General features: G+C 43.6%; 2 protein-coding genes across 2 annotated transcripts; both read right to left on the bottom strand.

The window, feature by feature from the left end:
- Window positions 1–38,164: 38,164 nt before the first annotated feature.
- LOC139062020 (mucin-2-like) lies at window positions 38,165–45,948 on the bottom strand. The gene is made up of 13 exons (XM_070542092.1): window positions 45,679–45,948; window positions 45,190–45,269; window positions 44,533–44,924; window positions 44,129–44,474; window positions 43,885–44,084; window positions 42,779–43,319; window positions 42,012–42,221; window positions 41,254–41,645; window positions 40,726–41,111; window positions 39,980–40,464; window positions 39,487–39,710; window positions 38,432–39,443; window positions 38,165–38,312 (listed from the first exon to the last, which is right to left on the bottom strand). Exons 1-13 carry the CDS (start codon window positions 45,946–45,948, stop codon window positions 38,165–38,167), a joined length of 4,686 nt encoding a protein of 1,561 aa, XP_070398193.1.
- Window positions 45,949–51,658: 5,710 nt separating this feature from the next.
- Window positions 51,659–67,686, bottom strand: LOC139062019 (mucin-3B-like). The gene is made up of 24 exons (XM_070542089.1): window positions 65,524–67,686; window positions 65,365–65,448; window positions 65,071–65,150; window positions 64,441–64,718; window positions 63,578–64,331; window positions 63,204–63,533; window positions 61,692–62,042; window positions 60,939–61,265; window positions 60,384–60,593; window positions 59,910–60,260; window positions 59,133–59,342; window positions 58,377–58,727; window positions 57,624–57,950; window positions 57,069–57,476; window positions 56,311–56,702; window positions 55,153–55,574; window positions 54,843–55,111; window positions 54,207–54,449; window positions 53,758–54,059; window positions 53,551–53,630; window positions 53,449–53,507; window positions 52,975–53,258; window positions 52,118–52,868; window positions 51,659–52,073 (listed from the first exon to the last, which is right to left on the bottom strand). The coding sequence occupies exons 1-24, from the start codon at window positions 67,564–67,566 to the stop codon at window positions 51,659–51,661; spliced, it is 9,321 nt and encodes a 3,106-aa protein (XP_070398190.1). The 5' UTR covers window positions 67,567–67,686.
- Between the last annotated feature and the right edge of the window lie 1,321 nt (window positions 67,687–69,007).

Genomic DNA, 69,007 nt, shown 5'->3' with positions numbered 1-69,007 from the left:
TTGGTCTGCAATATTTCAATACATAGGAATGTTGAAAGAAAGAAACGTGGCAGAAAGACATAGTTTAAATATATGTCTCTTTTGTGATTAGAAATGGTGGTCAAAATGCGTGTCTTGCAAAAAGACACAAAGGTTTGCTTTAACCAATAAAACTTTACCTGAATGCAATGACATAACAGCCTCTAAAGCGGAAACTGAATCTGATCCTGTAGATGATGGTGAACTGCGGAAAAGGAGCACACAAAATAAAACGTGGAATTACTTGTTGTTCTATACTACTGTCAAAAAAGGAACAGTAATTTCCACAAAGGTTTAGGAAAACATTTGAACATTGCACTTACAGTTTCTATAACTATTAATTCAAGACTTTGGTACTCTTTGCTGGTCTTTTGTGTCAACGCTGGAACATATGGTTCTACCATTGTTACTGCAACATAAAAGACTGGAGCAAGAGCTTCTGGTGTAATGGCTGTAGTCGTGACAAGAGTGGTAGTTTTTGGCATGACTGCAGTTGAAGGAGCAGTCGTGGTTGGTGTTGGTATGTTATGACCTGCAAACAAAAATGGAGTATAGTACATCAACAAATGATTCCACAGAGCTATTGATTGTATTTAATGTTAATTTTAGCAAAACTAGACAGGCCTAAACAGCGGTTTGTGTTTTTCCTAAATAAACGTTCATGCACAATTATTTTAGTGAGGTGTTTGACTGCTTATTACGTACCTGTTACTTGGATAGATGATGGTACTAAGGTGATGTTTCGGTTGAGGCTTGTATTAGCTGCAGCCTCCACTAAGGTTTGTTGAACCTCATTAACTGTTGGGATTTGGTCCGTTGCTATGGTTTTACTAAACTCTACCCCAACCTCTGCTTCAGTACCATTCACAAGTGTGCCCACGGTGCTTGGTCTGCAATATTTCAATACATAGGAATGTTGAAAGAAAGAAACGTGGCAGAAAGACATAGTTTAAATATATGTCTCTTTTGTGATTAGAAATGGTGGTCAAAATGCGTGTCTTGCAAAAAGACACAAAGGTTTGCTTTAACCAATAAAACATTACCTGAATGCAATCACATAACAGCCTCTAAAGCGGAAACTGAATCTGATCCTGTAGATGATGGTGAACTGCGGAAAAGGAACACACAAAATAAAACGTGGAATTACTTGTTGTTCTATACTACTGTCAAAAAAGGAACAGTAATTTCCACAAAGGTTTAGGAAAACATTTGAACATTGCACTTACAGTTTCTATAACTATTAATTCAAGACTTTGGTACTCTTTGCTGGTCTTTTGTGTCAATGCTGGAACATATGGTTCTACCATTGTTACTGCAACATAAAAGACTGGAGCAAGAGCTTCTGGTGTAATGGCTGTAGTCGTGACCAGAGTGGTAGTTTTTGGCATGACTGCAGTTGAAGGAGCAGCCGTGGTTGGTGTTGGTATGTTATGACCTGCAAACAAAAATGGAGTATAGTACATCAACAAATGATTCCACAGAGCTATTGATTGTATTTAATGCTATTTTTAAAAAACTAGACAGGCCTAAACAGCGGTTTGTGTTTTTCCTAAATAAACGTTCATGCACAATTGTTTTAGTGAGGTGTTTGACTGCTTATTACATACCTGTAACTTGGATAGATGACAGTACTAAGGTGATGTTTAGGTTGAGGCTTGTATTCGTTGCAGCCTCCACTAAGGTTTGTTGAACCTCATTAACTGTTGGGATTTGGTCCGTTGCTATGGTTTTACTAAACTCTACCCCAACCTCTGCTTCAGTACCATTCACAAGTGTGCCCACGGTGCTTGGTCTGCAATATTTCAATACATAGGAATGTTGAAAGAAAGAAACGTGGCAGAAAGACATAGTTTAAATATATGTCTCTTTTGTGATTAGAAATGGTGGTCAAAATGCGTGTCTTGCAAAAAGACACAAAGGTTTGCTTTAACCAATCAAACTTTACCTGAATGCAATGACATAACAGCCTCTAAAGCGGAAACTGAATCTGAACCTGTAGATGATGGTGAACTGTGGAAAAGGAACACACAAAATAAAACGTGGAATTACTTGTTGTTCTATACTACTGTCAAAAAAGGAACAGTAATTTCCACAAAGGTTTAGGAAAACATTTGAACATTGCACTTACAGTTTCTATAACTATTAATTCAAGACTCTGGTACTCTTTGCTGGTCTTTTGTGTCAACGCTGGAACATATGGTTCTACCATTGTTACTGTAACATAAAAGACTGGAGCAAGAGCTTCTGGTGTAATGGCTGTAGTCGTGACCAGATTGGTAGTTTTTGGCATGACTGCAGTTGAAGGAGCAGTCGTGGTTGGTGTTGGTATGTTTTGACCTGCAAACAAAAATGGAGTATAGTACATCAACAAATGATTCCACAGAGCTATTGATTGTGTTTAATGTAAATTTTAGCAAAACTAGACAGGTATAAACAGCGGTTTGTGTTTTTCCTAAATAAACGTTCATGCACAATTATTTTAGTGAGGTGTTTGACTGCTTATTACGTACCTGTTACTTGGATAGATGATGGTACTAAGGTGATGTTTAGGTTGAGGCTTGTATTAGCTGCAGCCTCCACTAAGGTTTGTTGAACCTCATTAACTGTTGGGATTTGGTTCGTTGCTATGGTTTTACTAAACTCTACCCCAACCTCTGCTTCAGTACCATTCACAAGTGTGCCCACGTGGCTTGGTCTGCAATATTTCAATACATAGGAATGTTGAAAGAAAGAAACGTGGCAGAAAGACATAGTTTAAATATATGTCTCTTTTGTGATTAGAAATGGTGGTCAAAATGCGTGTCTTGCAAAAAGACACAAAGGTTTGCTTTAACCAATAAAACTTTACCTGAATGCAATGACATAACAGCCTCTAAAGCGGAAACTGAATCTGATCCTGTAGATGATGGTGAACTGCGGAAAAGGAACACACAAAATAAAACGTGGAATTACTTTTTGTTCTATACTACTGTCAAAAAAGGAACAGTAATTTCCACAAAGGTTTAGGAAAACATTTGAACATTGCACTTACAGTTTCTATAACTATTAATTCAAGACTTTGGTACTCTTTGCTGGTCTTTTGTGTCAATGCTGGAACATATGGTTCTACAACTGTTACTGCAACATAAAAGACTGGAGCATGAGCTTCTGGTGTAATGGCTGTAGTCGTGACCAGAGTGCTAGTTTTTGGCATGACTGCAGTTGAATGAGCAGCCGTGGTTGGTGTTGGTATGCTATGACCTGCAAACAAAAATGTATAGTACATCAACAAATGATTCCACAGAGCTATTGATTGTATTTAATGTTAATTTTAGCAAAACTAGACAGGCCTAAACAGCGGTTTGTGTTTTTGCTAAATAAACGTTCATGCACAATTGATTTAGTGAGGTGTTTGACTGCTTATTACGTACCTGTTACTTGGATAGATGACGGTACTAAGGTGATGTTTAGGTTGAGGCTTGTATTAGTTGCAGCCTCCACTAAGGTTTGTTGAACCTCATTAACTGTTGGGATTTGGTCCGTTGCTATGGTTTTACTAAACTCTACCCCAACCTCTGCTTCAGTACCATTCACAAGTGTGCCCACGGTGCTTGGTCTGCAATATTTCAATACATAGGAATGTTGAAAGAAAGAAATGTGGCAGAAAGACATAATTTAAATATATGTCTCTTTTGTGATTAGAAATGGTGGTCAAAATGCGTGTCTTGCAAAAAGACACAAAGGTTTGTTTTAACCAATAAAACTTTACCTGAATGCAATGACATAACAGCCTCTAAAGCGGAAACTGAATCTGATCCTGTAGATGATGGTGAACTGCGGAAAAGGAACACACAAAATAAAACGTGGAATTACTTGTTGTTCTATACTACTGTCAAAAAAGGAACAGTAATTTCCACAAAGGTTTAGGAAAACATTTGAACATTGCACTTACAGTTTCTATAACTATTAATTCAAGACTTTGGTACTCTTTGCTGGTCTTTTGTGTCAATGCTGGAACATATGGTTCTACCATTGTTACTGCAACATAAAAGACTGGAGCAAGAGCTTCTGGTGTAATGGCTGTAGTCGTGACCAGAGTGGTAGTTTTTGGCATGACTGCAGTTGAAGGAGCAGTCGTGGTTGGTGTTGGTATGTTATGACCTGCAAACAAAAATGGAGTATAGTAGATCAACAAATGATTCCACAGAGCTATTGATTGTATTTAATGTTAATTTTAGCAAAACTAGACAGGCCTAAACAGCGGTTTGTGTTTTTCCTAAATAAACGTTCATGCACAATTGTTTTAGTGAGGTGTTTGACTGCTTATTACGTACCTGTTACTTGGATAGATGACGGTACTAAGGTGATGTTTAGGTTGAGGCTTGTATTAGTTGCAGCCTCCACTAAGGTTTGTTGAACCTCATTAACTGTTGGGATTTGGTCCGTTGCTATGGTTTTACTAAACTCTACCCCAACCTCTGCTTCAGTACCATTCACAAGTGTGCCCACGGTGCTTGGTCTGCAATATTTCAATACATAGGAATGTTGAAAGAAAGAAACGTGGCAGAAAGACATAGTTTAAATATATGTCTCTTTTGTGATTAGAAATGGTGGTCAAAATGCGTGTCTTGCAAAAAGACACAAAGGTTTGCTTTAACCAATAAAACTTTACCTGAATGCAATGACATAACAGCCTCTAAAGCGGAAACTGAATCTGATCCTGTAGATGATGGTGAACTGCGGAAAAGGAACACACAAAATAAAACGTGGAATTACTTGTTGTTCTATACTACTGTCAAAAAAGGAACAGTAATTTCCACAAAGGTTTAGGAAAACATTTGAACATTGCACTTACAGTTTCTATAACTATTAATTCAAGACTTTGGTACTCTTTGCTGGTCTTTTGTGTCAACGCTGGAACATATGGTTCTACCATTGTTACTGCAACATAAAAGACTGGAGCAAGAGCTTCTGGTGTAATGGCTGTAGTCGTGACCAGAGTGGTAGTTTTTGGCATGACTGCAGTTGAATGAGCAGCCGTGGTTGGTGTTGGTATGCTATGACCTGCAAACAAAAATGGAGTATAGTACATCAACAAATGATTCCACAGAGCTTTTGATTGTATTTAATGTTAATTTTAGCAAAACTAGACAGGCCTAAACAGCGGTTTGTGTTTTTGCTAAATAAACGTTCATGCACAATTGATTTAGTGAGGTGTTTGACTGCTTATTACGTACCTGTTACTTGGATAGATGACGGTACTAAGGTGATGTTTAGGTTGAGGCTTGTATTAGTTGCAGCCTCCACTAAGGTTTGTTGAACCTCATTAACTGTTGGGATTTGGTCCGTTGCTATGGTTTTACTAAACTCTACCCCAACCTCTGCTTCAGTACCATTCACAAGTGTGCCCACGGTGCTTGGTCTGCAATATTTCAATACATAGGAATGTTGAAAGAAAGAAATGTGGCAGAAAGACATAATTTAAATATATGTCTCTTTTGTGATTAGAAATGGTGGTCAAAATGCGTGTCTTGCAAAAAGACACAAAGGTTTGTTTTAACCAATAAAACTTTACCTGAATGCAATGACATAACAGCCTCTAAAGCGGAAACTGAATCTGATCCTGTAGATGATGGTGAACTGCGGAAAAGGAACACACAAAATAAAACGTGGAATTACTTGTTGTTCTATACTACTGTCAAAAAAGGAACAGTAATTTCCACAAAGGTTTAGGAAAACATTTGAACATTGCACTTACAGTTTCTATAACTATTAATTCAAGACTTTGGTACTCTTTGCTGGTCTTTTGTGTCAATGCTGGAACATATGGTTCTACCATTGTTACTGCAACATAAAAGACTGGAGCAAGAGCTTCTGGTGTAATGGCTGTAGTCGTGACCAGAGTGGTAGTTTTTGGCATGACTGCAGTTGAAGGAGCAGTCGTGGTTGGTGTTGGTATGTTATGACCTGCAAACAAAAATGGAGTATAGTAGATCAACAAATGATTCCACAGAGCTATTGATTGTATTTAATGTTAATTTTAGCAAAACTAGACAGGCCTAAACAGCGGTTTGTGTTTTTCCTAAATAAACGTTCATGCACAATTGTTTTAGTGAGGTGTTTGACTGCTTATTACGTACCTGTTACTTGGATAGATGACGGTACTAAGGTGATGTTTAGGTTGAGGCTTGTATTAGTTGCAGCCTCCACTAAGGTTTGTTGAACCTCATTAACTGTTGGGATTTGGTCCGTTGCTATGGTTTTACTAAACTCTACCCCAACCTCTGCTTCAGTACCATTCACAAGTGTGCCCACGGTGCTTGGTCTGCAATATTTCAATACATAGGAATGTTGAAAGAAAGAAACGTGGCAGAAAGACATAGTTTAAATATATGTCCCTTTTGTGATTAGAAATGGTGGTCAAAATGCGTGTCTTGCAAAAAGACACAAAGGTTTGCTTTAACCAATAAAACTTTACCTGAATGCAATGACATAACAGCCTCTAAAGCGGAAACTGAATCTGATCCTGTAGATGATGGTGAACTGCGGAAAAGGAACACACAAAATAAAACGTGGAATTACTTGTTGTTCTATACTACTGTCAAAAAAGGAACAGTAATTTCCACAAAGGTTTAGGAAAACATTTGAACATTGCACTTACAGTTTCTATAACTATTAATTCAAGACTTTGGTACTCTTTGCTGGTCTTTTGTGTCAACGCTGGAACATATGGTTCTACCATTGTTACTGCAACATAAAAGACTGGAGCAAGAGCTTCTGGTGTAATGGCTGTAGTCGTGACCAGAGTGGTAGTTTTTGGCATGACTGCAGTTGAATGAGCAGCCGTGGTTGGTGTTGGTATGCTATGACCTGCAAACAAAAATGGAGTATAGTACATCAACAAATGATTCCACAGAGCTATTGATTGTATTTAATGTTAATTTTAGCAAAACTAGACAGGCCTAAACAGCGGTTTGTGTTTTTGCTAAATAAACGTTCATGCACAATTGATTTAGTGAGGTGTTTGACTGCTTATTACGTACCTGTTACTTGGATAGATGACAGTACTAAGGTGATGTTTAGGTTGAGGCTTGTATTAGTTGCAGCCTCCACTAAGGTTTGTTGAACCTCATTAACTGTTGGGATTTGGTCCGTTGCTATGGTTTTACTAAACTCTACCCCAACCTCTGCTTCAGTACCATTCACAAGTGTGCCCACGGTGCTTGGTCTGCAATATTTCAATACATAGGAATGTTGAAAGAAAGAAACGTGGCAGAAAGACATAGTTTAAATATATGTCTCTTTTGTGATTAGAAATGGTGGTCAAAATGCGTGTCTTGCAAAAAGACACAAAGGTTTGCTTTAACCAATAAAACTTTACCTGAATGCAATGACATAACAGCCTCTAAAGCGGAAACTGAATCTGATCCTGTAGATGATGGTGAACTGCGGAAAAGGAACACACAAAATAAAACGTGGAATTACTTGTTGTTAATATTATACTACTGTCAAAAAAGGAACAGTAATTTCCACAAAGGTTTAGGAAAACATTTGAACATTGCACTTACAGTTTCAATAACTATTAATTCAAGACTTTGGTACTCTTTGCTGGTCTTTTGTGTCAACGATGGAACATATGGTTCTACCATTGTTACTGCAACATAAAAGACTGGAGCAAGAGCTTCTGGTGTAATGGCTGTAGTCGTGACCAGAGTGGTAGTTTTTGGCATGACTGCAGTTGAAGGAGCAGCCGTGGTTGGTGTTGGTATGTTATGACCTGCAAACAAAAATGGAGTATAGTATATCAACAAATGATTCCACAGAGCTATTGATTGTATTTAACGCTAATTTTAGAAAAACTAGACAGGCCTAAACAGCGGTTTGTGTTTTTCCTAAATAAACGTTCATGCACAATTGATTTAGTGAGGTGTTTGACTGCTTATTACGTACCTGTTACTTGGATAGATGACGGTACTAAGGTGATGTTTAGGTTGAGGCTTGTATTAGTTGCAGCCTCCACTAAGGTTTGTTGAACCTCATTAACTGTTGGGATTTGGTCCGTTGCTATGGTTTTACTAAACTCTACCCCAACCTCTGCTTCAGTACCATTCACAAGTGTGCCCACGGTGCTTGGTCTGCAATATTTCAATACATAGGAATGTTGAAAGAAAGAAACGTGGCAGAAAGACATAGTTTAAATATATGTCTCTTTTGTGATTAGAAATGGTGGTCAAAATGCGTGTCTTGCAAAAAGACACAAAGGTTTGCTTTAACCAATAAAACTTTACCTGAATGCAATGACATAACAGCCTCTAAAGCGGAAACTGAATCTGATCCTGTAGATGATGGTGAACTGCGGAAAAGGAACACACAAAATAAAACGTGGAATTACTTGTTGTTCTATACTACTGTCAAAAAAGGAACAGTAATTTCCACAAAGGTTTAGGAAAACATTTGAACATTGCACTTACAGTTTCTATAACTATTAATTCAAGACTTTGGTACTCTTTGCTGGTCTTTTGTGTCAACGCTGGAACATATGGTTCTACCATTGTTACTGCAACATAAAAGACTGGAGCAAGAGCTTCTGGTGTAATGGCTGTAGTCGTGACCAGAGTGGTAGTTTTTGGCATGACTGCAGTTGAAGGAGCAGCCGTGGTTGGTGTTGGTATGCTATGACCTGCAAACAAAAATGGAGTATAGTACATCAACAAATGATTCCACAGAGCTATTGATTGTATTTAATGTTAATTTTAGCAAAACTAGACAGGCCTAAACAGCGGTTTGTGTTTTTGCTAAATAAACGTTCATGCACAAATGATTTAGTGAGGTGTTTGACTGCTTATTACATACCTGTTACTTGGATAGATGACGGTACTAAGGTGATGTTTAGGTTGAGGCTTGTATTAATTGCAGCCTCCACTAAGGTTTGTTGAACCTCATTAACTGTTGGGATTTGGTCCGTTGCTATGGTTTTACTAAACTCTACCCCAACCTCTGCTTCAGTACCATTCACAAGTGTGCCCACGGTGCTTGGTCTGCAATATTTCAATACATAGGAATGTTGAAAGAAAGAAACGTGGCAGAAAGACATAGTTTAAATATATGTCTCTTTTGTGATTAGAAATGGTGGTCAAAATGCTTGTCTTGCAAAAAGACACAAAGGTTTGCTTTAACCAATAAAACTTTACCTGAATGCAATGACATAACAGCCTCTAAAGCGGAAACTGAATCTGATCCTGTAGATGATGGTGAACTGCGGAAAAGGAACACACAAAATAAAACGTGGAATTACTTGTTGTTCTATACTACTGTCAAAAAAGGAACAGTAATTTCCACAAAGGTTTAGGAAAACATTTGACTATTGCACTTACAGTTTCAATAACTATTAATTCAAGACTCTGGTACTCTTTGCTGGTCTTTTGTGTCAACGCTGGAACATATGGTTCTACCATTGTTACTGCAACATAAAAGACTGGAGCAAGAGCTTCTGGTGTAATGGCTGTAGTCGTGACCAGAGTGGTAGTTTTTGGCATGACTGCAGTTGAAGGAGCAGCCGTGGTTGGTGTTGGTATGTTATGACCTGCAAACAAAAATGGAGTATAGTATATCAACAAATGATTCCACAGAGCTATTGATTGTATTTAACGCTAATTTTAGAAAAACTAGACAGGCCTAAACAGCGGTTTGTGTTTTTCCTAAATAAACGTTCATGCACAATTGTTTTAGTGAGGTGTTTGACTGCTTATTACATACCTGTTACTTGGATAGATGACGGTACTAAGGTGATGTTTAGGTTGAGGCTTGTATTAGTTGCAGCCTCCACTAAGGTTTGTTGAACCTCATTAACTGTTGGGATTTGGTCCGTTGCTATGGTTTTACTAAACTCTACCCCAACCTCTGCTTCAGTACCATTCACAAGTGTGCCCACGGTGCTTGGTCTGCAATATTTCAATACATAGGAATGTTGAAAGAAAGAAACGTGGCAGAAAGACATAGTTTAAATATATGTCTCTTTTGTGATTAGAAATGGTGGTCAAAATGCGTGTCTTGCAAAAAGACACAAAGGTTTGCTTTAACCAATAAAACGTTACCTGAATGCAATGACATAACAGCCTCTAAAGCGGAAACTGAATCTGATCCTGTAGATGATGGTGAACTGCGGAAAAGGAACACACAAAATAAAACGTGGAATTACTTGTTGTTCTATACTACTGTCAAAAAAGGAACAGTAATTTCCACAAAGGTTTAGGAAAACATTTGAACATTGCACTTACAGTTTCTATAACTATTAATTCAAGACTTTGGTACTCTTTGCTGGTCTTTTGTGTCAATGCTGGAACATATGGTTCTACCATTGTTACTGCAACATAAAAGACTGGAGCAAGAGCTTCTGGTGTAATGGCTGTAGTCGTGACCAGAGTGGTAGTTTTTGGCATGACTGCAGTTGAAGGAGCAGCCGTGGTTGGTGTTGGTATGTTATGACCTGCAAACAAAAATGGAGTATAGTACATCAACAAATGATTCCACAGAGCTATTGATTCTATTTAATGCTACTTTTAAAAAACTAGACAGGCCTAAACAGCGGTTTGTGTTTTTCCTAAATAAACGTTCATGCACAATTGTTTTAGTGAGGTGTTTGACTGCTTATTACATACCTGTTACTTGGATAGATGACAGTACTAAGGTGATGTTTAGGTTGAGGCTTGTATTAGTTGCAGCCTCCACTAAGGTTTGTTGAACCTCATTAACTGTTGGGATTTGGTCCGTTGCTATGGTTTTACTAAACTCTACCCCAACCTCTGCTTCAGTACCATTCACAAGTGTGCCCACGGTGCTTGGTCTGCAATATTTCAATACATAGGAATGTTGAAAGAAATAAACGTGGCAGAAAGACATTGTTTAAATATATGTCTCTTTTGTGATTAGAAATGGTGGTCAAAATGCGTGTCTTGCAAAAAGACACAAAGGTTTGCTTTAACCAATAAAACTTTACCTGAATGCAATGACATAACAGCCTCTAAAGCGGAAACTGAATCTGATCCTGTAGATGATGGTGAACTGCGGAAAAGGAACACACAAAATAAAACGTGGAATTACTTGTTGTTCTATACTACTGTCAAAAAAGGAACAGTAATTTCCACAAAGGTTTAGGAAAACATTTGAAAATTGCACTTACAGTTTCTATAACTATTAATTCAAGACTTTGGTACTCTTTGCTGGTCTTTTGTGTCAACGCTGGAACATATGGTTCTACCATTGTTACTGCAACATAAAAGACTGGAGCAAGAGCTTCTGGTGTAATGGCTGTAGTCGTGACCAGAGTGGTAGTTTTTGGCATGACTGCAGTTGAAGGAGCAGCCGTGGTTGGTGTTGGTATGTTATGACCTGCAAACAACAATGGAGTATAGTATATCAACAAATGATTCCACAGAGCTATTGATTGTATTTAACGCTAATTTTAGAAAAACTAGACAGGCCTAAACAGCGGTTTGTGTTTTTCCTAAATAAACGTTCATGCACAATTGTTTTAGTGAGGTGTTTGACTGCTTATTACATACCTGTTACTTGGATAGATGACAGTACTAAGGTGATGTTTAGGTTGAGGCTTGTATTAATTGCAGCCTCCACTAAGGTTTGTTGAACCTCATTAACTGTTGGGATTTGGTCCGTTGCTATGGTTTTACTAAACTCTACCCCAACCTCTGCTTCAGTACCATTCACAAGTGTGCCCACGGTGCTTGGTCTGCAATATTTCAATACATAGGAATGTTGAAAGAAAGAAACGTGGCAGAAAGACATAGTTTAAATATATGTCTCTTTTGTGATTAGAAATGGTGGTCAAAATGCGTGTCTTGCAAAAAGACACAAAGGTTTGCTTTAACCAATAAAACTTTACCTGAATGCAATGACATAACAGCCTCTAAAGCGGAAACTGAATCTGATCCTGTAGATGATGGTGAACTGCGGAAAAGGAACACACAAAATAAAACGTGGAATTAATTGTTGTTCTATACTACTGTCAAAAAAGGAACAGTAATTTCCACAAAGGTTTAGGAAAACATTTGAACATTGCACTTACAGTTTCTATAACTATTAATTCAAGACTTTGGTACTCTTTGCTGGTCTTTTGTGTCAACGCTGGAACATATGGTTCTACCATTGTTACTGCAACATAAAAGACTGGAGCAAGAGCTTCTGGTGTAATGGCTGTAGTCGTGACCAGAGTGGTAGTTTTTGGCATGACTGCAGTTGAAGGAGCAGCCGTGGTTGGTGTTGGTATGTTATGACCTGCAAACAACAATGGAGTATAGTATATCAACAAATGATTCCACAGAGCTATTGATTGTATTTAACGCTAATTTTAGAAAAACTAGACAGGCCTAAACAGCGGTTTGTGTTTTTCCTAAATAAACGTTCATGCACAATTGTTTTAGTGAGGTGTTTGACTGCTTATTACATACCTGTTACTTGGATAGATGACAGTACTAAGGTGATGTTTAGGTTGAGGCTTGTATTAATTGCAGCCTCCACTAAGGTTTGTTGAACCTCATTAACTGTTGGGATTTGGTCCGTTGCTATGGTTTTACTAAACTCTACCCCAACCTCTGCTTCAGTACCATTCACAAGTGTGCCCACGGTGCTTGGTCTGCAATATTTCAATACATAGGAATGTTGAAAGAAAGAAACGTGGCAGAAAGACATAGTTTAAATATATGTCTCTTTTGTGATTAGAAATGGTGGTCAAAATGCGTGTCTTGCAAAAAGACACAAAGGTTTGCTTTAACCAATAAAACTTTACCTGAATGCAATGACATAACAGCCTCTAAAGCGGAAACTGAATCTGATCCTGTAGATGATGGTGAACTGCGGAAAAGGAACACACAAAATAAAACGTGGAATTAATTGTTGTTCTATACTACTGTCAAAAAAGGAACAGTAATTTCCACAAAGGTTTAGGAAAACATTTGAACATTGCACTTACAGTTTCTATAACTATTAATTCAAGACTTTGGTACTCTTTGCTGGTCTTTTGTGTCAACGCTGGAACATATGGTTCTACCATTGTTACTGCAACATAAAAGACTGGAGCAAGAGCTTCTGGTGTAATGGCTGTAGTCGTGACCAGAGTGGTAGTTTTTGGCATGACTGCAGTTGAAGGAGCAGTCGTGGTTGGTGTTTGTATGTTATGACCTGCAAACAAAAATGGAGTATAGTACATCAACAAATGATTCCACAGAGCTATTGATTGTATTTAACGCTAATTTTAGAAAAACTAGACAGGCCTAAACAGCGGTTTGTGTTTTTCCTAAATAAACGTTCATGCACAATTGTTTTAGTGGGGTGTTTGACTGCTTATTACATACCTGTTACTTGGATAGATGACGGTACTAAGGTGATGTTTAGGTTGAGGCTTGTATTAGTTGCAGCCTCCACTAAGGTTTGTTGAACCTCATTAACTGTTGGGATTTGGTCCGTTGCTATGGTTTTACTAAACTCTACCCCAACCTCTGCTTCAGTACCATTCACAAGTGTGCCCACGGTGCTTGGTCTGCAATATTTCAATACATAGGAATGTTGAAAGAAAGAAACGTGGCAGAAAGACATAGTTTAAATATATGTCTCTTTTGTGATTAGAAATGGTGGTCAAAATGCGTGTCTTGCAAAAAGACACAAAGGTTTGCTTTAACCAATAAAACGTTACCTGAATGCAATGACATAACAGCCTCTAAAGCGGAAACTGAATCTGATCCTGTAGATGATGGTGAACTGCGGAAAAGGAACACACAAAATAAAACGTGGAATTACTTGTTGTTCTATACTACTGTCAAAAAAGGAACAGTAATTTCCACAAAGGTTTAGGAAAACATTTGAACATTGCACTTACAGTTTCTATAACTATTAATTCAAGACTTTGGTACTCTTTGCTGGTCTTTTGTGTCAATGCTGGAACATATGGTTCTACCATTGTTACTGCAACATAAAAGACTGGAGCAAGAGCTTCTGGTGTAATGGCTGTAGTCGTGACCAGAGTGGTAGTTTTTGGCATGACTGCAGTTGAAGGAGCAGCCGTGGTTGGTGTTGGTATGTTATGACCTGCAAACAAAAATGGAGTATAGTACATCAACAAATGATTCCACAGAGCTATTGATTCTATTTAATGCTACTTTTAAAAAACTAGACAGGCCTAAACAGCGGTTTGTGTTTTTCCTAAATAAACGTTCATGCACAATTGTTTTAGTGAGGTGTTTGACTGCTTATTACATACCTGTTACTTGGATAGATGACAGTACTAAGGTGATGTTTAGGTTGAGGCTTGTATTAGTTGCAGCCTCCACTAAGGTTTGTTGAACCTCATTAACTGTTGGGATTTGGTCCGTTGCTATGGTTTTACTAAACTCTACCCCAACCTCTGCTTCAGTACCATTCACAAGTGTGCCCACGGTGCTTGGTCTGCAATATTTCAATACATAGGAATGTTGAAAGAAATAAACGTGGCAGAAAGACATTGTTTAAATATATGTCTCTTTTGTGATTAGAAATGGTGGTCAAAATGCGTGTCTTGCAAAAAGACACAAAGGTTTGCTTTAACCAATAAAACTTTACCTGAATGCAATGACATAACAGCCTCTAAAGCGGAAACTGAATCTGATCCTGTAGATGATGGTGAACTGCGGAAAAGGAACACACAAAATAAAACGTGGAATTACTTGTTGTTCTATACTACTGTCAAAAAAGGAACAGTAATTTCCACAAAGGTTTAGGAAAACATTTGAAAATTGCACTTACAGTTTCTATAACTATTAATTCAAGACTTTGGTACTCTTTGCTGGTCTTTTGTGTCAACGCTGGAACATATGGTTCTACCATTGTTACTGCAACATAAAAGACTGGAGCAAGAGCTTCTGGTGTAATGGCTGTAGTCGTGACCAGAGTGGTAGTTTTTGGCATGACTGCAGTTGAAGGAGCAGCCGTGGTTGGTGTTGGTATGTTATGACCTGCAAACAACAATGGAGTATAGTATATCAACAAATGATTCCACAGAGCTATTGATTGTATTTAACGCTAATTTTAGAAAAACTAGACAGGCCTAAACAGCGGTTTGTGTTTTTCCTAAATAAACGTTCATGCACAATTGTTTTAGTGAGGTGTTTGACTGCTTATTACATACCTGTTACTTGGATAGATGACAGTACTAAGGTGATGTTTAGGTTGAGGCTTGTATTAATTGCAGCCTCCACTAAGGTTTGTTGAACCTCATTAACTGTTGGGATTTGGTCCGTTGCTATGGTTTTACTAAACTCTACCCCAACCTCTGCTTCAGTACCATTCACAAGTGTGCCCACGGTGCTTGGTCTGCAATATTTCAATACATAGGAATGTTGAAAGAAAGAAACGTGGCAGAAAGACATAGTTTAAATATATGTCTCTTTTGTGATTAGAAATGGTGGTCAAAATGCGTGTCTTGCAAAAAGACACAAAGGTTTGCTTTAACCAATAAAACTTTACCTGAATGCAATGACATAACAGCCTCTAAAGCGGAAACTGAATCTGATCCTGTAGATGATGGTGAACTGCGGAAAAGGAACACACAAAATAAAACGTGGAATTAATTGTTGTTCTATACTACTGTCAAAAAAGGAACAGTAATTTCCACAAAGGTTTAGGAAAACATTTGAACATTGCACTTACAGTTTCTATAACTATTAATTCAAGACTTTGGTACTCTTTGCTGGTCTTTTGTGTCAACGCTGGAACATATGGTTCTACCATTGTTACTGCAACATAAAAGACTGGAGCAAGAGCTTCTGGTGTAATGGCTGTAGTCGTGACCAGAGTGGTAGTTTTTGGCATGACTGCAGTTGAAGGAGCAGCCGTGGTTGGTGTTGGTATGTTATGACCTGCAAACAAAAATGGAGTATAGTATATCAACAAATGATTCCACAGAGCTATTGATTGTATTTAACGCTAATTTTAGAAAAACTAGACAGGCCTAAACAGCGGTTTGTGTTTTTCCTAAATAAACGTTCATGCACAATTGTTTTAGTGGGGTGTTTGACTGCTTATTACATACCTGTTACTTGGATAGATGACGGTACTAAGGTGATGTTTAGGTTGAGGCTTGTATTAGTTGCAGCCTCCACTAAGGTTTGTTGAACCTCATTAACTGTTGGGATTTGGTCCGTTGCTATGGTTTTACTAAACTCTACCCCAACCTCTGCTTCAGTACCATTCACAAGTGTGCCCACGGCGCTTGGTCTGCAATATTTCAATACATAGGAATGTTGAAAGAAAAAAACGTGGCAGAAAGACATAGTTTAAATATATGTCTCTTTTGTGATTAGAAATGGTGGTCAAAATGCGTGTCATTCAAAAAGACACAAAGGTTTTCTTTAACCAATAAAACTTTACCTGAATGCAATGACATAACAGCCTCTAAAGCGGAAACTGAATCTGATCCTGTAGATGATGGTGAACTGCGGAAAAGGAACACACAAAATAAAACGTGGAATTACTTGTTGTTCTATACTACTGTCAAAAAAGGAACACTAATTTCCACAAAGGTTTAGGAAAACATTTGAACATTGCACTTACAGTTTCTATAACTATTAATTCAAGACTCTGGTACTCTTTGCTGGTCTTTTGTGTCAACGCTGGAACATATGGTTCTACCATTGTTACTGTGACATAAAAGACTGGAGCAAGAGCTTCTGGTGTAATGGCTGTAGTCGTGACCAGAGTGGTAGTTTTTGGCATGACTGCAGTTGAAGGAGCAGTTGTGGTTGGTGTTGGTATGTTATGACCTGCAAACAAAAATGGAGTATAGTACATCAACAAATGATTCCACAGAGCTATTGATTGTATTTAATGTTAATTTTAGCAAAACTAGACAGGCCTAAACAGCGGTTTGTGTTTTTCCTAAATAAACGTTCATGCACAATTATTTTAGTGAGGTGTTTGACTGCTTATTACGTACCTGTTACTTGGATAGATGATGGTACTAAGGTGATGTTTAGGTTGAGGCTTGTATTAGCTGCAGCCTCCACTAAGGTTTGTTGAACCTCATTAACTGTTGGGATTTGGTCCGTTGCTATGGTTTTACTAAACTCTACCCCAACCTCTGCTTCAGTACCATTCACAAGTGTGCCCACGGTGCTTGGTCTGCAATATTTCAATACATAGGAATGTTGAAAGAAAGAAACGTGGCAGAAAGACATAGTTTAAATATATGTCTCTTTTGTGATTAGAAATGGTGGTCAAAATGCGTGTCTTTTAAAAAGACACAAAGGTTTGCTTTAACCAATAAAACTTTACCTGAATGCAATGACATAACAGCCTCTAAAGCGGAAACTGAATCTGATCCTGTAGATGATGGTGAACTGCGGAAAAGGAACACACAAAATAAAACGTGGAATTAATTGTTGTTCTATACTACTGTCAAAAAAGGAACAGTAATTTCCACAAAGGTTTAGGAAAACATTTGAACATTGCACTTACAGTTTCTATAACTATTAATTCAAGACTTTGGTACTCTTTGCTGGTCTTTTGTGTCAACGCTGGAACATATGGTTCTACCATTGTTACTGCAACATAAAAGACTGGAGCAAGAGCTTCTGGTGTAATGGCTGTAGTCGTGACCAGAGTGGTAGTTTTTGGCATGACTGCAGTTGAAGGAGCAGCCGTGGTTGGTGTTGGTATGTTATGACCTGCAAACAAAAATGGAGTATAGTATATCAACAAATGATTCCACAGAGCTATTGATTGTATTTAACGCTAATTTTAGAAAAACTAGACAGGCCTAAACAGCGGTTTGTGTTTTTCCTAAATAAACGTTCATGCACAATTGTTTTAGTGGGGTGTTTGACTGCTTATTACATACCTGTTACTTGGATAGATGACGGTACTAAGGTGATGTTTAGGTTGAGGCTTGTATTAGTTGCAGCCTCCACTAAGGTTTGTTGAACCTCATTAACTGTTGGGATTTGGTCCGTTGCTATGGTTTTACTAAACTCTACCCCAACCTCTGCTTCAGTACCATTCACAAGTGTGCCCACGGCGCTTGGTCTGCAATATTTCAATACATAGGAATGTTGAAAGAAAAAAACGTGGCAGAAAGACATAGTTTAAATATATGTCTCTTTTGTGATTAGAAATGGTGGTCAAAATGCGTGTCATTCAAAAAGACACAAAGGTTTTCTTTAACCAATAAAACTTTACCTGAATGCAATGACATAACAGCCTCTAAAGCGGAAACTGAATCTGATCCTGTAGATGATGGTGAACTGCGGAAAAGGAACACACAAAATAAAACGTGGAATTACTTGTTGTTCTATACTACTGTCAAAAAAGGAACACTAATTTCCACAAAGGTTTAGGAAAACATTTGAACATTGCACTTACAGTTTCTATAACTATTAATTCAAGACTCTGGTACTCTTTGCTGGTCTTTTGTGTCAACGCTGGAACATATGGTTCTACCATTGTTACTGTGACATAAAAGACTGGAGCAAGAGCTTCTGGTGTAATGGCTGTAGTCGTGACCAGAGTGGTAGTTTTTGGCATGACTGCAGTTGAAGGAGCAGTTGTGGTTGGTGTTGGTATGTTATGACCTGCAAACAAAAATGGAGTATAGTACATCAACAAATGATTCCACAGAGCTATTGATTGTATTTAATGTTAATTTTAGCAAAACTAGACAGGCCTAAACAGCGGTTTGTGTTTTTCCTAAATAAACGTTCATGCACAATTATTTTAGTGAGGTGTTTGACTGCTTATTACGTACCTGTTACTTGGATAGATGATGGTACTAAGGTGATGTTTAGGTTGAGGCTTGTATTAGCTGCAGCCTCCACTAAGGTTTGTTGAACCTCATTAACTGTTGGGATTTGGTCCGTTGCTATGGTTTTACTAAACTCTACCCCAACCTCTGCTTCAGTACCATTCACAAGTGTGCCCACGGTGCTTGGTCTGCAATATTTCAATACATAGGAATGTTGAAAGAAAGAAACGTGGCAGAAAGACATAGTTTAAATATATGTCTCTTTTGTGATTAGAAATGGTGGTCAAAATGCGTGTCTTTTAAAAAGACACAAAGGTTTGCTTTAACCAATAAAACTTTACCTGAATGCAATGACATAACAGCCTCTAAAGCGGAAACTGAATCTGATCCTGTAGATGATGGTGAACTGCGGAAAAGGAACACACAAAATAAAACGTGGAATTACTTGTTGTTCTATACTACTGTCAAAAAAGGAACAGTAATTTCCACAAAGGTTTAGGAAAACATTTGAACATTGCACTTACAGTTTCTATAACTATTAATTCAAGACTCTGGTACTCTTTGCTGGTCTTTTGTGTCAACGCTGGAACATATGGTTCTACCATTGTTACTGTGACATAAAAAACTGGAGCAAGAGCTTCTGGTGTAATGGCTGTAGTCGTGACCAGAGTGGTAGTTTTTGGCATGACTGCAGTTGAAGGAGCAGTCGTGGTTGGTGTTTGTATGTTATGACCTGCAAACAAAAATGGAGTATAGTACATCAACAAATGATTCCACAGAGCTATTGATTGTATTTAATGTTAATTTTAGCAAAACTAGACAGGCCTAAACAGCGGTTTGTGTTTTTCCTAAATAAACGTTCATGCACAATTATTTTAGTGAGGTGTTTGACTGCTTATTACGTACCTGTTACTTGGATAGATGATGGTACTAAGGTGATGTTTAGGTTGAGGCTTGTATTAGCTGCAGCCTCCACTAAGGTTTGTTGAACCTCATTAACTGTTGGGATTTGGTCCGTTGCTATGGTTTTACTAAACTCTACCCCAACCTCTGCTTCAGTACCATTCACAAGTGTGCCCACGGTGCTTGGTCTGCAATATTTCAATACATAGGAATGTTGAAAGAAAGAAACGTGGCAGAAAGACATAGTTTAAATATATGTCTCTTTTGTGATTAGAAATGGTGGTCAAAATGCGTGTCTTTCAAAAAGACACAAAGGTTTGCTTTAACCAATAAAACTTTACCTGAATGCAATGACATAACAGCCTCTAAAGCGGAAACTGAATCTGATCCTGTATATGATGGTGAACTGCGGAAAAGGAACACACAAAATAAAACGTGGAATTACTTGTTGTTCTATACTACTGTCAAAAAAGGAACAGTAATTTCCACAAAGGTTTAGGAAAACATTTGAACATTGCACTTACAGTTTCTATAACTATTAATTCAAGACTCTGGTACTCTTTGCTGGTCTTTTGTGTCAACGCTGGAACATATGGTTCTACCATTGTTACTGCAACATAAAAGACTGGAGCAAGAGCTTCTGGTGTAATGGCTGTAGTCGTGACCAGAGTGGTAGTTTTTGGCATGACTGCAGTTGAAGGAGCAGTCGTGGTTGGTGTTGGTATGTTATGACCTGCAAACAAAAATGGAGTATAGTACATTAACAAATGATTCCACAGAGCTATTGATTGTATTTAATGTTAATTTTAGCAAAACTAGACAGGCCTAAACAGCGGTTTGTGTTTTTCCTAAATAAACGTTCATGCACAATTATTTTAGTGAGGTGTTTGACTGCTTATTACATACCTGTTACTTGGATAGATGACGGTACTAAGGTGATGTTTAGGTTGAGGCTTGTATTAGTTGCAGCCTCCACTAAGGTTTGTTGAACCTCATTAACTGTTGGGATTTTGTCCGTTGCTATGGTTTTACTAAACTCTACCCCAACCTCTGCTTCAGTACCATTCACAAGTGTGCCCATGGTGCTTGGTCTGCAATATTTCAATACATAGGAATGTTGAAAGAAAGAAACGTGGCAGAAAGACATAGTTTAAATATATGTCTCTTTTGTGATTAGAAATGGTGGTCAAAATGCTTGTCTTGCAAAAAGACACAAAGGTTTGCTTTAACCAATAAAACTTTACCTGAATGCAATGACATAACAGCCTCTAAAGCGGAAACTGAATCTGATCCTGTAGATGATGGTGAACTGCGGAAAAGGAACACACAAAATAAAACGTGGAATTACTTGTTGTTCTATACTACTGTCAAAAAAGGAACAGTAATTTCCACAAAGGTTTAGGAAAACATTTGAACATTGCACTTACAGTTTCTATAACTATTAATTCAAGACTTTGGTACTCTTTGCTGGTCTTTTGTGTCAATGCTGGAACATATGGTTCTACCATTGTTACTGCAACATAAAAGACTGGAGCAAGAGCTTCTGGTGTAATGGCTGTAGTCGTGACCAGAGTGGTAGTTTTTGGCATGACTGCAGTTGAAGGAGCAGTCGTGATTGGTGTTGGTATGTTATGACCTGCAAACAAAAATGGAGTATAGTAGATCAACAAATGATTCCACAGAGCTATTGATTGTATTTAATGTTAATTTTAGCAAAACTAGACAGGCCTAAACAGCGGTTTGTGTTTTTCCTAAATAAACGTTCATGCACAATTGTTTTAGTGAGGTGTTTGACTGCTTATTACGTACCTGTTACTTGGATAGATGACGGTACTAAGGTGATGTTTAGGTTGAGGCTTGTATTAGTTGCAGCCTCCACTAAGGTTTGTTGAACCTCATTAACTGTTGGGATTTGGTCCGTTGCTATGGTTTTACTAAACTCTACCCCAACCTCTGCTTCAGTACCATTCACAAGTGTGCCCACGGTGCTTGGTCTGCAATGTTTCAATACATAGGAATGTTGAAAGAAAGAAACGTGGCAGAAAGACATAGTTTAAATATATGTCTCTTTTGTGATTAGAAATGGTGGTCAAAATGCGTGTCTTGCAAAAAGACACAAAGGTTTGCTTTAACCAATAAAACTTTACCTGAATGCAATGACATAACAGCCTCTAAAGCGGAAACTGAATCTGATCCTGCAGATGAAGGTGAACTGCGGAAAAGGAACACACAAAATAAAACGTGGAATTACTTGTTGTTCTATACTACTGTCAAAAAAGGAACAGTAATTTCCACAAAGGTTTAGGAAAACATTTGAACATTGCACTTACAGTTTCTATAACTATTAATTCAAGACTTTGGTACTCTTTGCTGGTCTTTTGTGTCAACGCTGGAACATATGGTTCTACCATTGTTACTGCAACATAAAAGACTGGAGCAAGAGCTTCTGGTGTAATGGCTGTAGTCGTGACCAGAGTGGTAGTTTTTGGCATGACTGCAGTTGAAGGAGCAGCCGTGGTTGGTGTTGGTATGTTATGACCTGCAAACAAAAATGGAGTATAGTATATCAACAAATGATTCCACAGAGCTATTGATTGTATTTAACGCTAATTTTAGAAAAACTAGACAGGCCTAAACAGCGGTTTGTGTTTTTCCTAAATAAACGTTCATGCACAATTGTTTTAGTGAGGTGTTTGACTGCTTATTACATACCTGTTACTTGGATAGATGACGGTACTAAGGTGATGTTTAGGTTGAGGCTTGTATTAGTTGCAGCCTCCACTAAGGTTTGTTGAACCTCATTAACTGTTGGGATTTGGTCCGTTGCTATGGTTTTACTAAACTCTACCCCAACCTCTGCTTCAGTACCATTCACAAGTGTGCCCACGGCGCTTGGTCTGCAATATTTCAATACATAGGAATGTTGAAAGAAAAAAACGTGGCAGAAAGACATAGTTTAAATATATGTCTCTTTTGTGATTAGAAATGGTGGTCAAAATGCGTGTCATTCAAAAAGACACAAAGGTTTTCTTTAACCAATAAAACTTTACCTGAATGCAATGACATAACAGCCTCTAAAGCGGAAACTGAATCTGATCCTGTAGATGATGGTGAACTGCGGAAAAGGAACACACAAAATAAAACGTGGAATTACTTGTTGTTCTATACTACTGTCAAAAAAGGAACAGTAATTTCCACAAAGGTTTAGGAAAACATTTGAACATTGCACTTACAGTTTCTATAACTATTAATTCAAGACTCTGGTACTCTTTGCTGGTCTTTTGTGTCAACGCTGGAACATATGGTTCTACCATTGTTACTGCAACATAAAAGACTGGAGCAAGAGCTTCTGGTGTAATGGCTGTAGTCGTGACCAGAGTGGTAGTTTTTGGCATGACTGCAGTTGAAGGAGCAGTCGTGGTTGGTGTTGGTATGTTATGACCTGCAAACAAAAATGGAGTATAGTACATCAACAAATGATTCCACAGAGCTATTGATTGTATTTAATGCTATTTTTAAAAAACTAGACAGGCCTAAACAGCGGTTTGTGTTTTTCCTAAATAAAAGTTCATGCACAATTGTTTTAGTGAGGTGTTTGACTGCTTATTACATACCTGTTACTTGGATAGATGACGGTACTAAGGTGATGTTTAGGTTGAGGCTTGTATTAGTTGCAGCCTCCACTAAGGTTTGTTGAACCTCATTAATTGTTGGGATTTGGTCCGTTGCTATGGTTTTACTAAACTCTACCCCAACCTCTGCTTCAGTACCATTCAGAAGTGTGCCCACGGCGCTTGGTCTGCAATATTTCAATACATAGGAATGTTGAAAGAAAAAAACGTGGCAGAAAGACATAGTTTAAATATATGTCTCTTTTGTGATTAGAAATGGTGGTCAAAATGCGTGTCATTCAAAAAGACACAAAGGTTTTCTTTAACCAATAAAACTTTACCTGAATGCAATGACATAACAGCCTCTAAAGCGGAAACTGAATCTGATCCTGTAGATGATGGTGAACTGCGGAAAAGGAACACACAAAATAAAACGTGGAATTACTTGTTGTTCTATACTACTGTCAAAAAAGGAACAGTAATTTCCACAAAGGTTTAGGAAAACATTTGAACATTGCACTTACAGTTTCTATAACTATTAATTCAAGACTTTGGTACTCTTTGCTGGTCTTTTGTGTCAACACTGGAACATATGGTTCTACCATTGTTACTGTAACATAAAAGACTGGAGCAAGAGCTTCTGGTGTAATGGCTGTAGTCGTGACCAGAGTGGTAGTTTTTGGCATGACTGCAGTTGAAGGAGCAGTCGTGGTTGGTGTTTGTATGTTATGACCTGCAAACAAAAATGGAGTATAGTACATCAACAAATGATTCCACAGAGCTATTGATTGTATTTAATGTTAATTTTAGCAAAACTAGACAGGCCTAAACAGCGGTTTGTGTTTTTCCTAAATAAACGTTCATGCACAATTATTTTAGTGAGGTGTTTGACTGCTTATTACGTACCTGTTACTTGGATAGATGATGGTACTAAGGTGATGTTTAGGTTGAGGCTTGTATTAGCTGCAGCCTCCACTAAGGTTTGTTGAACCTCATTAACTGTTGGGATTTGGTCCGTTGCTATGGTTTTACTAAACTCTACCCCAACCTCTGCTTCAGTACCATTCACAAGTGTGCCCACGGTGCTTGGTCTGCAATATTTCAATACATAGGAATGTTGAAAGAAAGAAACGTGGCAGAAAGACATAGTTTAAATATATGTCTCTTTTGTGATTAGAAATGGTGGTCAAAATGCGTGTCTTTCAAAAAGACACAAAGGTTTGCTTTAACCAATAAAACTTTACCTGAATGCAATGACATAACAGCCTCTAAAGCGGAAACTGAATCTGATCCTGTATATGATGGTGAACTGCGGAAAGGGAACACACAAAATAAAACGTGGAATTACTTGTTGTTCTATACTACTGTCAAAAAAGGAACAGTAATTTCCACAAAGGTTTAGCAAAACATTTGAACATTGCACTTACAGTTTCTATAACTATTAATTCAAGACTCTGGTACTCTTTGCTGGTCTTTTGTGTCAACGCTGGAACATATGGTTCTACCATTGTTACTGCAACATAAAAGACTGGAGCAAGAGCTTCTGGTGTAATGGCTGTAGTCGTGACCAGAGTGGTAGTTTTTGGCATGACTGCAGTTGAAGGAGCAGTCGTGGTTGGTGTTGGTATGTTATGACCTGCAAACAAAAATGGAGTATAGTACATCAACAAATGATTCCACAGAGCTATTGATTGTATTTAATGCTATTTTTAAAAAACTAGACAGGCCTAAACAGCGGTTTGTGTTTTTCCTAAATAAAAGTTCATGCACAATTGTTTTGGTGAGGTGTTTGACTGCTTATTACATACCTGTTACTTGGATAGATGACGGTACTAAGGTGATGTTTAGGTTGAGGCTTGTATTAGTTGCAGCCTCCACTAAGGTTTGTTGAACCTCATTAATTGTTGGGATTTGGTCCGTTGCTATGGTTTTACTAAACTCTACCCCAACCTCTGCTTCAGTACCATTCACAAGTGTGCCCACGGTGCTTGGTCTGCAATATTTCAATACATAGGAATGTTGAAAGAAAGAAACGTGGCAGAAAGACATAGTTTAAATATATGTCTCTTTTGTGATTAGAAATGGTGGTCAAAATGCGTGTCTTGCAAAAAGACACAAAGGTTTGCTTTAACCAATAAAACTTTACCTGAATGCAATGACATAACAGCCTCTAAAGCGGAAACTGAATCTGATCCTGTAGATGATGGTGAACTGCGGAAAAGGAACACACAAAATAAAACGTGGAATTACTTGTTGTTCTATACTACTGTCAAAAAAGGAACAGTAATTTCCACAAAGGTTTAGGAAAACATTTGAACATTGCACTTACAGTTTCTATAACTATTAATTCAAGACTTTGGTACTCTTTGCTGGTCTTTTGTGTCAATGCTGGAACATATGGTTCTACCATTGTTACTGCAACATAAAAGACTGGAGCAAGAGCTTCTGGTGTAATGGCTGTAGTCGTGACCAGAGTGGTAGTTTTTGGCATGACTGCAGTTGAAGGAGCAGCCGTGGTTGGTGTTGGTATGTTATGACCTGCAAACAAAAATGGAGTATAGTACATCAACAAATGATTCCACAGAGCTATTGATTGTATTTAATGCTATTTTTAAAAAACTAGACAGGCCTAAACAGCGGTTTGTGTTTTTCCTAAATAAACGTTCATGCACAATTGTTTTAGTGAGGTGTTTGACTGCTTATTACATACCTGTTACTTGGATAGATGACGGTACTAAGGTGATGTTTAGGTTGAGGCTTGTATTAGTTGCAGCCTCCACTAAGGTTTGTTGAACCTCATTAACTGTTGGGATTTGGTCCGTTGCTATGGTTTTACTAAACTCTACCCCAACCTCTGCTTCAGTACCATTCACAAGTGTGCCCACGGTGCTTGGTCTGCAATATTTCAATACATAGGAATGTTGAAAGAAAGAAACGTGGCAGAAAGACATAGTTTAAATATATGTCTCTTTTGTGATTAGAAATGGTGGTCAAAATGCGTGTCTTGCAAAAAGACACAAAGGTTTGCTTTAACCAATAAAACTTTACCTGAATGCAATGACATAACAGCCTCTAAAGCGGAAACTGAATCTGATCCTGTAGATGATGGTGAACTGCGGAAAAGGAACACACAAAATAAAACGTGGAATTACTTGTTGTTCTATACTACTGTCAAAAAAGGAACAGTAATTTCCACAAAGGTTTAGGAAAACATTTGAACATTGCACTTACAGTTTCTTTAACTATTAATTCAAGACTTTGGTACTCTTTGCTGGTCTTTTGTGTCAATGCTGGAACATATGGTTCTACCATTGTTACTGCAACATAAAAGACTGGAGCAAGAGCTTCTGGTGTAATGGCTGTAGTCGTGACCAGAGTGGTAGTTTTTGGCATGACTGCAGTTGAAGGAGCAGTCGTGGTTGGTGTTGGTATGTTATGACCTGCAAACAAAAATGGAGTATAGTAGATCAACAAATGATTCCACAGAGCTATTGATTGTATTTAACTCTAATTTTAGAAAAACTAGACAGGCCTAAACAGCGGTTTGTGTTTTTCCTAAATAAACGTTCATGCACAATTATTTTAGTGAGGTGTTTGACTGCTTATTACGTACCTGTTACTTGGATAGATGATGGTACTAAGGTGATGTTTAGGTTGAGGCTTGTATTAGCTGCAGCCTCCACTAAGGTTTGTTGAACCTCATTAACTGTTGGGATTTGGTCCGTTGCTATGGTTTTACTAAACTCTACCCCAACCTCTGCTTCAGTACCATTCACAAGTGTGCCCACGGTGCTTGGTCTGCAATATTTCAATACATAGGAATGTTGAAAGAAAGAAACGTGGCAGAAAGACATAGTTTAAATATATGTCTCTTTTGTGATTAGAAATGGTTGTCAAAATGCGTGTCTTGCAAAAAGACACAAAGGTTTGCTTTAACCAATAAAACTTTACCTGAATGCAATGACATAACAGCCTCTAAAGCGGAAACTGAATCTGATCCTGTAGATGATGGTGAACTGCGGAAAAGGAACACACAAAATAAAACGTGGAATTACTTGTTGTTCTATACTACTGTCAAAAAAGGAACAGTAATTTCCACAAAGGTTTAGGAAAACATTTGAACATTGCACTTACAGTTTCTATAACTATTAATTCAAGACTTTGGTACTCTTTGCTGGTCTTTTGTGTCAACGCTGGAACATATGGTTCTACCATTGTTACTGCAACATAAAAGACTGGAGCAAGAGCTTCTGGTGTAATGGCTGTAGTCGTGACCAGAGTGGTAGTTTTTGGCATGACTGCAGTTGAAGGAGCAGTCGTGGTTGGTGTTGGTATGTTATGACCTGCAAACAAAAATGGAGTATAGTACATCAACAAATGATTCCACAGAGCTATTGATTGTAATTAATGTTAATTTTAGCAAAACTAGACAGGCCTAAACAGCGGTTTGTGTTTTTCCTAAATAAACGTTCATGCACAATTGTTTTAGTGAGGTGTTTGACCGCTTATTACGTACCTGTTACTTGGATAGATGACGGTACTAAGTTCATGTTTAGGTCGAGGCATGTAATAGTTGCAGCCTCCACTAAGGTTTGTTGAACCTCATTAACTGTTGGGATTTGGTCCGTTGCTATGTTTTTACTAAACTCTACCCCAACCTCTGCTTCAGTACCATTCACAAGTGTGCCCATAGTGCTTGGTCTGCAATATTTCAATACATAGGAATGTTGAAAGAAAGAAACGTGGTGGTAAAACAGTTTAAATATATTTCATTTTGTGATTAGAAATGGTGGTCAAAATGCGTGTCTTGCAAAAAGACACAAAGGTTTGCTTTAACCAATAAAACTTTACCTGAATGCAATGACATAACAGCGTCTAAAGCGGAATCTGAATCTGATCCTGTAGATGATGGTAAACTGTAGAAAAGGAACACACAAAATAAAAACTTGGGCTAACTTGATGTTCTATACTACCATCAAAAAAGTTACAGTTAATTTCCACAAAGGTTTAGGAAAACATTTGAACATTGCACTTACAGTTTCTATAACTATTAATTCAAGACTCTGGTACTCTTTGCTGGTCTTTTGTGTCAACGCGGGAACATATGGTTCTACCATTGTTACTGTAACATAAAAGACTGGAGCAAGAGCTTCTGGTGTAATGGCTGTAGTCGTGACCAGAGTGGTAGTTTTTGGCATAACTGCAGTTGAAGGAGCAGCCGTGGTTGGTATGTTACGACCTGCAAACAAAAATGGAGTATAGTACATCAACAAATTATTCCACGAGCTATTTATGGTACCTGATGTAAAGTTGAGCTTAACTAGACAGGTCTAAACAGCGGTTTGTGTTTTTCCTAAATAAACGTTCATGCACAATTGTTTTAGTGAGGTGTTTGACCGCTTTTTACATACCTGTTACTTGGATAGATGACAGTACGAAGGTGATGTTTAGGTTGAGGCTTGTATTAGTTGCAGCCTCCACTAAGGTTTGTTGAACCTCATTAACTGTTGGGATTTGGTCCGTTGCTATGGTTTTACTAAACTCTACCCCAACCTCTGCTTCAGTACCATTCACAAGTGTGCCCACGGTGCTTGGTCTGCAATATTTCAATACATAGGAATGTTGAAAGAAAGAAACGTGGCAGAAAGACATAGTTTAAATATATGTCTCTTTTGTGATTAGAAATGGTGGTCAAAATGTGTGTCTTGCAAAAAGACACAAAGGTTTGCTTTTACCAATAAAACTTTACCTGAATGCAATGAGAAAACTGCCTCTAAAGCGGAAACTGAATCTGATCCTGTAGATGATGGTGAACTGCAGAAAAGGAACACACACAAAATAAAACGTGGAATTACTTGTTGTTCTATACTACTGTCAAAAAAGGAACAGTAATTTCCACAAAGGTTTAGGAGAACATTTGAACATTGCACTCACAGTTTCTATAACTATTAATTCAAGACTCTGGTACTCCTTGCTGGTCTTTTGTGTCAACGCTGGAACATATGGTTCTACCATTGTTACTGCAACATAAAAGACTGGAGCAAGAGCTTCTGGTGTAATGGCTGTAGTCGTGACCAGAGTGGTAGTTTTTGGCATGACTGCAGTTGAAGGAGCAGCCGTGGTTGGTGTTGGTATGTTATGACCTGCACAAACAAACATGTGTTAGAGCAGTTATGAGTGTTACACCTTAGAAAAAAATTTATTCAAATATATAACAGTTGCTGCTGTTTTAAAAAAAGAACTTGTGTGCAATAAAAGCAACGTGTTCTTTTGGAAGTACAGCCAAGTGCTCACTCATTTATTTAACCAAATTATGTCCGGCTTATGTTGTTAAAGAAGTTGTTGTTTCTCAGGTTTCGTTTAAATGAGAACTTTTCAAAAAATGTTTCAAGAATTATCCATTTCTCCTTCTGCTTTGCCAACCTCTAATTTATTTCTGAATTTTAACTTACTTGTTTTATCCAAACAACAATCCACAGTTTTTTTAGTTGGAGACTCTTTAACTGTTGTCTGAGCAGAAGTGGTTTTGGTTGAAACACTTGTCGTCTTTGCTGTGGGAGCTAAGCTTGTTGTTGGAGGAGCTGTGCTAGTTGTTGGACCAGCTTTGGTTGTTGTTGTTGGAGCTACTGTAGTTCTTTTTAGGGCAGTTGTGGTTGGTGTCGGAGCTGTTGTGGGTGTTGTTCGGGCTGCTGTGGTAGTTGTTGGAATAGCTATGGTTGTAGTTGGTGCAGTCATGGTTGTTGGAGCTGCTGTGATAGTAGTTACAGCTGCCTTAGTTGTTTTGGGGGGAGTTGTGGTAGCTGTTGGGGCACCTGCACTTGTTGTTGGGGTGGCTATAGTTGTAGTTGAAGCTTCTGGGCTTTTTATCGGGGCAGCTGTGGTTGTACTTGGAGCAACTGTGGTTGTTGTTGGAGATCTTTTCATTGTTGTTTGGGCAGCTGTGGTTGTTGTTGGAGCAGCTGTGGTTGTTAGTGGGGCATGTGTAGTTGTTTTAGGGGCTGCTGTGGTAATAGTTGGAGCTGAAATTGTTGTAGCAGTGACAGCTGTGGTAGTTGCTATAGCAGCTGTGGTTGTTTTTGGGGAAGATGTGGTTGATGTCAGGGCTGCCGTGAATGTTGTCTGGGCTGCTGCTGTTGTTTGTTGGGCAGGTGTTGTTATTGGGGCTGCTGTTGCTGTAGTTGGAGAGGTCGTGGTTGTTAGAGCAGCTGTGGTAGTAGCTGGAGTTCCTGTAGTTTTCTTCGGGGCGGTGGCAGTAGCTGTTGGGGAACTTGCACTTGTTGTTGGGGTGGCTATAATTGTAGTTGAAGCTTCTGGGCTCTTAATCAGGGCAGCTGTGGTTGTACTTGGAGCAACTGTGGTTGTTGTTGGAGCACCTGTGGCTGTTGTTGAGGAAGCTGTGGTTTTAGTTGGCGCATGTGTGGTTGTAATTGGGGCATGTGTGGTGTTTGTTGGAGCAGCTGTGAATGTTGTTGGAGCTGCTGTGGCTGTTAATGTGGCAGCTATGGTCGACGATGAGGGAGCTACTTTGGAAGTAGTTGCAGGTGTTGTATCATTAGCTGTGGTTGTAACAGGAGTTACTGTGGTTGTTGTTGGAGATATTTTTGTTGTTGTTTGGGCAGCTGTGGTTGTTGTTGGAGCTGCTGTTGTAGTTGTTGGAACAAGTATGGTTATAGTTTTATCATTCATGGTTGTTGGAGCAGCTGCTGTAGTAGGTGGAGCTGACATTGCTGTTGTTGGGGGTGCTGTGGGTGTGGTTGTAGCTTCTGTTGTTTGTTGGGCAGGTGTAGTTGTTGTTGGGGCTGCTGTGGTAATTTTTGGAACAACCGCTGTTGTAGTTTTATCAATCATGGTTGTTGGGGCTGCTGTGGGTGTGGTTGTAGCTTCTGTTGTTTGTTGGGTAGGTGTGGTTGTTGTTGGGGCTGCTGTAGTAGTTGTTGGAACAACCGCGGTTGTAGTTGTATCAGTCATGGTTGTTGGAGCAGCTGTGGTAGTTTGTGGAGCTGCCATTGCTGTAGTTGGGGCAGCTGTGGTTTGTGTTGGGGTACTTGTGATTGTAATTGGAGATGCCGTGGTTGTTGTTGTAGCAGCTGAGGTTGACCGAGGGACAAATGTGGTTGTTTTTGAAGCACCCTTGGATGTTGTTGGGGCAACTGTGGTTGCAGTTGGGGCAATTGTGGTTGCAGTTGGGGCATGTGTGGTTGTTGTTGAAGCAGCTGTAGTTGTTTTTAGAATTGCTGTTGTAGTAGTTGATGCAGCTGCGGTTGTATTTGGGGCAGTTGTTGTTGAAGCTGCTGTTGTTGTGGTTAAAGCTGTCATGGTTGTTGTTGCAGAAGCTGTGGTTGCACTCGCAGCAACTGTGGTTGTTGCTGGAGCAACTGTGGATATTGTTGGGGCTGCTGTGGTAGTTGTTGGAACAAGCATGGTTATAGTTTTATCAATCATGGTTGTTGGAGCAGCTGCGGTAGTAGGTGGAGCTGTCATTGCTGTTGTTGGGGCTGCTGTGGGTGTGGTTGTAGCTTCTGTTGTTTGTTGGGCATGCATAGTTGTTGTTGGGGCTGCTGTGGTAGTTTTTGGAACAACCACTGTTGTAGTTTTATTAGTCATGGCTGTAGGGGCTGCTGTGGGTGTGGTTGTAGCTTCTGTTGTTTGTTGGGTAGGTGTGGTTGTTGTTGGGGCTGCTGTGGTAGTTCTTGGAATAACTGCGGTTGTAGTTGTATCAGTCATGGTTGTTGGAGCAGCTGTGTTAGTATGTGGAGCTGCCATTGCTGTAGTTGGGGCAGCTGTGGTTTGTGTTGGGGTACTTGTGATTGTAATTGGAGATGCCGTGGTTGTTGTTGGGGCTGCTGTGGTTGTTGTTGGAGCAGCTGTGGTTGTTAGTGGGGCATGTGTAGTTGTTTTAGGGGCTGCTGTGGTAATAGTTGGAGCTGAAATTGTTGTAGCAGTGACAGCTGTGGTAGTTGCTATAGCAGCTGTGGTTGTTTTTGGGGAAGATGTGGTTGATGTCAGGGCTGCCGTGAATGTTGTCTGGGCTGCTGCTGTTGTTTGTTGGGCAGGTGTTGTTATTGGGGCTGCTGTTGCTGTAGTTGGAGAGGTCGTGGTTGTTAGAGCAGCTGTGGTAGTAGCTGGAGTTCCTGTAGTTTTCTTCGGGGCGGTGGCAGTAGCTGTTGGGGAACTTGCACTTGTTGTTGGGGTGGCTATAATTGTAGTTGAAGCTTCTGGGCTCTTAATCAGGGCAGCTGTGGTTGTACTTGGAGCAACTGTGGTTGTTGTTGGAGCACCTGTGGCTGTTGTTGAGGAAGCTGTGGTTTTAGTTGGCGCATGTGTGGTTGTAATTGGGGCATGTGTGGTGTTTGTTGGAGCAGCTGTGAATGTTGTTGGAGCTGCTGTGGCTGTTAATGTGGCAGCTATGGTCGACGATGAGGGAGCTACTTTGGAAGTAGTTGCAGGTGTTGTATCATTAGCTGTGGTTGTAACAGGAGTTACTGTGGTTGTTGTTGGAGATATTTTTGTTGTTGTTTGGGCAGCTGTGGTTGTTGTTGGAGCTGCTGTTGTAGTTGTTGGAACAAGTATGGTTATAGTTTTATCATTCATGGTTGTTGGAGCAGCTGCTGTAGTAGGTGGAGCTGACATTGCTGTTGTTGGGGGTGCTGTGGGTGTGGTTGTAGCTTCTGTTGTTTGTTGGGCAGGTGTAGTTGTTGTTGGGGCTGCTGTGGTAATTTTTGGAACAACCGCTGTTGTAGTTTTATCAATCATGGTTGTTGGGGCTGCTGTGGGTGTGGTTGTAGCTTCTGTTGTTTGTTGGGTAGGTGTGGTTGTTGTTGGGGCTGCTGTAGTAGTTGTTGGAACAACCGCGGTTGTAGTTGTATCAGTCATGGTTGTTGGAGCAGCTGTGGTAGTTTGTGGAGCTGCCATTGCTGTAGTTGGGGCAGCTGTGGTTTGTGTTGGGGTACTTGTGATTGTAATTGGAGATGCCGTGGTTGTTGTTGTAGCAGCTGAGGTTGACCGAGGGACAAATGTGGTTGTTTTTGAAGCACCCTTGGATGTTGTTGGGGCAACTGTGGTTGCAGTTGGGGCAATTGTGGTTGCAGTTGGGGCATGTGTGGTTGTTGTTGAAGCAGCTGTAGTTGTTTTTAGAATTGCTGTTGTAGTAGTTGATGCAGCTGCGGTTGTATTTGGGGCAGTTGTTGTTGAAGCTGCTGTTGTTGTGGTTAAAGCTGTCATGGTTGTTGTTGCAGAAGCTGTGGTTGCACTCGCAGCAACTGTGGTTGTTGCTGGAGCAACTGTGGATATTGTTGGGGCTGCTGTGGTAGTTGTTGGAACAAGCATGGTTATAGTTTTATCAATCATGGTTGTTGGAGCAGCTGCGGTAGTAGGTGGAGCTGTCATTGCTGTTGTTGGGGCTGCTGTGGGTGTGGTTGTAGCTTCTGTTGTTTGTTGGGCATGCATAGTTGTTGTTGGGGCTGCTGTGGTAGTTTTTGGAACAACCACTGTTGTAGTTTTATTAGTCATGGCTGTAGGGGCTGCTGTGGGTGTGGTTGTAGCTTCTGTTGTTTGTTGGGTAGGTGTGGTTGTTGTTGGGGCTGCTGTGGTAGTTCTTGGAATAACTGCGGTTGTAGTTGTATCAGTCATGGTTGTTGGAGCAGCTGTGTTAGTATGTGGAGCTGCCATTGCTGTAGTTGGGGCAGCTGTGGTTTGTGTTGGGGTACTTGTGATTGTAATTGGAGATGCCGTGGTTGTTGTTGGGGCTGCTGTGGTAGTTTTTGGAACAACCACTGTTGTAGTTTTATTAGTCATGGTTGTAGGGGCTGCTGTGGGTGTGGTTGTAGCTTCTGTTGTTTGTTGGGTAGGTGTGGTAGTTGTTGGAACAACCGCGGTTGTAGTTGTATCAACCGCGGTTGTAGTTGTATCATTCATGGTTGTTGGAGCAGCTGTGGTAGTATGTGGAGCTGCCATTGCTGTAGTTGGGGCAGCTGTGGTTTGTGTTGGGGTACTTGTGATTGTAATTGGAGATGCCTTGGTTGTTGTTGTAGAGGCTGAGGTTGACCGAGGGACAAATGCGGTTGTTTTTGAAGCACGCTTGGATGTTGTTGGGGCAACTGTGGTTGAAGTTGGGGCAATTGTGGTTGCAGTTGGGGCATGTGTGGTTGTTGTTGAAGCAGCTGTAGTTGTTTTTAGAATTGCTGTTGTAGTAGTTGATGCAGCTGCGGTTGTAGTTGGGGCAGTTGTTGTTGAAGCTGCTGTTGTTGTGGTTAAAGCTGTCATGGTTGTTGTTGCAGAAGCTGTGGTTGCACTCGCAGCAACTGTGGTTGTTGCTGGAGATCCTGTGGATGTTGTTGGGGCTGCTGTGGTAGTTGTTGGAACAAGCATGGTTATAGTTTTACCAATCATGGTTGTTGGAGCAGCTGCGGTAGTATGTGGAGCTGCCATTGCTGTAGTTGGGGCAGCTGTGGTTTGTGTTGGGGTACTTGTGATTGTAATTGGAGATGCCATGGTTGATGTTGTAGAAGCTGAGGTTGACCGAGGGACAAATGTGGTTGTTTTTGAAGCACCCTTTGATGTTGTTGGGGCAACTGTGGTTGCAGTTGGGGCATGTGTGGTTGTTGTTGAAGCAGCTGTAGTTGTTTTTTGAATTGCTGTTTTAGTAGTTGATGCAGCTGCGGTTGTAGTTGGGGCAGTTGTTGTTGAAGCAGCTGTTGTTGTGGTTAAAGCTATCATGGTTGTTGTTGCAGAAGCTGTGGTTGCACTCGCAGCAACTGTGGTTGTTGCTGGAGCACCTGTGGATGTTGTTGGGGCTGCTGTGGTAGTTGTTGGAACAAGCATGGTTATAGTTTTATCAGTCATGGTTGTTGGAGCAGCTGCGGTAGTAGGTGGAGCTGTCATTGCTGTTGTATGGGCTGCTGTGGGTGTGGTTGTAGCTTCTGTTCTTTGTTTGGCAGGTGTAGTTGTTGCTGGGGCTGCTGTGGTAGTTTTTGGAACAACCGCTGTTGTAGTTTTATCAATCATGGTTGTTGGGGCTGCTGTGGGTGTGGTTGTAGCTTCTGTTGTTTGTTGGGTAGGTGTGGTTGTTGTTGGGGCTGCTGTGGTAGTTGTTGGAACAACCACGGTTGTAGTTGTATCAGTCATGGTTGTTGGAGCAGCTGTGGTAGTATGTGGAGCTGCCATTGCTGTAGTTGGGGCAGCTGTGGTTTGTGTTGGGGTACTTGTGTTTGTAATTGGAGATGCCGTGGTTGTTGTAGCAGCTGAGGTTGACCGAGGGACAAATGTGGTTGTTTTTGAAGCACCCTTGGATGTTGTTGGGGCAACTGTGGTTGCAGTTGGGGCAATTGTGGTTGCAGTTGGGGCATATGTGATTGTTGTTGAAGCAGCTGTAGTTGTTTTTTGAATTGCTGTTGTAGTAGTTGATGCAGCTGCAGTTGTAGTTGGGGCAGTTGTTGTTGAAGCTGCTGTTGTTGTGATTAAAGCTGTCATGGTTGTTGTTGCAGAAGCTGTGGTTGCACTCGCAGCAACTGTGGTTGTTGCTGGAGCACCTGTGGATGTTGTTGGGGCTGCTGTGGTAGTTGTTGGAACAAGTATGGTTATAGTTTTATCAATCATGGTTGTTGGAGCAGCTGCGGTAGTAGGTGGAGCTGTCATTGCTGTTGTTGGGGCTGCTGTGGGTGTGGTTGTAGCTTCTGTTGTTTGTTGGGCAGGTATAGTTGTTGTTGGGGCTGCTTTGGTAATTTTTGGAACAACCGCTAATGTAGTTTTATCAATCATGGTTGTTGGGGCTGCTGTGGGTGTGGTTGTAGCTTCTGTTGTTTGTTGGGTAGGTGTGGTTGTTGTTGGGGCTGCTGTGGTAGTTGTTGGAACAACTGTGGTTGTAGTTGTATCAGTCATGGTTGTTGGAGCAGCTGTGGTAGTATGTGGAGCTGCCATTGCTGTAGTTGGGGCAGCTGTGGTTTGTGTTGGGGTACTTGTGATTGTAATTGGAGATGCCGTGGTTGTTGTTGTAGCAGCTGAGGTTGACCGAGGGACAAATGTGGTTGTTTTTGAAGCACCCTTGGATGTTGTTGGGGCAACTGTGGTTGCAGTTGGGGCAATTGTGGTTGCAGTTGGGGCATGTGTCGTTGTTGTTGAAGCAGCTGTAGTTGTTTTTAGAATTGCTGTTGTAGTAGTTGATGCAGCTGCGGTTGTAGTTGGGGCAGTTGTTGTTGAAGCTGCTGTTGTTGTGGTTAAAGCTGTCATGGTTGTTGTTGCAGAAGCTGTGGTTGCACTCGCAGCAACTGTGGTTGTTGCTGGAGCACCTGTGGATATTGTTGCAGCTGCTGTGGTAGTTGTTGGAACAAGCATGGTTAAAGTTTTATCAATCATGGTTGTTGGAGCAGCTGTGGTAGTAGGTGGAGCTGTCATTGCTGTTGTTGGGGCTGCTGTGGGTGTGGTTGTAGCTTCTGTTGTTTGTTGGGCAGGTGTAGTTGTTGTTGGGGCTGCGGTGGTAGTTTTTGGAACAACCGCTGTTGTAGTTTTATCAATCATGGTTGTTGGGGTTGCTGTGGGTGTGGTTGTAGCTTCTGTTTGTTGGGTAGGTGTGGTTGTTGTTGGGGCTGCTGTGGTAGTTGTTGAAACAACCGCGGTTGTAGTTGTATCAACCACGGTTGTAGTTGTATCAGTCATGGTTGTTGGAGCAGCTGTGGTAGTATGTGGAGCTGCTATTGCTGTAGTTGGGGCAGCTGTGGTTTGTGTTGGGGTACTTGTGATTGTAATTGGAGATGCCGTGGTTGTTGTTGTAGCAGCTGAGGTTGACCGAGGGACAAATGTGGTTGTTTTTGAAGCACCCTTGGATGTTGTTGGGGCAACTGTGGTTGCAGTTGGGGCATGTGTGGTTGTTGTTGAAGCAGCTGTAGTTGTTTTTAGAATTGCTGTTGTAGTAGTTGATGCAGCTGCGGTTGTAGTTGGGGCAGTTGTTGTTGAAGCTGCTGTTGTTGTGGTTAAAGCTGTCATGGTTGTTGTTGCAGAAGCTGTGGTTGCACTCGCAGCAACTGTGGTTGTTGCTGGAGCACCTGTGGATATTGTTGCAGCTGCTGTGGTAGTTGTTGGAACAAGCATGGTTAAAGTTTTATCAATCATTGTTGTTGGAGCAGCTGCAGTAGTAGTTGGAGCTGTCATTGCTGTTGTTGGGGCTGCTGTGGGTGTGGATGTAGCTTCTGTTGTTTGTTGGGTAGGTGTGGTTGTTCTTGGGGCTGCGGTGGTAGTTTTTGGAACAACCGCTGTTGTAGTTTTATCAATCATGGTTGTTGCGGCTGCTGTGGGTGTGGTTGTAGCTTCTGTTGTTTGTTGGGTAGGTGTGGTTGTTTTTCGGGCCGCTGTGGTAGTTGTTGGAACAACCCTGATTGTAGTTGTATCAACCGCGGTTGTAGTTGTATCAGTCATGGTTGTTGGAGCAGCTGTGGTAGTATGTGGAGCTGCCATTGCTGTAGTTGGGGCAGCTGTGGTTTGTGTTGGGGTACTTGTGATTGTAATTGGAGATGCCGTGGTTGTTGTTGTAGCAGCTGAGGTTGACCGAGGGACAAATGTGGTTGTTTTTGAAGCACCCTTGGATGTTGTTGGGGCAACTGTGGTTGCAGTTGGGGCAATTGTGGTTGCAGTTGGGGCATGTGTGATTGTTGTTGAAGCAGCTGTAGTTGTTTTTTGAACTGCTGTTGTAGTAGTTGATGCAGCTGTGGTTGTAGTTGGGGCAGTTGTTGTTGAAGCTGCTGTTGTTGTGGTTAAAGCTGTCATGGTTGTTGTTGCAGAAGCTGTGGTTGCACTCGCAGCAACTGTGGTTGTTGCTGGAGCACCTGTGGATGTTGTTGGGGCTGCTGTGGTAGTTGTTGGAACAAGTATGGTTATAGTTTTATCAATCATGGTTGTTGGAGCAGCTGCGGTAGTAGGTGGAGCTGTCATTGCTGTTGTTGGGGCTGCTGTGGGTGTGGTTGTAGCTTCTGTTGTTTGTTGGGCAGGTATAGTTGTTGTTGGGGCTGCTGTGGTAGTTTTTGGAACAACCGCTGTTGTAGTTTTATCAATCATGGTTGTTGGGGCTTCTGTGGGTGTGGTTGTAGCTTCTGTTGTTTGTTGGGTAGGTGTGGTTGTTGTTGGGGCTGCTGTGGTAGTTGTTGGAACAAGCATGGTTATAGTTTTATCAATCATGGTTGTTGGAGCAGCTGCGGTAGTAGGTGGAGCTGTCATTGCTGTTGTTGGGGCTGCTGTGGGTGTGGTTGTAGCTTCTGTTGTTTGTTGGGCAGGTGTAGTTGTTGTTGTTGTGGCTGCTGTGGTAGTTTTTGGAACAACCACTGTTGTAGTTTTATCAATCATGGTTGTAGGGGCTGCTGTGGGTGTGGTTGTAGCTTCTGTTGTTTGTTGGGTAGGTGTGGTTGTTGTTGGGGCTGCTGTGGTAGTTGTTGGAACAACTGCGGTTGTATTTGTATCAGTCATGGTTGTTGGAGCAGCTGTGGTAGGATGTGGAGCTGCCATTGCTGTAGTTGGGAAAGCTGTGGTTTGTATTGGGCTACTTGTAATTGTAATTGGAGATGCCGTGGTTGTTGTAGCAGCTAGGGTTGACCGAGGGACAAATGTGGTTGTTTTTGAAGCACCCTTGGATGTTGTTGGGGCAACTGTGGTTGCAGTTGGGGCAATTGTGGTTGCAGTTGGGGCATGTGTGATTGTTGTTGAAGCAGCTGTAGTTGTTTTTTGAATTGCTATTGTAGTAGTTGATGCAGCTGCGGTTGTAGTTGGGGCAGTTGTTGTTGAAGCTGCTGTTGTTGTGGTTAAATCTGTCATGGTTGTTGTTGCAGAAGCTGTGGTTGCACTCGCAGCAACTGTGGTTGTTGCTGGAGCACCTGTGGATGTTGTTGGGGCTGCTGTGGTAGTTGTTGGAACAAGCATGGTTATAGTTTTATCAATCATGCTTGTTGGATCAGCTGCGGTAGTAGGTGGAGCTGTCATTGCTGTTGTTGGGGCTGCTGTGGGTGTGGTTGTAGCTTCTGTTGTTTGTTGGGCAGGTGTAGTTGTTGTTGAGGCTGCGGTGGTAGTTTTTGGAACAACCGCTGTTGTAGTTTTATCAATCATGGTTGTTGGGGCTGCTGTGGGTGTGGTTGCAGTTTCTGTTTGTTGGGTAGGTGTGGTTGTTGTTGGAGCTGCTGTGGTAGTTGTTGGAACAACCGCGGTTGTAGTTGTATCAACCGCGGTTGTAGTTGCATAAGTCATGGTTGTAGGGGCTGCTGTGGGTGTGGTTGTAGCTTCTGTTGTTTGTTGGGTAGGTGTGGTTGTTGTTGGGGCTGCTGTGGTTTGTGTTGGGGTACTTGTGATTGTAATTGGAGATGCCGTGGTTGTTGTTGTAGCAGCTGAGGTTGACCGAGGGACAAATGTGGTTGTTTTTGAAGCACCCTTGGATGTTGTTGGGGCAACTGTGTTTGCAGTTGGGGCAATTGTGGTTGAAGTTGGGGCATGTGTGGTTGTTGTTGAAGCAGCTGTAGTTGTTTTTTTAACTGCTGTTGTAGTAGTTGATGCAGCTGCGGTTGTAGTTGGGGCAGTTGTTGTTGAAGCTGCTGTTGTTGTGGTTAAAGCTGTCATGGTTGTTGTTGCAGAAGCTGTGGTTGCACTCGCAGCAGCTGTGGTTGTTGCTGGAGCACCTGTGGATGTTGTTGGGGCTGCTGTGGTAGTTGTTGGAACAAGCATGGTTATAGTTTTATCAATCATGGTTGTTGGAGCAGCTGCGGTAGTAGGTGGAGCTGTCATTGCTGTTGTTGGGGCTGCTGTGGGTGTGGTTGTAGCTTCTGTTGTTTGTTGGGCAGGTGTAGTTGTTGTTGGGGCTGCGGTGGTAGTTTTTGGAACAACCACTGTTGTAGTTTTATCAATCATGGTTGTTGGGGCTGCTGTGGGTGTGGTTGTAGCTTCTGTTTGTTGGGTAGGTGTGGTTGTTGTTGGGGCTGCTGTGGTAGTTGTTGGAAAAACCGCGGTTGTAGTTGTATCAACCACGGTTGTAGTCGTATCAGTCATGGTTGTTGGAGCAGCTGTGGTTGTATGTGGAGCTGCCATTGCTGTAGTTGGGGCAGCTGTGGTTTGTATTGGGGTACTTGTGATTGTAATTGGAGATGCCGTGGTTGTTGTTGTAGCAGGTGAGGTTGACAGAGGGACAAATGTGGTTGTTTTTGAAGCACCCTTGGATGTTGTTGGGGCAACTGTGGTTGCAGTTGGGGCAATTGTGGTTGCAGTTGGGGCATGTGTGATTGTTGTTGAAGCAGCACTAGTTGTTTTTTGAATTGCTGTTGTAGTAGTTGATGCAGCTGCAGTTGTAGTTGGGGCAGTTGCTGTTGAAGCTGCTGTTGTTGTTGCAGAAGCTGTGGTTGCACTTGCAGCAACTGTGGTTGTTCCTGGAGCAGCTGTGGATGTTGTTGGGGCTTCTGTGGTAGTTGTTGGAACAAGCGTGGTTATAGTTTTATCAATCATGGTTGTTGGAGCAGCTGTGGTAGTAGTTGGAGCTGTCATTGCTGTTGTTGGGGCTGCTGTGGGTGTGGTTGTAGCTTCTGTTGTTTGTTGGGTAGGTGTGGTTGTTGTTGGGGCTGCTGTGGTAGTTGTTGGAACAACCGCGGTTGTAGTTGTATCAACCGCGGTTGTAGTTGCATAAGTCATGGTTGTTGGAGCAGCTGTGGTAGTATGTGGAGCTGCCATTGCTGTTGTTGGGGCTGCTGTGGGTGTGGTTGTAGCTTCTGTAGTTTGTTGGGCAGGTGTAGTTGTTGTTGGGGCTGCTGTGGTAGTTTGTGGAGCAACCGCTGTTGTAGTTTTATCAATCATGGTTGTTGGGGCTGCTGTGGGTGTGGTTGTAGCTTCTGTGGTTTGTTGGGTAGGTGTGGTTGTTGTTGTGGCTGCTGTGGTAGTTGTTGGAACAACCGCGGTTGTAGTTGTATCAGTCGTGGTTGTTGGAGCAGCTGTGGTAGTATGTGGAGCTGCCAATGCTGTAGTTGGGGCAGTTGTGGTTTGTGTTGGGGTACTTGTGATTGTAATTGGAGATGCCGTGGTTGTTGTTGTAGCAGCTGAGGTTGACCGAGGGACAAATTTGGTTGTTTTTGAAGCACCCTTGAATGTTGGTGGGGCAACTGTGGTTGCAGTTGGGGCAATTGTGGTTGCAGTTGGGGCATGTGTGGTTGTTGTTGAAGCAGCTGCAGTTGTTTTTAGAATTGCTGTTGTAGTAGTTGATGCAGCTGCGGTTGTAGTTGGGGCAGTTGTTGTTGAAGCTGCTGTTGTTGTGGTTAAAGCTGTCATGGTTGTTGTTGCAGAAGCTGTGGTTGTACTCGCAGCAACTGTGGTTGTTGCTGGAGCACCTGTGGATTTTGTTGGGGCTGCTGTGGTAGTTGTTGGAACAAGCATGGTTATAGTTTTATCAATCATGGTTGTTGGAGCATCTGCGGTAGTAGGTGGAGCTGTCATTGCTGTTGTTGGGGCTGCTGTGGTAGTTTTTGGAACAACCGCTGTTGTAGTTTTATCAATCATGGTTGTTGGGGCTGCTGTGGGTGTGGTTGTAGCTTCTGTCGTTTGTTGGGTAGGTGTGGTTGTTGTTGGGGCTGCTGTGGTAGTTGTTGGAACAACTGCGGTTGTAGTTGTATCAACCGCGGTTGTAGTTGTATCAGTCGTGGTTGTTGGAGCAGCTCTGGTAGTAAGTGGAGCTGCCATTGCTGTAGTTGGGGCAGCTGTGGTTTGTATTGGGGTACTTGTGATTGTAATTGGAGATGCCGTGGTTGTTGTTGTAGCAGCTGAGGTTGACCGAGGGACAAATGTGGTTGTTTTTGAAGCACCCTTGGATGTTGTTGGGGCAACTGTGGTTGCATTTGGGGCAATTGTGGTTGCAGTTGGGGCATGTGTGATTGTTGTTGAAGCAGCTGTAGTTGTTTTTTGAATTGCTGTTGTAGTAGTTGATGCAGCTGCAGTTGTAGTTGGGGCAGTTGTTGTTGAAGCTGCTGTTGTTGTTGCAGAAGCTGTGGTTGCACTCGCAGCAACTGTGGTTGTTGCTGGAGCACCTGTGGATGTTGTTGGGGCTGCTGTGGTAGTTGTTGGAGCTGTCATTGCTGTTGTTGGGGCTGCTGTGGGTAAGGTTGTAGCTTCTGTTGTTTGTTGGGTAGGTGTGGTTGTTGTTGGGGCTGCTGTGGTAGTTGTTGGAACAACCGCGGTTGTAGTTGCATAAGTCATGGTTGTTGGAGCAGCTGTGGTAGTATGTGGAGCTGCCATTGCTGTTGTTGGGGCTGCTGTGGATGTGGTTGTAGCTTCTGTTGTTTGTTGGGTAGGTGTGGTTGTTGTTGGGGCTGCTGTGGTAGTTGTTGGAACAACTGTGGTTGTAGTTGTATCAGTCATGGTTGTTGGAGCAGCTGTGGTAGTATGTGGAGCTGCCATTGCTGTAGTTGGGGCAGCTGTGGTTTGTGTTGGGGTACTTGTGATTGTAATTGGAGATGCCGTGGTTGTTGTTGTAGCAGCTGAGGTTGACCGAGGGACAAATGTGGTTGTTTCTGAAGCACCCTTGGATGTTGTTGGGGCAACTGTGGTTGCAGTTGGGGCAATTGTGGTTGAAGTTGGGGCATGTGTGGTTGTTGTTGAAGCAGCTGTAGTTGTTTTTTGAACTGCTGTTGTAGTAGTTGATGCAGCTGCGGTTGTAGTTGGGGCAGTTGTTGTTGAAGCTGCTGTTGTTGTGGTTAAAGCTGTCATGGTTGTTGTTGCAGAAGCTGTGGTTGCACTCGCAGCAGCTGTAGTTGTTGCTGGAGCACCTGTGGATGTTGTTGGGGCTGCCTTGGTAGTTGTTGGAACAAGCATGGTTATAGTTTTATCAATCATGGTTGTTGGAGCAGCTGCGGTAGTAGGTGGAGCTGTCATTGCTGTTGTTGGGGCTGCTGTTGGTGTGGTTGTAGCTTCTGTTGTTTGTTGGGCAGGTGTAGTTGTTGTTGGGGCTGCGGTGGTAGTTTTTGGAACCACCGCTGTTGTAGTTTTATCAATCATGGTTGTTGGGGCTGCTGTGGGTGTGGTTGTAGCTTCTGTTTGTTGGGTAGGTGTGGTTGTTGTTGGGGCTGCTGTGGTAGTTGTTGGAACAAGCATGGTTATAGTTTTATCAATCATGGTTGTTGGAGCAGCTGCGGTAGTAGGTGGAGCTGTCATTGCTGTTGTTGGGGCTGCTGTGGGTGTGGTTGTAGCTTCTGTTGTTTGTTGGGCAGGTGTAGTTGTTGTTGGGGCTGCGGTGGTAGTTTTTGGAACAACCACTGTTGTAGTTTTATCAATCATGGTTGTTGGGCCTGCTGTGGGTGTGGTTGTAGCTTCTGTTTGTTGGGTAGGTGTGGTTGTTGTTGGGGCTGCTGTGGTAGTTGTTGGAAAAACCGCGGTTGTAGTTGTATCAACCACGGTTGTAGTCGTATCAGTCATGGTTGTTGGAGCAGCTGTGGTTGTATGTGGAGCTGCCATTGCTGTAGTTGGGGCAGCTGTGGTTTGTATTGGGGTACTTGTGATTGTAATTGGAGATGCCGTGGTTGTTGTTGTAGCAGGTGAGGTTGACCGAGGGACAAATGTGGTTGTTTTTGAAGCACCCTTGGATGTTGTTGGGGCAACTGTGGTTGCAGTTGGGGCAATTGTGGTTGCAGTTGGGGCATGTGTGATTGTTGTTGAAGCAGCTGTAGTTGTTTTTTGAATAACTGTTGTAGTAGTTGATGCAGCTGCAGTTGTAGTTGGGGCAGTTGTTGTTGAAGCTGCTGTTGTTGTTGCAGAAGCTGTGGTTGCACTCGCAGCAACTGTGGTTGTTTCTGGAGCACCTGTGGATGTTGTTGGGGCTGCTGTGGTAGTTGTTGGAACAAGCGTGGTTATAGTTTTATCAATCATGGTTGTTGGAGCAGCTGTGGTAGTAGTTGGAGCTGTCATTGCTGTTGTTGGGGCTGCTGTGGGTGTGGTTGTAGCTTCTGTTGTTTGTTGGGTAGGTGTGGTTGTTGTTGGGGCTGCTGTGGTAGTTGTTGGAACAACCGCGGTTGTAGTTGTATCAACCGCGGTTGTAGTTGCATAAGTCATGGTTGTTGGAGCAGCTGTGGTAGTATGTGGAGCTGCCATTGCTGTTGTTGAGGCTGCTGTGGGTGTGGTTGTAGCTTCTGTGGTTTGTTGGGTAGGTGTGGTTGTTGTTGTGGCTGCTGTGGTAGTTGTTGGAACAACCGCTGTTGTAGTTGTATCAGTCGTGGTTGTTGGAGCAGCTGTGGTAGTATGTGGAGCTGCCAATGCTGTAGTTGGGGCAGTTGTGGTTTGTGTTGGGGTACTTGTGATTGTAATTGGAGATGCCGTGGTTGTTGTTGTAGCAGCTGAGGTTGACCGAGGGACAAATTTGGTTGTTTTTGAAGCACCCTTGAATGTTGGTGGGGCAACTGTGGTTGCATTTGGGGCAATCGTGGTTGCAGTTGGGGCATGTGTGGTTGTTGTCGAAGCAGCTGCAGTTGTTTTTAGAATTGCTGTTGTAGTAGTTGATGCAGCTGCGGTTGTAGTTGGGGCAGTTGTTGTTGAAGCTGCTGTTGTTGTGGTTAAAGCTGTCATGGTTGTTGTTGCAGAAGCTGTGGTTGCACTCGCAGCAACTGTGGTTGTTGCTGGAGCACCTGTGGATTTTGTTGGGGCTGCTGTGGTAGTTGTTGGAACAAGCATGGTTATAGTTTTATCAATCATGGTTGTTGGAGCATCTGCGGTAGTAGGTGGAGCTGTCATTGCTGTTGTTGTGGCTGCTGTGGTAGTTTTTGGAACAACCGCTGTTGTAGTTTTATCAATCATGGTTGTTGGGGCTGCTGTGGGTGTGGTTGTAGCTTCTGTCGTTTGTTGGGTAGGTGTGGTTGTTGTTGGGGCTGCTGTGGTAGTTGTTGGAACAACTGCGGTTGTAGTTGTATCAACCGCGGTTGTAGTTGTATCAGTCGTGGTTGTTGGAGCAGCTCTGGTAGTAAGTGGAGCTGCCATTGCTGTAGTTGGGGCAGCTGTGGTTTGTATTGGGGTACTTGTGATTGTAATTGGAGATGCCGTGGTTGTTGTTGTAGCAGCTGAGGTTGACCGAGGGACAAATGTGGTTGTTTTTGAAGCACCCTTGGATGTTGTTGGGGCAACTGTGGTTGCAGTTGGGGAAATTGTGGTTGCAGTTGGGGCATGTGTGATTGTTGTTGAAGCAGCTGTAGTTGTTTTTTGAATTGCTGTTGTAGTAGTTGATGCAGCTGCGGTTGTAGTTGGGGCAGTTGTTGTTGAAGCTGCTGTTGTTGTTGCAGAAGCTGTGGTTGCACTCACAGCAACTGTGGTTGTTGCTGGAGCACCTGTGGATGTTGTTGGGGCTGCTGTGGTAGTTGTTGGAGCTGTCATTGCTGTTGTTGGGGCTGCTGTGGGTGTGGTTGTAGCTTCTGTTGTTTGTTGGGTAGGTGTGGTTGTTGTTGGGGCTGCTGTGGTAGTTGTTGGAACAACCGCGGTTGTAATTGTATCAACCGCGGTTGTAGTTGCATAAGTCATGGTTGTTGGAGCAGCTGTGGTAGTATGTGGAGCTGCCATTGCTGTTGTTGGGGCTGCTGTGGGTGTGGTTGTAGCTTCTGTAGTTTGTTTGGCAGGTGTAGTTGTTGTTGGGGCTGCTGTGGTAGTTTGTGGAACAACCGCTGTTGTAGTTTTATCAATCATGGTTGTTGGGGCTGCTGTGGGTGTGGTTGTAGCTTCTGTTGTTTGTCGGGTAGGTGTGGTTGTTGTTGGGGCTGCTGTGGTAGTTGTTGGAACAACCGCGGTTGTAGTTGTATCAACCGCGGTTGTAGTTGTATCAGTCGTTGTTGTTGGAGCAGCTGTGGTATTATGTGGAGCTGCCATTGCTGTTGTTGGGGCAGTTGTGGTTTGTGTTGGGGTACTTGTGATTGTAATTGGAGATGCCGTGGTTGTTGTTGTAGCAGCTGAGGTTGACCGAGGGACAAATGTGGTTGTTTTTGAAGCACCCTTGGATGTTGTTGGGGCAACTGTGGTTGCAGTTGGGGCAATTGTGGTTGAAGTTGGGGCATGTGTGGTTGTTGTCGAAGCAGCTGCAGTTGTTTTTAGAATTGCTGTTGTAGTAGTTGATGCAGCTGCGGTTGTAGTTTGGCCAGTTGTTGTTGAAGCTGCTGTTGTTGTGGTTAAAGCTGTCATGGTTGTTGTTGCAGAAGCTGTGGTTGCACTCGCAGCAGCTGTGGTTGTTGCTGGAGCACCTGTGGATGTTGTTGGGGCTGCTGTGGTAGTTGTTGGAACAAGCATGGTTATAGTTTTATCAATCATGGTTGTTGGAGCAGCTGCGGTAGTAGGTGGAGCTGTCATTGCTGTTGTTGGGGCTGCTGTCTGTGTGGTTGTAGCTTCTGTTGTTTGTTGGGCAGGTGTAGTTGTTGTTGGGGCTGCGGTGGTAGTTTTTGGAACAACCGCTGTTGTAGTTTTATCAATCATGGTTGTTGGGGCTGCTGTGGGTGTGGTTGTAGCTTCTGTTTGTTGGGTAGGTGTGGTTGTTGTTGGGGCTGCTGTGGTAGTTGTTGGAAAATCTGCGGTTGTAGTTGTATCAACCACGGTTGTAGTCGTATGAGTCATGGTTGTTGGAGAAGCTGTGGTAGTATGTGGAGCTGCCATTGCTGTAGTTGGGGCAGCTGTGGTTTGTATTGGGGTACTTGTGATTGTAATTGGAGATGCCGTGGTTGTTGTTGTAGCAGGTGAGGTTGACCGAGGGACAAATGTGGTTGTTTTTGAAGCACCCTTGGATGTTGTTGGGGCAACTGTGGTTGCAGTTGGGGCAATTGTGGTTGCAGTTGGGGCATGTGTGATTGTTGTTGAAGCAGCTGTAGTTGTTTTTTGAATTGCTGTTGTAGTAGTTGATGCAGCTGCGGTTGTAGTTGGGGCAGTTGTTGTTGAAGCTGCTGTTGTTGTTGCAGAAGCTGTGGGTGCACTAGCAGCAACTGTGGTTGTTGCTGGAGCACCTTTGGATGTTGTTGGGGCTGCTGTGGTAGTTGTTGGAACAAGCATGGTTATAGTTTTATCAATCATGGTTGTTGGAGCAGCTGTGGTAGTAGTTGGAGCTGTCATTGCTGTTGTTGGGGCTGCTGTGGGTGTGGTTGTAGCTTCTGTTGTTTGTTGGGTAGGTGTGGTTGTTGTTGGGGCTGCTGTGGTAGTTGTTGGAACAACCGCTGTTGTAGTTGTATCAACCGCGGTTTTAGTTGCATAAGTCATGGTTGTTGGAGCAGCTGTGGTAGTATCTGGAGCTGCCATTGCTGTTGTTGGGGTTGCTGTGGGTTTGGTTGTAGCTTCTGTAGTTTGCTGGGCAGGTGTAGTTGTTGTTGGGGCTGCTGTGGTAGTTTGTGGAACAACCGCTGTTGTAGTTTTATCAATCATGGTTGTTGGGGCTGCTGTGGGTGTGGTTGTAGCTTCTGTTGTTTGTTGGGTAGGTGTGGTTGTTGTTGGGGCTGCTGTGGTAGATTTTGGAACAACCGCTGTTGTAGTTTTATCAATCATGGTTGTTGGGGCTGCTGTGGGTGTGGTTGTAGCTTCTGTTTGTTGGGTAGGTGTGGTTTTTGTTGGGGCTGCTGTGGTAGTTGTTGGAAAATCTGCGGTTGTAGTTGTATCAACCACGGTTGTAGTCGTATCAGTCATGGTTGTTGGAGCAGCGGTGGTATTATGTGGAGCTGCCAATGCTGTAGTTGGGGCAGTTGTGGTTTGTGTTGGGGTACTTGTGATTGTAATTGGAGATGCCGTGGTTGTTGTTGTAGCAGCTGAGGTTGACCGAGGGACAAATGTGGTTGTTTCTGAAGCACCCTTGGATGTTGTTGGGGCAACTGTGGTTGCAGTTGGGGCAATTGTGGTTGAAGTTGGGGCATGTGTTGTTGTTGAAGCAGCTGTAGTTGTTTTTTGAACTGCTGTTGTAGTAGTTGATGCAGCTGCGGTTGTAGTTGGGGCAGTTGTTGTTGAAGCTGCTGTTGTTGTGGTTAAAGCTGTCATGGTTGTTGTTGCAGAAGCTGTGGTTGCACTCGCAGCAGCTGTAGTTGTTGCTGGAGCACCTGTGGATGTTGTTGGGGCTGCCTTGGTAGTTGTTGGAACAAGCATGGTTATAGTTTTATCAATCATGGTGGTTGGAGCAGCTGCGGTAGTAGGTGGAGCTGTCATTGCTGTTGTTGGGGCTGCTGTTGGTGTGGTTGTAGCTTCTGTTGTTTGTTGGGCAGGTGTAGTTGTTGTTTGGGCTGCTGTGGTAGTTTGTGGAACAACCGCTGTTGTAGTTTTATCAATCATGGTTGTTGGGGCTGCTGTGGGTGTGGTTGTAGCTTCTGTTGTTTGTTGGGTAGGTGTGGTTGTTGTGGGGGCTGCTGTGGTAGTTGTTGGGAAAACCGCGGTTGTAGTTGTATCAACGACGGTTGTAGTTGTATCAGTCATGGTTGTTGGAGCAGCTGTGGTAGTAAGTGGAGCTGCCATTGCTGTAGTTGGGGCAGCTGTGGTTTGTGTTGGGCTACTTGTGATTGTAATTGGAGATGCCGTGGTTGTTGTAGCAGCTGAGGTTGACCGAGGGACAAATGTGGTTGTTTTTGAAGCACCCTTCGATGTTTTTGGGGCAACTGTGGTTACAGTTGGGGCAATTGTGGTTGCAGTTGGGGCATGTGTGGTTGTTGTTGAAGCAGCTGTAGTTGTTTTTAGAATTGCTGTTGTAGTAGTTGATGCAGCTGCGGTTGTAGTTGGGGCAGTTGTTGTTGAAGCTGCTGTTGTTGTGATTAAAGCTGTCATGGTTGTTGCTGCAGAAGCTGTGGATGTTGTTGGGGCTGCTGTGGTAGTTGTTGGAACAATTATGGTTATAGTTTTATCAATCATGGTTGTTGGAGCAGCTGCGGTAGTAGGTGGAGCTGTCATTGCTGTTGTTGGGGCTGCTGTGGTAGTTTTTGGAACAACCGCTGTTGTAGTTTTATCAATCATGGTTGTTGGGGCTGCTGTGGGTGTGGTTGTAGCTTCTGTTGTTTGTTGGGTAGGTGTGGTTTTTGTTGGGGCTGCTGTGGTAGTTGATGGAACAACCGCGGTTGTAGTCGTATCAGTCATGGTTGTTGGAGCAGCTGTGGTAGTATGTGGAGCTGCCATTGCTGTAGTTGGGGCAGCTGTGGTTTGTGTTGGGGTACTTGTGATTGTAATTGGCGATGCCGTGGTTGTTGTTGTAGCTGCTGAGGTTGACCGAGGGACGAATGTGGTTGTTTTTGAAGCACCCTTGGATGTTGTTGGGGCAACTGTGGTTGCAGTTGGGGCAATTGTGGTTGCAGTTGGGGCATGTGTGGTTGTTGTTGAAGATGCTGTAGTTGTTTTTAGAATTTCTGTTGTAGTAGTTGATGCAGCTGCGGTTGTAGTTGGGGCAGTTGTTGTTGAAGCTGCTGTTGTTGTGGTTAAAGCTGTCATGGTTGTTGCTGCAGAAGCTGTGGTTGCACTGGCAGCAACTGTGGTTGTTGCTGGAGCACCTGTGGATGTTGTTGGGGCTGCTGTGGTAGTTGTTGGAACAATTATGGTTATAGTTTTATCAATCATGGTTGTTGGGGCTGCTGTGGGTGTGGTTGTAGCTTCTGTTGTTTGTTGGGTAGGTGTGGTTGTTGTGGGGGCTGCTTGTGTAGTTGTTGGGAAAACCGCGGTTGTAGTTGTATCAACCACGGTTGTAGTTGTATCAGTCATGGTTGTTGGAGCAGCTGTGGTAGTATGTGGAGCTGCCATTGCTGTAGTTGGGGCAGCTGTGGTTTGTGTTGGGCTACTTGTGATTGTAATTGGAGATGCCGTGGTTGTTGTAGCAGCTGAGGTTGACCGAGGGACAAATGTGGTTGTTTTTGAAGCACCCTTCGATGTTGTTGGGGCAACTGTGGTTACAGTTGGGGCAATTGTGGTTGCAGTTGGGGCATGTGTGGTTGTTGTTGAAGCAGCTGTAGTTGTTTTTAGAATTGCTGTTGTAGTAGTTGATGCAGCTGCGGTTGTAGTTGGGGCAGTTGTTGTTGAAGCTGCTGTTGTTGTGATTAATGCTGTCATGGTTGTTGCTGCAGAAGCTGTGGATGTTGTTGGGGCTGCTGTGGTAGTTGTTGGAACAATTATGGTTATAGTTTTATCAATCATGGTTGTTGGAGCAGCTGCGGTAGTAGGTGGAGCTGTCATTGCTGGTGTTGGGGCTGCTGTGGTAGTTTTTGGAACAACCGCTGTTGTAGTTTTATCAATCATGGTTGTTGGGGCTGCTGTGGGTGTGGTTGTAGCTTCTGTCGTTTGTTGGGTAGGTGTGGTTGTTGTTGGGGCTGCTGTGGTAGTTGTTGGAACAAGGATGGTTATAGTTTTATCAATCATGGTTGTTGGAGCAGCTGCAGTAGTAGTTGGAGCTGTCATTGCTGTTGTTGGGTCTGCTGTGGGTGTGGTTGTAGCTTCTGTTGTTTGTTGGGCAGGTGTAGTTGTTGTTGGGGCTGCTGTGGTAGTTTTTGGAACAACCGCTGTTGTAGTTTTATCAATCATGGTGTTTGGGGCTGCTGTGGGTGTGGTTGTAGCTTCTGTTGTTTGTTGGGTAGGTGTAGTTGTTGTTGGGGCTGCTGTGGTAGTTGTTGGAACAACCGCGGTTGTAGTTGTATCAGTCGTGGTTGTTGGAGCAGCTGTGGTAGTATGTGGAGCTGCCATTGCTGTAGTTGGGGCAGCTGTGGTTTGTGTTGGGGTACTTGTGATTGTAATTGGCGATGCCGTGGTTGTTGTTGTGGCTGCTGAGGTTGACCGAGGGACAAATGTGGTTGTTTTTGAAGCACCCTTGGATGTTGTTGGGGCAACTGTGGTTGCAGTTGGGGCAATTGTGGTTGCAGTTGGGGCATGTGTGGTTGTTGTTGAAGCAGCTGTAGTTGTTTTTAGAATTTCTGTTGTAGTAGTTGATGCAGCTGCGTTTGTAGTTGGGGCAGTTGTTGTTGAAGCTGCTGTTGTTGTGGTTAAAGCTGTCATGGTTGTTTTTGCAGAAGCTGTGGTTGCAGTTGCAGCAACTGTGGTTGTTGCTGGAGCACCTGTGGATATTGTTGGGGCTGCTGTGGTAGTTGTTGGAACAAGCATGGTTATAGTTTTATCAATCATGGTTGTTGGAGCAGCTGCGGTAGTAGGTGGAGCTGTCATTGCTGTTGTTGGGGCTGCTGTGGGTGTGGTTGTAGCTTCTGTAGTTTGTTGGGCAGGTGTAGTTGTTGTTGGGGCTGCTGTGGTAGTTTGTGGAACAACCGCTGTTGTAGTTTTATCAATCATGGTTGTTGGGGCTGCTGTGGGTGTGGTTGTAGCTTCTGTTTTTTGTTGGGTAGGTGTGGTTGTTGTTGTGGCTGCTGTGGTAGTTGTTGGAACCACCGCGGTTGTAGTTGTATCAATCGCGGTTGTAGTTTTATCAGTCGTGGTTGTTGGAGCAGCTGTGGTAGTATGTGGAGCTGCCAATGCTGTAGTTGGGGCAGTTGTGGTTTGTGTTGGGGTACTTGTGATTGTAATATGAGATGCCGTGGTTGTTGTTGTAGCAGCTGAGGTTGACCGAGGGACAAATGTGGTTGTTTTTGAAGCACCCTTGGATGTTGGTGGGGCAACTGTGGTTGCATTTGGGGCAATTGTGGTTGCAGTTGGGGCATGTGTGGTTGTTGTCGAAGCAGCTGCAGTTGTTTTTAGAATTGCTGTTGTAGTAGTTGATGCAGCTGCGGTTGTAGTTGGGGCAGTTGTTGTTGAAGCTGCTGTTGTTGTGGTTAAAGCTGTCATGTTTGTTGTTGCAGAAGCTGTGGTTGCACTCACAGCAACTGTGGTTGTTGCTGGAGCACCTGTGGATGTTGTTGGGGCTGCTGTGGTAGTTGTTGGAACAAGCATGGTTATAGTTTTATCAATCATGGTTGTTGGAGCATCTGCGGTAGTAGGTGGAGCTGTCATTGCTGTTGTTGGGGCTGCTGTGGTAGTTTTTGGAACAACCGCTGTTGTAGTTTTATCAATCATGGTTGTTGGGGCTGCTGTGGGTGTGGTTGTAGCTTCTGTCGTTTGTTGGGTAGGTGTGGTTGTTGTTGGGGCTGCTGTGGTAGTTGTTTGAACAACTGCGGTTGTAGTTGTATCAACCGCGGTTGTAGTTGTATCAGTCGTGGTTGTTGGAGCAGCTCTGGTAGTAAGTGGAGCTGCCATTGCTGTAGTTGGGGCAGCTGTGGTTTGTGTTGGGGTACTTGTGATTGTAATTGGAGATGCCGTGGTTGTTGTTGTAGCAGCTGAGGTTGACCGAGGGACAAATGTGGTTGTTTTTGAAGCACCCTTGGATGTTGTTGCGGCAACTGTGGCTGAAGTTGGGGCAATTGTGGTTGCAGTTGGGGCATGTGTGGTTGCTGTTGAAGCAGCTGTAGTTGTTTTTAGAATTGCTGTTGTAGTAGTTGATGCCGCTGCGGTTGTAGTTGGGGCAGTTGTTGTTGAAGCTGCTGTTGTTGTGGTTAAAGCTATCATGGTTGTTGTTGCAGAAGCTGTGGTTGCACTCGAAGCAACTGTGGTTGTTGCTGGAGCACCTTTCGATGTTGTTGGGGCTGCTGTGGGTGTGGTTGTAGCTTCTTTTGTTTGTTGGGTAGGTGTGGTTGTTGTTGTGGCTGCTGTGGTAGTTGTTGGAACAACCGCGGTTGTAGTTGTATCAACCGCATTTGTAGTTGTATCAGTCATGGTTGTTGGAGCAGCTGTGGTAGTTTGTGGAGCTGCCATTGCTGTAGTTGGGGCAGCTGTGGTTTGTGTTGGGGTACTTGTGATTGAAATTGGAGATGCCGTGGTTGTTGTTGTAGCAGCTGAGGTTGACCGAGGGACAAATGTGGTTGTTATTGAAGCACCCTTGGATGTTGTTGGGGCAACTGTGGTTGCAGTTGGGGCATGTTTGGTTGTTGTTGAAGCAGCTGTAGTTGTTTTTAGAACTGCTGTTGTAGTAGTTGATGCAGCTGTGGTTGTAGTTGGGGCAGTTGTTGTTGAAGCTGCTGTTGTTGTGGTTAAAGCTGTTGTGGTTGTTGTTGCAGAAGCTGTGGTTGCACTCGCAGCAACTGTGGTTGTTGCTGGAGCACCTGTGGATGTTGTTGGGGCTGCTGTGGTAGTTGTTGGAACAAGCATGGTTATAGTTTTATCAATCATGGATGTTGGAGCAGCTGTGGTAGTAGGTGGAGCTGTCATTGCTGTTGTTGGGGCTGCTGTGGGTGTGGTTGTAGCTTCTGTTGTTTGTTGGGTAGGTGTGGTTGTTGTTGGGGCTGCTGTGATAGTTGTTGGAACAACCGCAGTTGTAGTTGTATCAACCGCGGTTTTAGTTGTATCAGTCGTGGTTGTTGGAGCAGCTGTGGTAGTATGTGGAGCTGCCATTGCTGTAGTTGGGGCAGCTGTGGTTTGTTTTGGGGTACTTGTGATTGTAATTGGAGATGCCGTGGTTGTTGTTGTAGCAGCTGAGGTTGACCGAGGGACAAATGTGGTTGTTTTTGAAGCACCCTTGGATGTTGTTGGGGCAACTGTGGTTGCAGTTGGGGAAATTGTGGTTGCAGTTGGGGCATGTGTGATTGTTGTTGAAGCAGCTGTAGTTGTTTTTTGAACTGCTGTTGTAGTAGTTGATGCAGCTGCGGTTGTAGTTGGGGCAGTTGTTGTTGAAGCTGCTGTTGTTGTGGTTAAAGCTATCATGGTTGTTGTTGCAGAAGCTGTGGTTGCACTCGAAGCAACTGTGGTTGTTGCTGGAGCACCTTTCGATGTTGTTGGGGCTGCTGTGGGTGTGGTTGTAGCTTCTTTTGTTTGTTGGGTAGGTGTGGTTGTTGTTGTGGCTGCTGTGGTAGTTGTTGGAACAACCGCGGTTGTAGTTGTATCAACCGCATTTGTAGTTGTATCAGTCATGGTTGTTGGAGCAGCTGTGGTAGTTTGTGGAGCTGCCATTGCTGTAGTTGGGGCAGCTGTGGTTTGTGTTGGGGTACTTGTGATTGAAATTGGAGATGCCGTGGTTGTTGTTGTAGCAGCTGAGGTTGACCGAGGGACAAATGTGGTTGTTATTGAAGCACCCTTGGATGTTGTTGGGGCAACTGTGGTTGCAGTTGGGGCATGTTTGGTTGTTGTTGAAGCAGCTGTAGTTGTTTTTAGAACTGCTGTTGTAGTAGTTGATGCAGCTGTGGTTGTAGTTGGGGCAGTTGTTGTTGAAGCTGCTGTTGTTGTGGTTAAAGCTGTTGTGGTTGTTGTTGCAGAAGCTGTGGTTGCACTCGCAGCAACTGTGGTTGTTGCTGGAGCACCTGTGGATGTTGTTGGGGCTGCTGTGGTAGTTGTTGGAAAAAGCATGGTTATAGTTTTATCAATCATGGATGTTGGAGCAGCTGTGGTAGTAGGTGGAGCTGTCATTGCTGTTGTTGGGGCTGCTGTGGGTGTGGTTGTAGCTTCTGTTGTTTGTTGGGTAGGTGTGGTTGTTGTTGGGGCTGCTGTGATAGTTGTTGGAACAACCGCAGTTGTAGTTGTATCAACCGCGGTTTTAGTTGTATCAGTCGTGGTTGTTGGAGCAGCTGTGGTAGTATGTGGAGCTGCCATTGCTGTAGTTGGGGCAGCTGTGGTTTGTTTTGGGGTACTTGTGATTGTAATTGGAGATGCCGTGGTTGTTGTTGTAGCAGCTGAGGTTGACCAAGGGACAAATGTGGTTGTTTTTGAAGCACCCTTGGATGTTGTTGGTGCAACTGTGGTTGCATTTGGGGCAATTGTGGTTGCAGTTGGGGCATGTGTGGTTGTTGTTGAAGCAGCTGTAGTTGTTTTTAGAATTGCTGTTGTAGTAGTTGATGCAGCTGCGGTTGTAGTTGGGGCAGTTGTTGTTGAAGCTGCTGTTGTTGTGGTTAAAGCTGTCCTGGTTGTTGTTGCAGAAGCTGTGGTTCCACTCTCAGCAACTGAGGTTGTTGCTGGAGCACCTGTGGATGTTGTTGGGGCTGCTGTGGTAGTTGGAACAAGGATGGTTATAGTTTTATCAATCATGGTTGTTGGAGCAGCTGCGGTAGTAGTTGGAGCTGTCATTGCTGTTGTTGGGGCTGCTGTGGGTGTGGTTGTAGCTTCTGTTGTTTGTTGGGCAGGTGTAGTTGTTGTTGGGGCTGCTGTGGTAGTTTTTGGAACAACCGCTGTTGTAGTTTTATCAATCATGGTTGTTGGGGCTGCTGTGGGTGTGGTTGTAGCTTCTGTTGTTTGTTGGGTAGGTGTGGTTGTTGTTGGGGCTGCTGTGGTAGTTGTTGGAACAACCGCGGTTGTAGTCGTATCAGTCATGGTTGTTGGAGCAGCTGTGGTAGTATGTGGCGCTGCCATTGCTGTAGTTGGGGCAGCTGTGGTTTGTGTTGGGGTACTTGTGATTGTAATTGGAGATGCTGTGGTTGTTGTTGTAGCTGCTGAGGTTGACCGAGGGACAAATGTGGTTGTTTTTGAAGCACCCTTGGATGTTGTTGGGGCAACTGTGGTTGCAGTTGGGGCAATTGTGGTTGCAGTTGGGGCATGTGTGGTTGTTGTTGAAGCAGCTGTAGTTGTTTTTAGAATTGCTGTTGTAGTAGTTGATGCAGCTGCGGTTGTAGTTGGGGCAGTTGTTGTTGAAGCTGCTGTTGTTGTGGTTAAAGCTGTCATGGTTGTTGTTGCAGAAGCTGTGGTTGCACTCGCAGCAACTGTGGTTGTTGCTGGAGCACCTGTGGATGCTGTTGGGGCTGCTGTGGTAGTTGTTGGAACAAGCATGGTTATAGTTTTATCAATCATGGTTGTTGGAGCAGCTGCGGTAGTAGGTGGAGCTGTCATTACTGTTGTTGGGGCATCTGTGGGTGTGGTTGTAGCTTCTGTAGTTTGTTGGGCAGGTGTAGTTGTTGTTGGGGCTGCGGTGGTAGTTTTTGGAACAACCGCTGTTGTAGTTTTATCAATCATGGTTGTTGGGGCTGCTGTGGGTGTGGTTGTAGCTTCTGTTGTTTGTTGGGTAGGTGTGGTTGTTGTTGGGGCTGCTGTGGTAGTTGTTGGAACAACCGCGGTTGTAGTTGTATCAGTCGTGGTTGTTGGAGCAGCTGTGGTAGTATGTGGAGCTGCCAATGCTGTAGTTGGGGCAGTTGTGGTTTGTGTTGGGGTACTTGTGATTGTAATTGGAGATGCCAAGGTTGTTGTTGTAGCAGCTGAGGTTGACCGAGGGACAAATGTGGTTGTTTTTGAAGCACCCTTGGATGTTGGAGGGGCAACTGTGGTTGCATTTGGGGCAATTGTGGTTGCAGTTGGGGCATGTGTGGTTGTTGTCGAAGAGGCTGCAGTTCTTTTTAGAATTGCTGTTGTAGTAGTTGATGCAGCTGCGGTTGTAGTTGGGGCAGTTGTTGTTGAAGCTGCTGTTGTTGTGGTTACAGCTGTCATGGTTGTTGTTGCAGAAGCTGTGGTTGCACTCGCAGCAACTGTGGTTGTTGCTGGAGCACCTGTGGATGTTGTTGGCGCTGCTGTGGTAGTTGTTGGAACAAGCATGGTTATAGTTTTATCAATCATGGTTGTTGGAGCAGCTGCGGTAGTAGGTGGAGCTGTCATTGCTGTTGTTGGGGCTGCTGTGGTAGTTTTTGGAACAACCGCTGTTGTAGTTTTATCAATCATGGTTGTTGGGGCTGCTGTGGGTGTGGTTGTAGCTTCTGTCGTTTGTTGGGTAGGTGTGGTTTTTGTTGGGGCTGTTGTGGTAGTTGTTGGAACAACTGCGGTTGTAGTTGTATCAACCGCGGTTGTAGTTGTATCAGTCGTGGTTGTTGGAGCAGCTGTGGTAGTAAGTGGAGCTGCCATTGCTGTTGTTGGGGCAGCTGTGGTTTGTGTTGGGGTACTTGTGATTGTAATTGGAGATGCCGTGGTTGTTGTTGTAGCAGCTGAGGTTGACCGAGGGACAAATGTGGTTATTTTTGAAGCACCCTTGGATGTTGTTGCGGCAACTGTGGCTGAAGTTGGGGCAATTGTGGTTGCAGTTGGGGCATGTGTGGTTGTTGTTGAAGCAGCTGTAGTTGTTTTTAGAATTGCTGTTGTAGTAGTTGATGCTGCTGCGGTTGTAATTGGGGCAGTTGTTGTTGAAGCTGCAGTTGTTGTGGTTAAAGCTATCATGGTTGTTGTTGCAGAAGCTGTGGTTGCACTCGCAGCAACTGTGGTTGTTGCTGGAGCACCTGTGGATGTTGTTGGGGCTGCTGTGGGTGTGGTTGTAGCTTCTTTTGTTTGTTGGGTAGGTGTGGTTGTTGTTGGGGCTGCTGTGGTAGTTGTTGGAACAACCGCGGTTGTAGTTGTATCAACCGCGTTTGTAGTTGTATCAGTCATGGTTGTTGGAGCAGCTGTGGTAGTTTGTGGAGCTGCCATTGCTGTAGTTGGGGCAGCTGTGGTTTGTGTTGGGGTACTTGTGATTGTAATTGGAGATGCCGTGGTTGTTGTTGTAGCAGCCGAGGTTGACCGAGGGACAAATGTGGTTGTTTTTGAAGCACCCTTGGATGTTGTTGGGGCAATTGTGGTTGCAGTTGGGGCATGTGTGGTTGTTGTTGAAGCAGCTGTAGTTGTTTTTAGAATTGCTGTTGTAGTAGTTGATGCAGCAGCGGTTGTAGTCGGGGCAGTTGTTGTTGAAGCTGCTGTTGTGGTTAAAGCTGTCATGGTTGTTGTTGCAGAAGCTGTGGTTGCACTCGCAGCAACTGTGGTTGTTGCTGGAGCACCTGTGGATGCTGTTGGGGCTGCTGTGGTAGTTGTTGGAACAAGCATGGTTATAGTTTTATCAATCATGGTTGTTTGAGCAGCTGCGGTAGTAGGTGGAGCTGTCATTGCTGTTGTTGGGGCTGCTGTGGGTGTGGTTGTAGCTTCTGTAGTTTGTTGGGCAGGTGTAGTTGTTGTTGGGGCTGCTGTGGTAGTTTTTGGAACAACCGCTGTTGTAGTTTTATCAATCATGGTTGTTGGGGCTGCTGTGGGTGTGGTTGTAGCTTCTGTTGTTTGTTGGGTAGGTGTGGTTGTTGTTGGGGCTGCTGTGGTAGTTGTTGGAACAACTGCGGTTGTAGTTGTATCAACCGCGGTTGTAGTTGTATCAGTCGTGGTTGTTGGAGCAGCTGTGGTAGTATGTGGAGCTGCCAATGCTGTAGTTGGGGCAGCTGTGGTTTGTGTTGGGGTACTTGTGATTGTAATTGGAGATGCCGTGGTTGTTGTTGTAGCAGCTGAGGTTGACCAAGGGACAAATGTGGTTGTTTTTGAAGCACCCTTGGATGTTGTTTGGGCAACTGTGGTTGCAGTTGGGGCAATTGTGGTTGCAGTTGGGGCATGTGTGGTTGTTGTTGAAGCAGCTGTAGTTGTTTTTAGAATTGCTGTTGTAGTAGTTGATGCAGCTGCGGTTGTAGTTGGGGCAGTTGTTGTTGAAGCTGCTGTTTTTGTGGTTAAAGCTGTCATGGTTGTTGTTGCAGAAGCTGTGGTTGCACTCGCAGCAACTGAGGTTGTTGCTGGAGCACCTGTGGATGTTGTTGGGGCTGCTGTGGTAGTTGTTGGAACAAGGATGGTTATAGTTTTATCAATCATGGTTGTTGGAGCAGCTGCAGTAGTAGTTGGAGCTGTCATTGCTGTTGTTGGGGCTGCTGTGGGTGTGGTTGTAGCTTCTGTTGTTTGTTGGGCAGGTGTAGTTGTTGTTGGGGCTGCTGTGGTAGTTTTTGGAACAACCGCTGTTGTAGTTTTATCAATCATGGTTGTTGGGGCTGCTGTGGGTGTGGTTGTAGCTTCTGTTGTTTGTTGGGTAGGTGTGGTTGTTGTTGGGGCTGCTGTGGTAGTTGTTGGAACAACCGCGGTTGTAGTCGTATCAGTCATGGTTGTTGGAGCAGCTGTGGTAGTATGTGGAGCTGCCATTGCTGTAGTTGGGGCAGCTGTGGTTTGTGTTGGGGTACTTGTGATTGTAATTGGAGATGCCGTGGTTGTTGTTGTAGCTGCTGAGGTTGACCGAGGGACAAATGTGGTTGTTTTTGAAGCACCCTTCGATGTTGTTGGGGCAACTGTGGTTGCAGTTGGGGCAATTGTGGTTGCAGTTGGGGCATGTGTGGTTGTTGTTGAAGCAGCTGTAGTTGTTTTTAGAATTGCTGTTGTAGTAGTTGATGCAGCTGTGGTTGTAGTTGGGGCAGTTGTTGTTGAAGCTGCTGTTGTTGTGGTTAAAGCTGTCATGGTTGTTGTTGCAGAAGCTGTGGTTGCACACGCAGCAACTGTGGTTGTTGCTGGAGCACCTGTGGATGCTGTTGGGGCTGCTGTGGTAGTTGTTGGAACAAGCATGGTTATAGTTTTATCAATCATGGTTGTTGGAGCAGCTGCGGTAGTAGGTGGAGCTGTCATTGCTGTTGTTGGGGCTGCTGTGGGTCTTGTTGTAGCTTCTGTAGTTTGTTGGGCAGGTGTAGTTGTTGTTGGGGCTGCTGTGGTAGTTTTTGGAACAACCGCTGTTGTAGTTTTATCAATCATGGTTGTTGGGGCTGCTGTGGGTGTGGTTGTAGCTTCTGTTGTTTGTTGGGTAGGTGTGGTTGTTGTTGGGGCTGCTGTGGTAGTTGTTGGAACAACCGCGGTTGTAGTTGTATCAACCGCGGTTGTAGTTGTATCAGTCGTGGTTGTTGGAGCAGCTGTGGTAGTATGTGGAGCTGCCAATGCTGTAGTTGGGGCAGTTGTGGTTTGTGTTGGGGTACTTGTGATTGTAATTGGAGATGCCGTGGTTGTTGTTGTAGCAGCTGAGGTTGACCGAGGGACAAATGTGGTTGTTTTTGAAGCACCCTTGGATGTTGGTGGGGCAACTGTGGTTGCATTTGGGGCAATTGTGGTTGCAGTTGGGGCATGTGTGGTTGTTGTCGAAGCAGCTGCAGTTGTTTTTAGAATTGCTGTTGTAGTAGTTGATGCAGCTGCGGTTGTAGTTGGGGCAGTTGTTGTTGAAGCTGCTGTTGTTGTGGTTAAAGCTGTCATGGTTGTTGTTGCAGAAGCTGTGGTTGTACTCGCAGCAACTGTGGTTGTTGCTGGAGCACCTGTGGATGTTGTTGGGGCTGCTGTGGTAGTTGTTGGAACAAGCATGGTTATAGTTTTATCAATCATGGTTGTTGGAGCAGCTGCGGTAGTAGGTGGAGCTGCCATTGCTGTTGTTGGGGCAGCTGTGGTTTGTGTTGGGGTACTTGTGATTGTAATTGGAGATGCCGTGGTTGTTGTTGTAGCAGCTGAGGTTGACCGAGGGACAAATGTGGTTATTTTTGAAGCACCCTTGGATGTTGTTGCGGCAACTGTGGCTGAAGTTGGGGCAATTGTGGTTGCAGTTGGGGCATGTGTGGTTGTTGTTGAAGCAGCTGTAGTTGTTTTTAGAATTGCTGTTGTAGTAGTTGATGCAGCTGCGGTTGTAGTTGGGGCAGTTGTTGTTGAAGCTGCTGTTGTTGTGGTTAAAGCTATCATGGTTGTTGTTGCAGAAGCTGTGGTTGCACTCGCAGCAACTGTGGTTGTTGCTGGAGCACCTGTGGATGTTGTTGGGGCTGCTGTGGGTGTGGTTGTAGCTTCTTTTGTTTGTTGGGTAGGTGTGGTTGTTGTTGGGGCTGCTGTGGTAGTTGTTGGAACAACCGCGGTTGTAGTTGTATCAACCGCGTTTGTAGTTGTATCAGTCATGGTTGTTGGAGCAGCTGTGGTAGTTTGTGGAGCTGCCATTGCTGTAGTTGGAGCAGCTGTGGTTTGTGTTGGGGTACTTGTGATTGTAATTGGAGATGCCGTGGTTGTTGTTGTAGCAGCCGAGGTTGACCGAGGGACAAATGTGGTTGTTTTTGAAGCACCCTTGGATGTTGTTGGGGCAATTGTGGTTGCAGTTGGGGCATGTGTGGTTGTTGTTGAAGCAGCTGTAGTTGTTTTTAGAATTGCTGTTGTAGTAGTTGATGCAGCAGCGGTTGTAGTCGGGGCAGTTGTTGTTGAAGCTGCTGTTGTGTTTAAAGCTGTCATGGTTGTTGTTGCAGAAGCTGTGGTTGCACTCGCAGCAACTGTGGTTGTTGCTGGAGCACCTGTGGATGCTGTTGGGGCTGCTGTGGTAGTTGTTGGAACAAGCATGGTTATAGTTTTATCAATCATGGTTGTTTGAGCAGCTGCGGTAGTAGGTGGAGCTGTCATTGCTGTTGTTGGGGCTGCTGTGGGTGTGGTTGTAGCTTCTGTAGTTTGTTGGGCAGGTGTAGTTGTTGTTGGGGCTGCTGTGGTAGTTTTTGGAACAACCGCTGTTGTAGTTTTATCAATCATGGTTGTTGGGGCTGCTGTGGGTGTGGTTGTAGCTTCTTTTGTTTGTTGGGTAGGTGTGGTTGTTGTTGGGGCTGCTGTGGTAGTTGTTGGAACAACTGCGGTTGTAGTTGTATCAACCGCGGTTGTAGTTGTATCAGTCGTGGTTGTTGGAGCAGCTGTGGTAGTATGTGGAGCTGCCAATGCTGTAGTTGGGGCAGCTGTGGTTTGTGTTGGGGTACTTGTGATTGTAATTGGAGATGCCGTGGTTGTTGTTGTAGCAGCTGAGGTTGACCAAGGGACAAATGTGGTTGTTTTTGAAGCACCCTTGGATGTTGTTTGGGCAACTGTGGTTGCAGTTGGGGCAATTGTGGTTGCAGTTGGGGCATGTGTGGTTGTTGTTGAAGCAGCTGTAGTTGTTTTTAGAATTGCTGTTGTAGTAGTTGATGCAGCTGCGGTTGTAGTTGGGGCAGTTGTTGTTGAAGCTGCTGTTTTTGTGGTTAAAGCTGTCATGGTTGTTGTTGCAGAAGCTGTGGTTGCACTCGCAGCAACTGAGGTTGTTGCTGGAGCACCTGTGGATGTTGTTGGGGCTGCTGTGGTAGTTGTTGGAACAAGGATGGTTATAGTTTTATCAATCATGGTTGTTGGAGCAGCTGCAGTAGTAGTTGGAGCTGTCATTGCTGTTGTTGGGGCTGCTGTGGGTGTGGTTGTAGCTTCTGTTGTTTGTTGGGCAGGTGTAGTTGTTGTTGGGGCTGCTGTGGTAGTTTTTGGAACAACCGCTGTTGTAGTTTTATCAATCATGGTTGTTGGGGCTGCTGTGGGTGTGGTTGTAGCTTCTGTTGTTTGTTGGGTAGGTGTGGTTGTTGTTGGGGCTGCTGTGGTAGTTGTTGGACCAACCGCGGTTGTACTCGTATCAGTCATGGTTGTTGGAGCAGCTGTGGTAGTATGTGGAGCTGCCATTGCTGTAGTTGGGGCAGCTGTGGTTTGTGTTGGGGTACTTGTGATTGTAATTGGAGATGCCGTGGTTGTTGTTGTAGCTGCTGAGGTTGACCGAGGGACAAATGTGGTTGTTTTTGAAGCACCCTTGGATGTTGTTGGGGCAACTGTGGTTGCAGTTGGGGCAATTGTGGTTGCAGTTGGGGCATGTGTGGTTGTTGTTGAAGCAGCTGTAGTTGTTTTTAGAATTGCTGTTGTAGTAGTTGATGCAGCTGTGGTTGTAGTTGGGGCAGTTGTTGTTGAAGCTGCTGTTGTTGTGGTTAAAGCTGTCATGGTTGTTGTTGCAGAAGCTGTGGTTGCACTCGCAGCAACTGTGGTTGTTGCTGGAGCACCTGTGGATGCTGTTGGGGCTGCTGTGGTAGTTGTTGGAACAAGCATGGTTATAGTTTTATCAATCATGGTTGTTGGAGCAGCTGCGGTAGTAGGTGGAGCTGTCATTGCTGTTGTTGGGGCTGCTGTGGGTGTGGTTGTAGCTTCTGTAGTTTGTTGGGCAGGTGTAGTTGTTGTTGGGGCTGCTGTGGTAGTTTTTGGAACAACCGCTGTTGTAGTTTTATCAATCATGGTTGTTGGGGCTGCTGTGGGTGTGGTTGTAGCTTCTGTTGTTTGTTGGGTAGGTGTGGTTGTTGTTGGGGCTGCTGTGGTAGTTGTTGGAACAACCGCGGTTGTAGTTGTATCAGTCGTGGTTGTTGGAGCAGCTGTGGTAGTATGTGGAGCTGCCAATGCTGTAGTTGGGGCAGTTGTGGTTTGTGTTGGGGTACTTGTGATTGTAATTGGAGATGCCGTGGTTGTTGTTGTAGCAGCTGAGGTTGACCGAGGGACAAATGTGGTTGTTTTTGAAGCACCCTTGGATGTTGGTGGGGCAACTGTGGTTGCATTTGGGGCAATTGTGGTTGCAGTTGGGGCATGTGTGGTTGTTGTCGAAGCAGCTGCAGTTGTTTTTAGAATTGCTGTTGTAGTAGTTGATGCAGCTGCGGTTGTAGTTGGGGCAGTTGTTGTTGAAGCTGCTGTTGTTGTGGTTAAAGCTGTCATGGTTGTTGTTGCAGAAGCTGTGGTTGTACTCGCAGCAACTGTGGTTGTTGCTGGAACACCTGTGGATGTTGTTGGGGCTGCTGTGGTAGTTGTTGGAACAAGCATGGTTATAGTTTTATCAATCATGGTTGTTGGAGCAGCTGCGGTAGTAGGTGGAGCTGTCATTGCTGTTGTTGGGGCTGCTGTGGTAGTTTTTGGAACAACCGCTGTTGTAGTTTTATCAGTCATGGTTGTTGGGGCTGCTGTGGGTGTGGTTGTAGCTTCTTTTGTTTGTTGGGTAGGTGTGGTTGTTATTGGGGCTGCTGTGGTAGTTGTTGGAACAACTGCGGTTGTAGTTGTATCAACCGCGGTTGCAGTTGTATCAGTCGTGGTTGTTGGAGCAGCTGTGGTAGTAAGTGGAGCTGCCATTGCTGTAGTTGGGGCAGCTGTGGTTTGTGTTGGGGTACTTGTGATTGTAATTGGAGATGCCGTGGTTGTTGTTGTAGCATTTGAGGTTGACCGAGGGACAAATGTGGTTATTTTTGAAGCACCCTTGGATGTTGTTGCGGCAACTGTGGCTGAAGTTGGGGCAATTGTGGTTGCAGTTGGGGCATGTGTGGTTGTTGTTGAAGCAGCTGTAGTTGTTTTTAGAATTGCTGTTGTAGTAGTTGATGCCCCTGCGGTTGTAGTTGGGGCAGTTGTTGTTGAAGTTGCTGTTGTTGTGGTTAAAGCTATCATGGTTGTTGTTGCAGAAGCTGTGGTTGCACTCGCAGCAACTGTGGTTGTTGCTGGAGCACCTGTGGATGTTGTTGAGGCTGCTGTGGGTGTGGTTGTAGCTTCTTTTGTTTGTTGGGTAGGTGTGGTTGTTGTTGGGGCTGCTGTGGTAGTTGTTGGAACAACCGCGGTTGTAGTTGTATCAACCACGTTTGTAGTTGTATCATTCATGGTTGTTGGAGCAGCTGTGGTAGTTTGTGGAGCTGCTATTGCTGTAGTTGGGGCAGCTGTGGTTTGTGTTGGGGTACGTGTGATTGTAATTGGAGATGCCGTGGTTGTTGTTGTAGCAGCTGAGGTTGACCGAGGGACAAATGTGGTTGTTTTTGAAGCACCCTTGGATGTTGTTGGGGCAACTGTGGTTGCAGTTGGGGCATGTTTGGTTGGTGTTGAAGCAGCTGTAGTTGTTTTTAGAATTGCTGTTGTAGAAGTTGATGCAGCTGTGGTTGTAGTTGGGGCAGTTGTTGTTGAAGCTGCTGTTGTTGTGGTTAAAGCTGTCATGGTTGTTGTTGCAGAAGCTGTGGTTGCACTCGCAGCAACTGTGGTTGTTGCTGGAGCACCTGTGGATGTTGTTGGGGCTGCTGTGGTAGTTGTTGGAACAAGCATGGTTATAGTTTTATCAATCATGGTAGTTGGAGCAGCTGTGGTAGTAGGTGGAGCAGTCATTGCTGTTGTTGGGGCTGCTGTGGTAGTTTCTGGAACAACCGCTGTTGTAGTTTTATCAATCATGGTTGTTGGGGCTGCTGTGGGTGTGGTTGTAGCTTCTGTCGTTTGTTGGGTAGGTGTGGTTGTTGTTGGGGCTGCTGTGGTAGTTGTTTGAACAACTGCGGTTGTAGTTGTATCAACCGCAATTGTAGTTGTATCAGTCGTGGTTGTTGGAGCAGCTCTGGTAGTAAATGGAGCTGCCATTGCTGTAGTTGGGGCAGCTGTGGTTTGTGTTGGGGTACTTGTGATTGTAATTGGAGATGCCGTGGTTGTTGTTGTAGCAGCTGAGGTTGACCGAGGGACAAATGTGGTTGTTTTTGAAGCACCCTTGGATGTTGTTGGGGCAACTGTGGTTGCAGTTGGGGCAATTGTGGTTGCAGTTGGGGCATGTGTGGTTGTTGTTGAAGCAGCTGTAGTTGTTTTTAGAATTGCTGTTATAGTAGTTGATGCAGCTGCGGTTGTAGTTGGGGCAGTTGTTGTTGAAGCTGCTGTTGTTGTGGTTAAAGCTGTCATGGTTGTTGTTGCAGAAGCTGTGGTTGCACTCGCAGCAACTGTGGTTGTTGCTGGAGCACCTGTGGATGTTGTTGGGGCTGCTGTGGGTGTGGTTGTAGCTTCTGTTGTTTGTTGTGTAGGTGTGGTTGTTGTTGGGGCTGCTGTGGTAGTTGTTCGAACAACCGCGGTTGTAGTTGTATCAACCGTGGTTGTAGTTGTATCAGTCATGGTTGTTGGAGCAGCTGTGGTAGTATTTGGAGCTGCCATTGCTGTAGTTGGGGCAGCTGTGGTTTGCATTGGGGTACTTGTGATAGTAATTGGAGATGCCATGGTTGTTGTTGTAGCAGCTGAGGTTGACCGAGGGACAAATGTGGCTGTTTTTGAAGCACCCTTGGATGTTGTTGGGGCAACTGTGGTTGCAGTTGGGGCATGTGTGGTTGTTGTTGAAGCAGCTGTAGTTGTTTTTAGAATTGCTGTTGTAGTAGTTGATGCAGCTGCGGTTGTAGTTGGGGCAGTTGTTGTTGAAGCTGCTGTTGTTGTGGTTAAAGCTGTCATGGTTGTTGTTGCAGAAGCTGTGGTTGCACTCGCAGCAACTGTGGTTGTTTCTGGAGCACCTGTGGATGTTGTTGGGGCTGCTGTGGTAGTTGTTGGAACAAGCATGGTTATAGTTTTATCAATCATGGTTGTTGGAGCAGCTGCGGTAGTAGGTGGAGCTGTCATTGCTGTTGTTGGGGCTGCTGTGGGTGTGGTTGTAGCTTCTGTTGTTTGTTGGGCAGGTGTAGTTGTTGTTGGGGCTGTGGTGGTAGTTTTTGGAACAACCGCTGTTATAGTTTTATCAATCATGGTTGTTGGGGCAGTTGTGGTTTGTGTTGGGGTACTTGTGATTGTAACTGGAGATTCCATGGTTGTTGTTGCAGCAGCTGAGGTTGACCGAGGGACAAACATGGTTGTTTTCAAAGCACCCATGGATGCTGTTGGGGCAACTGTGGTTGCAGTTGGGGCATGTGTGGTTGTTGTTAAAGCAGCTGTAGTTGTTTTTAGAATTCCTTTTCTAATAGTTGAAGCTACTGCAGCTGTAGTAGGGGCAGCTGTTGAAGCTGCTGCAGCTGTAGTAGGGGCAGCTGTTGAAGCTGCTGTGGTTGTTGCTGAGGTATTTGCAGTTGTTTGTGCTGTTGTTGTTGTGGTTAAAGCTGTCATGGTTGTTGCAGAAGCTGTGTTTGCACTTGGAACAACTGTGGTGGTTGCTAGAGCACCCGTGGATGTTGTTGGGTCATGTGTGGTGCTTTTTGGAGCAGCTGTGAATGTTGTTGGAGCTGCTGTGGTTGTTACTGGGGCAGGTGTGGTTGATGTCGGGGGAGCTGTGGTTGTAGTTGGAGCTGCTGTTGTGGTTGGTGCAGCAGCTGAGATAGTTGTGGCAGATGTGGTAGTTGTTTGAGAAGCTGTGGTTATAGTTAGAGCAGCCGTGGTTAAAGTTGAGGCAGTTGTGTTTGTAGTTGAAGTTGCCATCGTTGTTGTTTGGGCAGTTGTAGTTATAGTTGAAGCTGCTGTGCTTGTTGGAGCAGCTATGGTTGCTGTTGGGGCTTTTCTAGTTTTTGTTGGAGCAGCTGTGGTTGAAGTTGGAGCTGCTGTGGTTGTTGTTGGAGCTTCCTTTTTTGTAATTGATGGTCTTGTTGTTGTCTGTGCACCTGTGGTAGCTGTTGGAACAACTGTGACTGCAGTTGGAGCAGCTGTGGTTAGTGTTGGGGCAGCTGTGGTTGTTATTGGAACAGCCATGGTTGTAGTCTGAGTAGACATGGTTAATGTTGGAGCAGCTGTGGTAGTTGGTCGAGCAGGTGTGGTCACTGGAGCTGCTAATGTCAATGGTGCAGGTGTGGTATTTTTTTGGGCTCCTGTGGCCGTTGTTGGGACAGCTGTGGTGGTTGTTGGAGCAGCCATGGTTGCGACATTTGTGCTTATGGTTGTTGGGACTGCAGTGATTGTTGCATCTTTGGTCATTGTAGTTGTTAGGTCACCTTTGGCTATGCTTTGAGATTCTGTTTTTGTTGGAGCAAATGTGTTTGTCGTGCTGGCTTCTGTATTGATAGTTTGAGCAGCTGTCGAGGCTCCTCTCATGCCTGTTATCACAGCTGTGTAGATATGCAACATAAATCTGTTTTTGCATACTCATTTTTCACAACATTTCATAAATGTCGCAAAATCAAATTTGTTTAGCATCATGATCAACTTACCTGTCACCATCACTAGAACTCCTAGGACCCTTTTGGTCCCCATATCCTTTACGTTTTGTCCTGTAATTTTTTACATCAGATTATCAAAACATATTTAGCAGGCATTTGCTTTACAATTTATAATGTGGACCACAATGACCAACACCACACCTGACATTACAACATTTCTGACATGCAGTTGAAAAATGACTTCTTACACGGTTTTGTAAAAAAATTGTATTTTTTACCAGACATGTTTCAGCTAGTATCTCTAGCCATCATCAGTGATCAGCAGCGTTGGTGGCATCACTTCCTTTCATCCGAGGGCAGCAAAAGATGGTGTCGCCCTCTACAGCCCACGTCCTCCTTGCTGATTACACTGTCCCTTGCGTGATATAATTTGAATACTCCAGTGTCTCTGTTCATGGCTTTGGGCCCACGTCTCCTTATTTCTATTGCTTCTTTGAGTCATCTTTTGTATTTTTGTGGTCCATTATATGATTTTCCCTTTTGCGGTGGTTTGTTACAACCATCGGTTACAACTGATTTCTTTATACTTTCTGCTTCTTGTTTTGCTGCTCTTGTGCATCTTCAACTTGTTTCCTTCTCGCACTCTCTTTGATGTTCTAAATGTATTGTGTTGAGTTCGCGTCCGGTTTCTCCTGTGTATCTTTTATTGCAAAGTTTGCATGGTATTTAATATATGACTCCACTTTTTTTCTGCTGATATCTTGTCCTTTGAGTGTACTAATCTTTTTCTGACTCTCATGTAATGTTTTCTTGGTTTGTTGATATTATGTTTTTTCATCGTAATATTTTTTTCTGAAATATGGAATGGTTATCACTGGTTTTGGTTCTGGTCTTTCTGTTTCTGGTTCTTCTTGTTGATTCGTTTTTCATTTCTATTGTTGTTTGTAGTTTGCCTTTTTGTATTGCCCATGTTGGGTATCTGCATTTTAGGGAGTAAAGGGCGACACCGTACTCTGCTGCCCGCGGATAAAAGAATGGGATGCCACCAACACCAGCTATCTCCAATGATACTAGCTAGAGATACTAGCTGAAACATGTCAAGTAAAAAAACAATTTTTTTACTCAACTGTCTAAGAAAAGAACAAGAAATGGATTACAAATAAAAACACAAAAAGAACGTACAAAAGAGAAACTACTTTGTCGTTAAATTCAATTCAATTCAGTTTCTTTATATAGCGCCAAATCATGACATGAGTCGTCTCAAGGCACTTTACAAAGTAAACATTCCAATACAGTTCAGTTCATTACACCAGTCAGTAAAAAAAAAGTTTCCTATATAAGGAACCCAGCAAATTGCATCGAGTTTGATCTATTGCAAGACAGTGTTTCAACAAGCTCCGTTTTATTAC

This window comes from Nothobranchius furzeri, chromosome 2 (assembly GCF_043380555.1).
Source record: "Nothobranchius furzeri strain GRZ-AD chromosome 2, NfurGRZ-RIMD1, whole genome shotgun sequence".
NCBI classification, from domain to species: domain Eukaryota; kingdom Metazoa; phylum Chordata; class Actinopteri; order Cyprinodontiformes; family Nothobranchiidae; genus Nothobranchius; species Nothobranchius furzeri.
The sequence above is the reverse complement of the archived record's forward strand: the minus strand, read 5'-3'. Positions and strand labels throughout refer to the sequence as shown.

Excerpts from the sequence above, each read along its gene's own strand:
- LOC139062020 (XM_070542092.1), bottom strand. The coding sequence starts at position 45,948 with ATGATTGATAAAACTACAACAGCGGTTGTTCCACAAACTACCACAGCA. Across the intron at positions 40,465-40,725 it reads ATAAAACTATAACCACGCTT|GGTGCTTCAAAAACAACCAC; the intron begins GTTCCAACAACT and ends ACAACATCCAAG. Across the intron at positions 39,711-39,979 it reads ATTGATAAAACTATAACCAT|TTGCCCCAACAACATCCAAG; the intron begins GCTTGTTCCAAC and ends CTGCAAACACAG.
- LOC139062019 (XM_070542089.1), bottom strand. The coding sequence starts at position 67,566 with ATGTTGCATATCTACACAGCTGTGATAACAGGCATGAGAGGAGCCTCG. Across the intron at positions 64,332-64,440 it reads CCACAGCTGCCCCAACTACA|CAGCCCCAACAACAACCACA; the intron begins GCAATAGCAGCT and ends CAACTACCACAG. Across the intron at positions 58,728-59,132 it reads ATCTCCAATTACAATCACAA|CAGCCCCAACAACATCCACA; the intron begins GTACCCCAACAC and ends CAACTACCACAG.